General features: G+C 47.5%; 1 protein-coding gene across 5 annotated transcripts; it reads right to left on the bottom strand.

Annotated features, from left to right (window-relative positions):
* Nucleotides 1–11,959: 11,959 nt before the first annotated feature.
* Nucleotides 11,960–50,751, bottom strand: AZIN2 (antizyme inhibitor 2). Of its 5 annotated transcripts, XM_060089426.1 has the most exons (11): nucleotides 50,634–50,751; nucleotides 49,819–49,972; nucleotides 48,162–48,335; nucleotides 39,286–39,458; nucleotides 38,130–38,285; nucleotides 37,172–37,337; nucleotides 35,813–35,975; nucleotides 34,525–34,637; nucleotides 20,182–20,396; nucleotides 12,156–12,221; nucleotides 11,960–12,065 (listed from the first exon to the last, which is right to left on the bottom strand). In XM_060089426.1, the coding sequence occupies exons 2-11, from the start codon at nucleotides 49,921–49,923 to the stop codon at nucleotides 12,056–12,058; spliced, it is 1,341 nt and encodes a 446-aa protein (XP_059945409.1). In that variant the 5' UTR covers nucleotides 49,924–49,972; nucleotides 50,634–50,751; the 3' UTR covers nucleotides 11,960–12,055. The 5 variants fall into 5 exon arrangements, with proteins under 5 accessions (XP_059945409.1, XP_059945406.1, XP_059945407.1 ...); XM_060089423.1 differs by lacking the exons at nucleotides 11,960–12,065; nucleotides 12,156–12,221 and adding an exon at nucleotides 16,353–16,844; XM_060089424.1 differs by lacking the exons at nucleotides 11,960–12,065; nucleotides 12,156–12,221 and adding an exon at nucleotides 16,353–16,844 and having other exon boundaries at nucleotides 38,130–38,264.
* Nucleotides 50,752–64,320: the final 13,569 nt, after the last annotated feature.

The raw sequence follows: 64,320 nt of genomic DNA, 5'->3' as shown, positions 1-64,320 counted from the left end.
GGCCACAAGGGCATGATAATTTCTCCTTACTCTGGGACACCTACAATTCTAGCCAGTGTCTCTGGGGAACAAGGGGTGATGGAAAGCAGAGCAGAAATCAGAAGTAGAGGGAGTGAGGGGGGGAGGGGGAGGGAGAGGGAGGGGCGAGGGAGAGGAAGGAGAGGGAAGTGGAGATGCATTCAGGAAGCACAGCCTCCAAAAAAATAGTGGGGGGGATACTTTTATTCTGAAATATGTTCATTTTCCTTTGTTTTTCTTTTCTATCTGGATTAAATTATGTGGATTTTTGTTTACCCTAGATAGAGAAAAGAACAGTCTTCCATCTTCTTTCAAAATTTTGACAGTTCTATCATATTTCTGACTATTACAAAATGCCCCCCATTCACCCTAGGAATTCAGTGAACTAGGGGAAGAGTGGACACTTTGGACCAGAGGGCCAGGGGCTTCCTACTCTGATGTCATGACAAAGGAGGGCCTTTCAAGAGGCTGGAGCCAGGGGCACCAAGCCCAGGCCCTGGTGAGCTCCCCAAAACTGTGGGCCATCATGTGATCAAGTCTGAATGCTGGAGGATTTGGGGCTCCTCCAGCCCAATCCGGAGGCCCAGAGAGAGTTGCTTTCTAGCTCAAGGTCATATAGCACATGGCAGAGCCAAGGCCGGAACCCAGGTGTCCTGGCTCCCAGTCACTGAGGAGGGAGAATGGCCAGCTGAGAGGGCCTCCCACCCAGGAAAGAAAAAGGAGTACAGAGGGCCAGCTGGGAGGGGGCAGGGCTGAGGTGGGTGGTGCTCAGAGGAGAAGGGTCCCCATAACTAAAAGGTCAGCGGGGTGTAAGGGTGCCCTCAGAGTGGTGGCTTCAGCTCCTCGGCGAGGAAGAGGAACAAAGCAGAGTCAGGAAGTCCTCCCTGGGGTGGAGTTAGCCCAGCTGAGCGTGCCAGCCAGCATCACAGATTCCACGATGGCCGCTAAGAGACCACTGGTCTCAACCCCATCATTTCACAGGTAAGAAAACCGAGGCCCAAAAGGAAGGTCACCAGCCCGTGAGGCAGAGCCAGGCCCAGACCCAGGTCTGCAGACTCACAGCCATCGGCTCTTTCCACACAACGTTTCATCTCCCCGCTGTGGATGCTGATGCCTCCTCCCACCCCCTGGGAACCTGGCATCAGAGCAGAAGGAGAAGGGGAGTGGCTTGTGTCCCTGCAGCTCCAGGCACCAACAGCAGGTACCTTTCTCCATCTTCCTCCCCGAAGAGAATGGAGACTTGGCCTGGGCCTCCGTAGCCCCTCCTCCAGGGCAGAGTCAGTCGGCGCCTACCCACACCTGGTACCTCCCTTTCTGGCAGCAGAGCCAGAGCCAGAACTAGCCACAGCAGGGACAAAGCCACCTGGGCAGCTACTGGAGCCACGGGGAGTTGCAGGTAAGTGAGGGCACTGACCCGAGGGCATCCCCTGATTCCATGGTACTAGTGTCAGCCCTACGACCCCAGGTGGGCGGGGATGTGGCATTTTTTTCCTGGAGAAGGGGCTTTCCCTCACTCCCTGTGGGCTGAGCCCCTGGGCCTGCTTCCTCTGCCCACTGCACACCCCAGGCAAAGCCCCTCCATGACTAAGCTGCCAGATCTACAAGCCAGGAATGGGGCCCTGGGGCCCAGCAGCTCTCCTCTGCCACTGGGAGAAGGGAGAAGCAGATAAGCGCCCCAGCAGGTCCCAGAAAAAGCAGAGACCACCTGGAGGTGTGTGAGTCCCACAGATGCAGACTGAGGGTTGAGATCTGGGCAAACCTGCTAAATTGGGAGTGGACCCTGACTTGGTGCCTGATTCACCAGTGACAGCTCCTGGCACCACCACCTTATGGGTGTCCACACCCCGTTGGTTCAACAAGAGAGATGGGTGACCCTGGGCTATGGGGCAGCCCCCGGTTCTAAGGTTCTAACTTGAGGCAGCCTCATGGAGTTTGTCCAGCAGTGCCCACCCCCTTCACCGCCCCACCTTCTTCTTTAAGGGCCTCCCTCTGTCACACTTCTGGAAGGCATTCCTCCATCCCTTTCGTTCCTCCAACAAAACTTACCCTCCTGTGTTCCTTGGGGTAACTGACTTATGGTTTGCAGTGCCTCCCTCCCTGTCCCATGCACACTTATAATAGAAACATCTTTTTTAAATATAAATAAATAAATAAATTTATTTATTTATTTATTTATTTTTGGCTGCGTTGGGTCTTCGTTGCTGTGCGCGGGCTTTCTCTAGTTGCAGCGAGCGGGGGCTACTCTTCATTGAGGCGCATGGGCTTCTCATTGCGGTGGCTTCTCTTGTTGTGGAGCACGGGCTCTAGGCGCGGGCTTCAGTAGTTGTGGCACACAGGCTCAGTAGTTGTGGCTCGCGGGCTCTAGAGCACAGGCTCAGTAGTTGTGGCTCACGGGCTTAGTTGCTCCGCGGCATGTGGGATCTTCCTGGACCAGGGCTCCAACCGGTGTCCCCTGCATTGGCAGGTGGATTCTTAACCACTGCGCCTCCAGGGAAGTCCCAGAAACCTCTCTTAAAGAGTAGCTAGTGGTGGGATTTCAGGCACCACACCAAGCAGGTGGGAGAAAGATAATAGTGGGGATAGGAAGGCAGAGGAGAACTCATACGACTCCACGTGGGCAGCACTACAGCAGCTGTTGCTGTGTGGGCACAGACCCAGCCAGAAGTGACCGTGGCTCCCAGGCACTGAACTGATCCAAGTCCTACTCTTGGCCAAGCTTTCAGCCCTCATTCCCCCTCACCAATACTCAGCAGGCTAATGGTGACACAACAACTGCCTTTCTGTTTTTGGGGGTCTCACGGTGGAGGAGAAAAAAATGGTGCATATAATGTTAGAATCAGAGCACTCAGAATATTAGGATCCAAAATGGAAAATGTTGAGCAGGTTCTGGTCCTTACCACCTCCGCTTTTGTAATACCCACCCGCCTCCTAGAATGCGCTTGCCCTCCTTTTCCTTCCTGTTGAAATCTTACTCATCTTTCACGTCCCATTCAAGGTGAAACTGCCCTGGTCATTCAGATCCAGCAGAACTCAATGCTCTGGACCCTTGTAGCATTTTGGGTCTTCCACTACCACTAGACCATGAGCATCCTGAAGCAAGGATCATGTTCCCCGGGGACATGGGTGCAGAGAGTGTCTCAGAAAATATTTGCTGGCTGGAACTGGTTAGTGCCCAAGCTGGAATCATGAAAAGCACTCCATCTCCAAGTTCGGAGGAAGCTTAGAGACCAGGGATGGCTCCTCCCTAAAGATGCCCAGGGTGAGCACACTGACCACCCCCAGCCAGGTTGTGCACAGAGAGAACCAGCAAAGACTAGGGACATTGTTTGATGGTTTGTCTTTTTTTTTTCAATTATAAAACAACTTCTGCTTATTGCAAAACATTCAAATAGACGTAAGACCATAAAACAGAAAGTCCCCTCATCCCATTCCCAGGAGTCAACAGCTGTTAACAGTTTGGTGCAGGTCCTTCCAGACATTCTTCCTTATGCATAAACAAAAATAGAATTTTCTTTTACAAAAATACGTTCACTCTTTATTTCCTATGAGTTCCGTAAATTCCTACAAATAGAATTTGTTAGTCAAAAGCCTTGCTCATTTTAAACGTGTTGCTTTCCTAAGTAAATTTTTTTCTTATAACATGTTCATCATAGAAAATTTGGAAAATACAGTCAAGACACACAGAGTAAATATTACCCATCAACCACTGCTAGCGTTTGGGTGATAAGGTCTACAGTTTTTTTTTTTCCATGTGAGTATTATTTACCAAAGTCGAACACACTCTCCTATTGTTCCGTAGCCTATTTTTTTCTCCACTTAATTTTTTTCCGTGCTGTTAAATAGTCTTCTACAGCATCAGTTTAATACAGTAAGGTTGTTTGACCTTGAGGGCCCCCCTAGAAGCCTGCTCTTTCTAAGCCCCATGCTGAGTAGGGAGCCTGCTACAACAGTGGGCCAGAACCTGTTGCTCCAGGATGTAACCTTGGCCTGCCCCTACTTTCAGGAAGGGAAGGCCCAGGAAGGCCTTGAGCACCTGCTGCCTCCACGCCTCCTGAACGAAGGCCCCAACACCTCACTGATGGGCTCAGAGCTCCCCTGTAACTTCTCCACTGCTGCCCACCGGTGCAGTAAGTAGATACCTGCCTTGCCCTTTCCTCGGCTGCTTTCCTGGACCCTTGGATCCTCCAATCCTGGGGGGTAGGGGACTTGGGTGATCCTGACCTTGAGGTGGAGAAGGGCCTCTGGAATCAAGTGGGGGGTGAGGGGAGCAGTGCCATTTGCCGTTGCACTTCAGCCAGCTTTCCCTCATACTGACCAGATTGGGGGAGGAACAGGGACAGATGGAGGTCGGGGGAGGATGGGGGAAGGAGCTGAGCCACTTGAAAGTTTTCCAAAGCAAATACCCAATTTCCCAACCCAAGCCCATGCTCTGCCCCAGGAATTTACCAGCCAAATAGCGTGGAATTAAGTGTGATCTTGGACAAGACTCCTCCACTCTGGGGGAAGTTTAGGGGTGGGTCTCAGTCTCCTCACCGACATACCACAAGGTTCCTAAGGCACGTTCCCAGCTCTGAAATTCTGTAACCCAATTCAAACCCATGTTTCCAAATGCTCTCTTTTCTCTCCAAGCCCCTGAACACCCCTATGATTTGTTAAATCTAATTGTACGCCAGGCCTTGAGGGATCATTAACAGAATGCATATTATTAGCTGCCATCTCGTTTAATCCTTACAACAAGCCTGAGAGGAGGTACCATTTTATTCCCATTTTACAGATGAGAACACTAAGTCCAGAGAGTTAAGATGATTTTCCAATTAAGTGGTAAAGCTCAGATTTGAACCCAGGGCTGTGTGACTCCCAAACCCATACTCGTTATTAGCCTCCCATACCCATACCACTGTGATGTGTGCAGGGATCATTCTTCCCTAGCTACAGTTGAGGAAACTGAGGCCAGAGAGGGGAGGTGAATTCCTCAAGGTCACACAGCATGTTCATGGCAGAGCTAGGTGAATCCAGCCTTTGTGCCTCCCAGCCCACCCTCACCTCCTACATAGCACTGACCAGTTTTCACAGAGGGGAGCTGGTGAACAAGAAACAGTCCTTGGACTGGAGTCAAATGCCCAGAACTGATTGGGGGTGGGGTAGTCAGGTGGGGAAGGCCCTGTTTGTTCAGCCCAGCCTGGGTCCACCCTCCCCCAGCTCCGTCCAGGGAAGTGTTGACTTTGGGCATGTCCCGAAGGAGAAAAGGTAGCATTACCTATGGGTGGGGGAGGGCTGGGCCAGAGGAGCCCCATCCCCGCTCTCCTCCTAGAGAGTCCCACTGTCTTCTCCACTCCCTCACTCTCCCATTCAATCACTTACCTAACAAATCCCTACTGAGTGCCTATGATGTGCTAGCACTGAGATGAGCAAGGACAGGTGCATCTCAAGTCTCCAGCAAAAAGCCAACAGTGACCAGGCAGTCACAGCACACGTGCGGAGGGCTGGGCTAGAACAATAGGGGAGGCGCAGGAACTCAGAGAAGAGGGGCCTGCTGCAGGAGGTACCGCAGAAGCTGAAACCTGCAGCACGAGTAACAGCTGGGGAAAGTGTTCCAGGAAGAGGGAACAGCATGTGCTAGGGACAGGAGTCCGGAAATGAGGTCATGTGGTTAAGGGTTGAATATGAGGCAAAGGGGCAGTCCCTGCATCTCACCTTCTCCATCTGGTAAATGGGAATAGCATCTTGCCAACCTGTATAAGTCAAGGTATATAAAGCACCTGGTGTTGTTAGCATCACTTCTCTCCCTTTTAGTCCACAGACATGTACCAAGCCACAAGTGCCAAACACTGGGGGAAAAGTACTTTTGGCTACTTGTCTAAGATCACTCAGTCTTTGCCTCCAAGGCTGTTCTTGCTCTGTACCATGCCTCCTCCATACCTGGGAGCCCAGTATTGTGTGGGTCACAGGTCCTGAGGGCAGGGGCACAGCCTGACCCTGGGGAGCAGTCTACTACCACTGCCCTGTTGCTTCCATCCCTTCGGCCAGACGTGGGTGGCTTGCAGGCTGCAGGGATCATCATCCCAACCCTGCTCTCCTCGTCCACTGTGCTGGTCATAAGCTGCATCTTATGGAAGACCTGCCGTCGGTGGTCTCGGGTCACCCACCCCAGCCTGCCATCCACATGAAGGGCCCAGGTAAGTCACTCAAGGACCATAAGGACAGGGAGGTTCTATTTCAGCTTTATTCTTTGTCTTCCTTAAGAGGAGAAACTCTCCTTACTCTCTTGAGGCAACAAGGGATGATGTGCTGAGCTGGATGAAGCCTCACAGAGGCCACAACCACGTGTGGGACCTCATAGTCTCCTGTACCCTTGTCCAGGTTCTGCTGGAAATTACTCATCAACCTCTCAGGTCAAACAAGGAACTGTGGCTTTCGTTAACTATGAGACCAAGGTTACTCTTGGCCATACGCTGCCCCATTAGCTCCCTGCGATGCCCCCTGCCTCCTGGGGCCTCCACAGGGAACCTGACCAAGGAGCAGGAAGTCCTCCTCCAGGGACTGGATGAGAGCTCTCCTGGTTTCACCCCAGTTGGGGTGTGGCTTATCATATTATCCAAGGCTTGCAGTCCTTAGAACTTTCCACTTCTCATATTTTTAAACACTCACATCACCAGTGTTTTCCTGAGGTCATGGTGTTTCAGCTTATTACATGGTTCTTAGGGGGAACGCAGCCCTAAGGCCCCTGACAGGAAAGGCTTGGATGGCATGGAAATTGCCAGATCCCTGGACCCCTGCCCGGCCTGGAGCCTCCTCTCTCCTTGTCTACCGCCTGAGCCCTGGGATTCAGAGGAGCAACAAAGTGAGGAAATGGGTTTCATGCAGCTAATACAAAAGCCCAGAATTCTCACCACTGCCCTAAGATCTCAGGATATCTGCTCTGTCTGCCAGCCACAGGTTCACGGCTTCTTCCATTCATCCAGTGATACTCAGGTGTGTACCATGTGCCAGGCATGCCAGGTGCTGGGTTTATAACAACAAATGAGACCCAGACTAGTAATCTAGTAGCCGTAACAGAACAATGACAACAGAGTATGAGAAGCCCTTGGATGGGGTACAGGAGTCTGGGGGAGCATAAAGAAGAGACCACTAACTAGCCAGGGGAGGAGGGTTAAGGAAAGTTTCCAAGAAGTGGCATCTAAACTGACAACTGAAGGATGACTAGGCGCTTGCTGGAAGGAAGGTGGGAAAGGATAGAACCGGCAGAGGGAACAGAAAGTACAAGGTAAGGTGCTGGCAAACTATGGACCACTTTCTAGATTTATAAATAAAGTTTTATTGAGACATAGTCGTATCTATTCACTTATGTATTGTCTCTGACTGCTATCGCTCTACACAGCAGAGTGGAATAGTTGTCAAAGAGACGCTATGGCTCACAAAGCATAAAGCATTTACTATCTGGCCCTTGACAGAAAAAGCTTGCTGACTCCTAGAGGTTAGAGTGCTTATACTGCCTTTTAGGAACGTAGTAGCTGGAGGGTTGAGGGTGGGAACTGTGCAGTAGGCAGCTCACAATGAGTGCTTCTTTCCTCAGCCACAGTGGATTGATCCAGGAGTAGACACACCTGATTTAAACTGATCTAACCAGATTCTCTCTTCCTAGGAATTTGAAATGTGGAATGTGAGGCCCAGAAATGGAGCTGAGTTACATCAGTGTCTGTGAACCTCTGCTGCTGAGGCCCTTAGAGCTGCCCTGCTCCTTTCCAGACCCATTCATCAATAATCCCTTTGATTCTGAAGCCCCTTGCAATCAATTCCCCAAACTTTTAACTTTCATTTCTTTCAAAGTCAGTTTCTGTTCATTTTAATGAAAAAACTTTAACTAAAATTAACATAGTGCAGAGAGATGAAACTGGTGGGGTATACAGTCAGCATGGTGCACTATATGTATAATATGAATGACATATGTACTTTTACATTTTCTAGTAGCTACGTTTTAAAAAGAAATTAGTGAAATTAATTTTAGTAATATTTTATTTCACCCAATATAGGCAAATATTATCATGTCAGTATGTAGTCAATATTTTAAAATTGCTAATGAGATGTTTTACATTCTTCTCTTTGAACTATGACTTTGAAATCTGGGGTGTATTTTACATTTATGGCACATCTCAAATCAGACTAGCCACATTCTGAGTGCTCCATAGCCACATGAGGCTGGTGGCTAACATAATGGACAGCACAGATTAGGACCTTCAAGGCAGCAAAGGACCTGCTAAGAAGTCCTGGCTTCATTCTGAAAGCAGTGGGCGTCCCCTGAAGAGATTCAAGCTAGGAAGTAACATGATAAGATATAGATAGATAGATAGATAGATAGATAGGTAGATAGATAGATAGATATAGATAGATAATTTTAGGAAGATCACTCTAACTTCCACTTAAAGAATGGACTGGACAGGAATTGAGGCTAGAGTTAGGGAGATCAGCTAGGAGGAGTTGAAGAGAGAGGAGAGGTAAAGATTATGATGGTAGACTTTGGCAGCAGCAGCAGTAATATTAAGATACAGTTGAACTCAAGAGAGGCTTAGGAGGCAGGAGCAACATGTCTCATCATCATTGCTGCCCCTACACACTAAATCTACTTCCCACCTGCACATCTTTGTGTATCTCCTCCCCATCATTCCATCCCACATATCTTCCCCCTTTCCTCTCTGGCGACCAAAGAGGGAAATGCTCCCCAATCTTTAAGGCATAGTCCAAGGTAGTTATGCATACACAGTGGTCCACAGTAGGAGATCAATTCACAAATGTTTCTTTCCTCCCTCAATGAAGTCTTCTCTGAATGCTCCTGCCCACACCTCACCTCCAATCCTGAAGTATGAAAGACAGGAATATTGGCCCAATCTAGGGTAAGCTGGAGGTCCTGTCCTGAGAAGTTGCTGGCAACTCTAAGAGGAGCTTTCAGCTGCAATGGGTGAAGGTGGAAAGTTATATTTAACCAGAGTTGTGGTTTTGCTAAGAGAGTACACATACAACAAATGAAAAAGAGGCAAGGAAGTAGAGGGTGAATGCAAGGGAGTGATGATAAAGATTAACCATGGAATTTCAGCTGACATGGGAAACTCTAAGTGCTATTCACAAATATTCCAGTTCTCCAACCCCACCCCTTGCTTCTGGATTTTGGGTAGAAATGCACTTTCCAGTCCACTTGAGGCTAGGTATGGCCATGTGACTGCTTCTGGCCAATCAGATTACAGATTCTAGATGGAGCAGTTAATTACCAACATGACCCTCCGGAGTTCTCTTTTCCTTCTCCCATAGTGACCAACATTATTTGAGATGGTGGCTTTTCCATCACCCTGGGTTTCTGACTACGAAAAGCAGAGCCTTCTGTTGACCCACAATGTTCAAGTTATGAGAGCAAGAAATAAATCTTTCTTCGTTGTATTAAAGCTTAAAATGTAAGCCTGAAATATAAGCCTGAAATATACAGAGTATTTGTTACTGCAGCAGTACCTAGCCTATCCTGACTGATATAACTGGAGGAGAGAACATTAACAGGGAGAGAGATAATGCAAAATGTAGGATTAATAGATTTCACTTCCTGGCATGGAAGGATTGATGGGGTCAGAACAGGAGGGAGAATAATTGGAAAGACATGAAGTATTGTTTACAGCATTAGATTCATGATAAGGTCTAGGGTATGACCATGGATCGAGTGCTTGAGGTAGAGAGAGGACAAGATCTCTGAAGCAAGAAACTGAGAGAACAATGTTGGAAGGATCATCTCTGTGTATATTGAAATCGTCAAAGATTAAGACAGAAGCAATGTTGGAGAGAGTAAGAACCAGAAGCCAAAAATCTTGTTTCTCTTCCTGCAATGAAGATAAGAATGCCATGAAGGAAGAGACTTTTGTGCTCACTTTTACATCCCCAGTGCCTGGGATAGTGCCTGGCACAGAGAAGGCACTTAATACATATTTGCTGAATGAATGACTGGATGAAGGGGAGAGTAGTATACCATACACTTTGACAAGAAAACCTAATTCAGGGAAGAGAATTCCTTCCAGTTCTTACTCCCTTGATTCTATTTTTCTGCAGTACTTTTCCCCCAGACCACAGTGACAGTTCTCTTTGTCCAACCTAGAGTCTGCTTGTTGATCTATCTTGTTGTTGCCAGAAATCTCAAGGAGCTACTTTTTAAACTCATCCCCAGTGGCCTGCATGCTGGCAACTCTAGCTAACACCACCCCCCATGTTACCAAACACTGGTGTTCTCTCCTCCGCCTCCTCCCTCATTCCCACATCCAACTCCATTGCCAAATGTCTTTCCTTTGTTTCCAGACCTATCTCAAATCCGTTCCCTGCTCTTTACCCCCACAGCTGCTGCCCCAATCCAGATTCTCATCATCTCTTCCCTGACCTAGAACAAGTGTCCCCTCCTAATCTCCCCCTGCTTTCTCTTTGCTTCTAATCCCTCTCTATTATCTAGTTAACTATTGTTGCTTTAAAATTACCTTAAATTTTTGTTAAAACTTAAAACCAAAAATATTTATTACCTCAAAGTTTCTGTGGGTCAGGAATCTGGGCATGGCTTAGGTGTGCCTCTGGCTCCGGGTCTCTCACATGGCTGCCACCAAGTGTTGGCCAGGGCTACAGTCATGCCAAGACTCACCTGGAGGAGGATCTACCTTCAAGCTCACTTATGTGGCTATTAGAAGTCCTCAAGTCCTTGCTAGTGGACAGAAACACCAGTTCCTGGACACCTAAACCTCTCCATAGGGTAGCTTGCAACATGGCAGATGTCTTCCCTAAGAGCACGTGATCAAGAAAGAGAGGGTGCCAAAGACAGAAGTTACGGTCTTTTTGTAATCTAATCTCAGAAATGGTAACCCATCACTTCTAACATATTCTATTCATTAGAATGGAATCAATAAGTCCAGTCCATACTCAAGGAGAGAGAATCATATCAGTATGTGAACACTATGGTTTGGGATCACTGGGGACATCTTAGAGCCTGCCTACCACAACCTCATCACTGCCTCCTAGTGAGCCACCTAAAGTGCAAAGCTGACCTCTTCTCTCCCTTTCTCAGAAACTTCTGTTAACTTGCTGATACTAGGACATAACCCTTCATAATATTCCTCAATCACTATTTCATTCTAATCTTCCATCCTGTACTCCAGTTCCTAAGAAAGAGCTCTGAATTATCGCACTTCTATCCCTTTACACGCCACTTCCCTGGTTTGGAATGCTTCCCTCAACCTCCCCAGACTTTTCTACCTGGCCAACTCCTACTCACCCATCAAGGTTTCTGCTTCCATCCATTGCTTCTGCCAAGTCCATCCTAACTTCTAGCAGGCAGTTACGTCTATCCCTAATCAGACTTCCCTTGGCACCCTGTGCTTTCCACTAACACACCACTTAGCACACCAAATTATAATTATCTCCACTTGGATCTCAAAGTCGACATGTTCAGAAGTTCGTTTCTGCTGATTTTTATATCAATGAAATTTATCAGGAGATAGATCTTGCAGCCTCATCATCTTCAATGGAGATGTATAGAACAAGTTATAGAACCTCACCATCTTAACTGGCATTATTAAATGCCCAGAGAGCAGTCATTTGGTAATAGTGTCCTACTAAATAAATACATGTGCTGCTCTAAAGGCAATTCTGGTCCCCACAGGCTTCCATAGGAAGAGGGCTGGGTGAGTATGACTGAGAGGTTCTTCCAGAGTAGGCAGAGATGCTTCCCAACCTGCCTCCACTTGTTACTATCTATTCTAGACAAGTTACGTCATATCTAAGCCTCAGTTTCCTAATTTATTAATGGAAATAACCTAAGTGGTTCCTATGGTGACCACAGATCAGCTGCTATTCTGAGCACTTTAAATATGTTAATTTATTTAATCCTTAGAATTAGGATATGCAGTAGGTGTATTATTCCATTTTATAGATGCAGAAACTGTGGCACAGAAAACACAGGTAATAACTGGCAGAGCCAGGATTCCAACACAGGCACTGAGGAGTCGGAGTCTGTGTCATAATATCCACTTCACAGGTTACTGCGGATTAAACGAAAAAGTGCGAGTCAAGGGTGAGGGCAGGGCATGGCACACAGTGAGTACTCTTTATTATTTTAAAACGTAAAACACCTTGGCCTGCAAGTCAGGAATTCTTTCAAAGCCCATGATTTTCTGCGTGAATTCATCGGGTGTCTCCTGTAGGGAATGAAATGGATGAGTGGGAGGACACTGGGGACGAGCCTCCCAAGATCGATACAGCTCTCTGGCCCCGTTACTCAGGGATGCTCCTACTTTGTAAGGGGAAGCGGAAGTAGCTGGTGGGCAGAAGCCCAGTTCCGGTGTCACTGCGGGCCTTTCTAGCCGGGCAGGGGCCCGGTCGCCCCCTTGCCTGCCTCTTGTGTGCCAACAGAACCCCTTGCTCGTGGGGGCCCGCCCATGGCGAAGGTTCGATTTTCCACTGGTGGAGGCTGCGGGCGGCGTCTGTCCGTCCTTCAGCCAACGGACTCGGCTGTCTCTTCTCGCTGTTTGGTAAAGTCCTCCTCCGCTCAAGCAGAGGGCGCCAGAAGACGGGCCTCGAAGCCTGGGCGGCTCCCTGATACGGAAGTGACGTCACGCCGCCGGAAATCCGCGTGCGCCGGGACTCGGGAGTGTGACGGATAGTTGAAGCGGCTGAAAGCCGAGCGTGTAAGGTTGTGCTAGGAGGTGATTAAGGGCATCGTCTCCACTCCGGTTAGGCTCGGAGGCTCAGATGAGAAAAGTGAGCTCCTGGAGACAGGGACTTGTTCATATTCACCCAGCGAGAACCTCTCCCGAGACCAGCGCTCTTCGCACACGACTCCTTTTAGCGGAGGAACGGCCTTGGGGTGGTCTGCTCCGCCTGAGGAGTCCCTGAGGCAAGTGTCACAGGAATACCCGCATTGCACAGATGGGGAAAACGAACCCAGAGAGAGACAGGGACTTGCAGGGTAGGGTTGCCGGATTTAGCAGCTAAAATGCGGGACGCCCAGTTAAAGTTGAAGTTCAGGGGATCAACAGTGTTTTAGTATAAGGATACCCCTAATAGTCATGGGTCATACGTTTACTGAAAAAGTAGCCGTCGTCTTCTGAATTCAGATTTAACTGGGCGTCCCATATTTTGTATGGCAATCCTACCGCACGGTCAGCCAGCTGAGTGGAAGAGCAGAAAGAGCTTTTGAGACATCCTGTGTGCCTCCCCACCTAAGGCTCACTAGTGTGTGGACCCGCGCCCCTCCTGGGTATAACCCTGGAAGCCTGCAGCGACCCCAACCCGTTCCAGTTAGTGGCCTGCCCTTCGCAGGATCTAGGCTGCTGTTCAGGAGCTGAGGAGAAGGGGCCAGATACCCCTGCCTCGAGGTTCAGGGGTAACCCCCCCACCCGCCATCCTCCAAGACTAGTTTATTCGAAAGACACTAAGCACTTACTCTGTGCTAAGCACAAACCCAGGCTCCAGATGACGTTGGCAAGTAGGAGAAATATTCCCTCTCTTTGTGGAATTAACAGATTTGCGGGGAGATGAGTAGAAAGATTACAATACATTGCGATCAACAGTTCTTTAATATGGGTAAATGCAGCACGCTGTGAAAGCACAGAGGTGCAATATCCAGGCAGAGAGTAAGAGAAAAGGGAGATAGCCAAGCTGAGACTTGAAAGGTTCGTTCAACTTATTTGAATATTTGTTTGTGGGCAGTGCTTTAGGCACTAGGAACACAGCAGTAAACAAACATCTCTCTGCCCTTAAGAGCCTAATTCTAAGTAAAATGCATGTCAGATGATGAGCTGTGGGGTGCAGGAGTAAAAGGTGAGGCTACGGAGGGGATCATGGGATACTGGGGTGGGAGTATCACAGTTTTCAAGAGTGTGGTCAGGAGGCCCTCACTGAGAAGGTAACATGTGAGCAAAGATCTGAAGGTGTGAGAGAGAAAGATCATGGAGCTATTTGGGGTTATAAGGAAATGTGCCTGGTGTGTTAGAGGAACACAAAGAGAGGAATGATGTACTGCCTCCATTATGATAGCTTTCTCAGGGATTTTCAGTGACAACTTTGACAATGTGTTTCTTGCCTTAAATACTGCCTTTAGAATCTAATTTCTGTAAAGTGTGACTCCACATAATTAGCTGGGGGGCCACTTTAAATAGGGTGTACAGAAAAGGCCTTTCTGAGAAGGTGACATTTAACGTGAGCCCTTTAAGATAGGGATGAGTCAGCCCTGGAGAAGCTGGAAGAAGAGCTATTTAGGCAGAGGGAACAGCAAGGGCAAAGGTCTGGAAGGAGGAAAGAACTCAGTAGACGTGAGGAACTGAAAAGAGGCCGGTAGGCCGGTGCATGGTGAGAAGAGTGGCAGGAGATGAGGTTGGAAAGTGGGCGGAGATCTCAGGCAATTTAACTTTCATTGGCATCACAGTGGGAATCCACCGGAGGGTTTTCAGCAGAGGATTGACAAGATCAGATTCATGTTCCAAAAAGATGGGTTTCCCTGGTGGCGCAGTGATTGAGAGTCCGCCTGCGGATGCAGGGGACGCGGGTTCGTGCCCCGGTCCGGGAGGATCCCACATGCTGCGGAGCGGCTGGGCCCATAAGCCATGGCCCCTGAGCCTGATCGTCCGGAGCCTGTGCTCCGCAACGGGAGAGGCCACAACAGTGAGAGGCCCGCGTACCGCAAAAATAAATAAATAAATAAATAAAAGATTCCTTTGACTGTTAGGAGCCTATATCAGATAATTTTGTAGGTTAAGTTTACACGGGCTTAGCTACTCATCCCCTAGGTGCCAGGAAGAGGGTTTAAAATGGAGCAAAGGGTTGACTGGGAACTCACATCCTGTTGCCTTCCGTATGGTCCCTTTACAGCTGGAATGAGTGGCGGGGGGCGGGGGGCGGGCGGAGAGCCACCATCTCCCTCCTGAGCAGGGGTGGACAGAGACGACAACTTGTGTCTCTTGGACCCCACTCAGGCTCCCTGGCTGGACCCACCTTGAACAGGCTGGGGGGTGAAGGAAGTGCACGCTACCACCAGCCCACTAGGTCTTCCTTGGCCCCTTTTGAATACACTTTCAATTATCCTCTCAAAGGCCCTGTCATGCTTCTGTTCCGGAAGCATATAGGGCTCCCTGCTGCCTGCAGAATTAAGTTCAGACTCCTTGCTCTGTTGTTCACATTTGTAGGACTGAGCCCTTAACCTGTGGGATCTGATTCTATCTCTTAGGTAGGTAGTGTCAGAATTGACTGGAGTTGTAGGACGCCCGGCTGGTGTCTGAGAATTGCTTGGTGGTGTGGGAAAAAAACCCACACATTGTACTAGGCTTACCCAGTGAGAAGCTCGAGTGAAGATATAAAAACAATTGCAATGAAATGTCTAGACCAGGCAAGTCCACAGAGATGGAAAATAGATTCGTGGGTGCCAGGGCTGGGGGAGGGGAGAATGGGGAGTGACTGCTAGTGGATATGGGGTTTCTTTTTGAGGTAATGAACATGTTCTAGAATTAGGTGGTGGTGATGGTTGCACACACTCTGAATATACTAAAAACCACCGAATTCTACACTTTGAAAGGGTGAATTTTAAGGCATGTGAATTATATCTCAATTTTTTTTTAACTACAGAAGAAAAATCTTTAGGGTCACCAGTAGCAGCTGGGGGAACTCTAAAATCTGAACTCCTTTGCTAAGCGGCTCACACACCCCAGTTGCATAGCTTGAGACCCTAGCAATGTGACGTCCTGAAGAGAACTGCCAGTGTCTGAGGAGACACGAGCATCAGAGCCGCTGGCACTGGACGTGGCAGCAGTCTGTGGCCAACCATGTTCTAACAATTACTGCCTGAATAAGCAAACCAACCAGCACATAGTTGCATTACTCTGACTGCCTTGCTGACCTGCAAGGAGAGGAAGGGTACGGGGTCTCCTCAGAACCTCCCAGGGACCCACCTCTTTGCTCTCTATCTTTGGTATGAATTTCCAAAAGCGGTGTCAAATATTCAGTGTTCCCCACTTTGGGCCGGGACTTAAGCTCGCTGTTGGGTTCACACAGAAGCCCCTCACCAGCCATGAGCTGCAGCCCCGGTGTCACATGGAGACAACCGTGACCCCGACCCCAGCCCCTGACAGCTACCCCTTCCTCACGAAGCCAGGCATGGAAGCTTGTGAAGACGAGAGAGGTGAGTCAGAGAAGTTGGGTGCCAGTGGGAGGTGCCCACACTGCAGTGGGTCAGGACCGAAGCAGAGGGCATGGGGTTATCATAGTAGGGTGGGGAAGTCTCGGCCCTGGCCTCACTCAGGCTGCGTCGTGGATTGAACTGCCGGGTTCCACTGGCATATTAAACAACCGAAATATTTATTTGCTTCATATTTACAAAGGTGGGAAGCAGACCAAGGGAGACCCCAAGAACACCCCCATACCTGGCTGACCAGGCCCCTGGCGCTGCAGAGGAGGCAGACACAGCTGGAAGGGACAGGATTTATGTTGCATACTTGAACTACAGGGAGCGTTAAGACTGGTCCTATTTACAGGGCAGAAACACTGCAGCGGGAGCGTGGGGCCGGCAGAGCGAGCGCCGGAGTCCTGGCCAGAGGGTGCTCCTGATCTCCACCCTCCCCTCTGCTCCCAGGGGCATCTCTGCGGCCCCGCTGGGGTTCTCCGCGGTCGGGGAGTGGGGGACGGGCCCCGCTCACATGATGCTCGCCGGGGTGAAGACAGGGCCCATGCACAAGGTGTCTGTGATCTCCCAGCCACAGGACAGAGGCTTGCACGTGCCCTCGGCATCCTCGTCCTGTTCTGCAGGCAGCAGCTGTCCTCGCAGGGCTTCCCTGCAAGTGAGAGGGGGTCCCTGGAGGCAGCCAGCATGGGGCCCACAGGCCAGGAACTCCTGATTGGCCGCTGCACTGGAAGACCTGGCGCCACTGGGGCTGCAGAACCCAGGGGCAGGGGCGGGGGAAGGCCTGCTGCCCCTTCGTCCTCCGCTGCTCCCTTCTCCCCCACAGTCTACCCCCGCAAGGGAGAGGAACCCACATTCATTGATATGCCCACTATTGGGCCAGGCACTTTGCTTACAGTAACTAGTATCCTCCCAAAACCCTGTAAGGGTGACGTTATCGTCCCCATTTTACTCTGAGGAAATTGAGACTCAGGAGTTACCTGCCCAAGGTCACCTCTTCTACCCTAGAAGGTGGTAGAACTAGGACTCAACCCAGCGCTCACTTCAGTGCCCACATTCTTCATATCCCAAGCTTAGTACTTTAAAAAAAGCATCTGCCTCCCCTCAAACTCTACAAGCTGTTTCTCCTACCTCCCCACGTTCATAAACGGCTCCTGCTCTTGCCACAAGTTGTCTTCTTCCCACACCCAGTAGATCCCTGCTGAGCCTAGTTCCTGAGCATCCTCAAAGGTACCTGCTTCTCTCCATTCCCGCTGACACCACCATCTCTAGCCGGGAAAGTGCAGTCTCCCTGATCTGCTCTTGCCCCCTCTGGACAATTCTGACCCAGGTTCATCTTCCCAAAACGCAAACCCCTGCTCTTGAGTCGCCAGCGGTTTCCCTCCAGTGTCAGGCCCCACAAGATCTGGCCCCTGCCAGCCTCTCCCATCACACACAACAGTGCTGCCTGGTTGCCAGCCACAGCAGCCATCTTTTGGGCTCACGTCTCATCCTAGGCCTGTGCACATCAGGCCTCTGCCTGCACCATCAACCGTTCGCTGAGCCCCACAGCCCAGTGTAGTCCTTCATAGCAACAAGGGTTCAATGCCTGCTTCCCTGACATTCCTCCAACTATAGCAGGGCAGGGGATATGTCTGAGTTACTCACTGCCTAGTGGCCCCAACAGCAGGCTGGCACATGGTAAACACTTGGTGAGGAGGAGTAGACGCTGGGTAGGAGGACAGGGAAAGAGTACTGGGTTCAGTGTCAAGAGGCCTGGGGGTAGGGGCAGCATGACAGCCTGTCCTTGACTTCTGCCAAGTTCTGCTTCCCCACAAAACCCTCCCCCTTCCATCTACATCTTCCCTTCCCTCCCTTCATACTTCCAGTCTATTCTACTCCCCCACCTGCAGGAAGGCCTCCCTCTTTGCCGATATGTGCAATTCAGCAGCAAATCAGTCCGTATCTTTGCAGAGTCCAGTCAGGCCGCTCCCTTCCAGGTGGGAGGTCCTCTGGGCCAGGCACCCTCTGTCTGAGCCTCTGTCTCCTTATCTTTCAAAGTGGGTTTTGAAAGATATGTTTCTTAGAACCCCTCACTGGCTCCCTACTGCCTTCAAGATCAAGTCCAACCTGGGCCTCCAAGGTCCTTCTTCATCTATTCTTCCCCACAGTCCACTCCAGCCAGCCAGAGCTACTAAAAATTCTTTGGCTGGACTAGACTCTGAAGCCCCTACCCATCCTGGCCCAGACCACCCTCCTGTCAGCTTGCCTGGCCCTCCTTACCCATCAGGCCTCCTGAGAAGCAGCCCTGTCCACCCTCCCCAGCCCGCTGGCCCTCCCTCCCTAGTGACCTTGGCACTCTCTATGCCAGGGTCTGTGTATGCAGGTCCGCGCCTTGGCTCACCACGTTCTCAGATGCTCTTTTACCCCCCAGGACCCAGCACAGAGCCAGACTCTAAAGTAGGACATTTTGATGAGGCCCCTTTAATATGGGGAATTTTTTGACATGGCCATTTCAATACATCAAACTTTTGTGTTCCTAAGTAACGAGTGCATCTGACTCCCTGTAGCCTCACCCAGCTGTGGTTGCTGGTGATGGTGCCTGGATGGGATAAGGAAGTTTGTGTGATTATTGGTTTTTTTTTGTTTTTTTTTGGTTTTTTTGGCGATACGCGGGCCTCTCACTGTTGTGGCCTCTCCCACTGCGGAGCACAGGCTCCGGACGCGCAGGCTCAGTGGCCATGGCTCACAGGCCCAGCCGCTCCGCGGCATGTGGGATCTTCCCGGACCGGGGCACGACCCCATGTCCCCTGCATCGGCAGGTGGACTCAACCACTGCGCCACCAGGGAAGCCCCGATTATTGTTTTTTTACTTTTGCTTTTTAGGCCTTGTCAAAACACCCCTGATGTCAAAATGGTGGCATCAGCCTATCCTGTGCCCCTGCAGGGAGTAGAAACAACAGGTTTGTTGACTGGATAAATGACATGCAACTTTGATACTGAGCCCCATCAGGCCTGGCCTTTGGTAGCACTGTTCCGGCGGCGGTGGGTGGGGGTGGGGGGTGCAGGGAAGTGGCTCAGGAACCCAGCATGCCCCTGGGGACGCAGGCTGTACTTGCTCCTGAGGGCCCAGCATAAAAGCCCCTCCCAACTGCCCCAGCCTCCAAAGAGGGGGCCTCTTCATCACTGACCAGCTGTGTGACCTCAAGCAAGTGACCTCTGTTTGTGTGGGTAAAAGGAAATCATCAAAAGGTGCCTAATGTAGGGCCTGACAGAAAGTTTCAACAAATGTGAATTTATTTCCATCTAGCCTCACTGGATCCCACTGCTGGCCTGCCGTGGGCAAGCTCAGCGAGCAGGCGAGTCTTTGTTTGTCTTTCCCGGGTCACAAAGCAGCCACCCAAGTGATCAGCTCTATCTACATCTGCCCTTGTCTTCCCTTAATCCACCCAGTAGTTAGAGTGGTCTTTCAGGCTTCGAACCAGTCCCTGCTTGCTGCTGCTCAAAGCTCTCCACTTCCTTCAAGGCCCTTCCCAGATCCAGCCCTGCTCCTTCTCCAGCCCCGACCAACCTCGTGTACTTTCCTGAAGTTATGCTCGCTCCCTGTTCCTTCTGCCTGGAACCCCCTTCCCACCCCTCCTGCCACCTAACTCCCACTCATCCACCAGGCTTTGGCTTCATCCTTCCTTCCTCAGGGAGGGAGATCTGGGCCTTGGGATGGGGGCGGGGCTCTAAGCCTCCAGAGCCTGCCCCACCTCCCTCCAGCGCTGCATTATCAGGAGTGTCTGTCTGCTTCTGTGTCTCTCACAGGACTCTGAGCTCCTCAAGGGAAGCTCAGTCTCATTCATGGCCACAGCCAAGCACAGGCCTCACTTGGAATCAGCAGCCAAGAGCTACTTGTCACATTGGGTTACACAGGAGCACGGACCCAAAGCTGGGGTTCCCCTTATTGCTTCTGCCCAGGCTGCTCCCTTCTCCCCCCACTCCATTTCCCAGCAGGGCCCCCTTACCAGGCCACCCGGGACATGGCATAGGTGATGCGGCAGGTCTGGGCTCCCCCGAGGAAGGAACCCATGCCCACGGTGTAGGCGCCCATGTTCTCAAAGACCAGCCAGTCCCCTACATGTAGTTGTGGCAGCCACAGGCCCTCGGCGATGCAGTCACAGCCATCGATCACTGGGCCCCATAGGCTGCTGCTGTACAGGGGCTGCTCCGTGGATGGTTTCTGCAGGAGAGAGGGATGACAACGGTCAGCTTTCCTGGGCATACGTGCACAGCCCGAGCACCCCCTCCCTCCGAAGCCTGCGTGGCTCCCAGAGCCAATAGAATAAAGACGTGATGGGCCTCCGAGCCTGCAGTTACGGCCCTCCCACTTCTCTGCATTCATTGCTTCCTACACCCTGAAGCCACGGTGCCTGGTCTTACATCCAGGCTCCAATACTTGCTATCTGTGTGACCTTGGGCAAGATACTTTATCCCTCTGTGCCTCAGTTTGCTCATTTGTAAAATGGGAATAATAACAGTACCTACCTCACAGGGCTACTGAAAGGATAAATGAGTACAGGTAGAGCATGTAGAACAGTGTCTGGCACATGGCAAGGGCCCAGTAAGTCAGCACGATCTTTATTATTGTTGGTGTTGCTGTCAGCTCCCGGCTTGGGCCTTCACTGGTGTGTCTGCCGCTTTCCAGACTCTGGATGGGTCCCCCCTCTGCAGCCCTTCCCCCTCCCTCAAATCAGAGATTGTCCTCTGGGCCCAGCCCTGGGGCTCCTTCTTCTATGCAGGCCTCCATGATCCCCTCCTTCCATGCCAGGCCTGGTAACAGGAGCTAGAAGCACACCAGTGAGTTAGACCCTCCCTCCCTCCCTCCCTCGGGCTCTCAGTCTGGTGAGGAAGACGGGCCTCCCACAGACAGTCACAGGGTGACCTGCCAGAGGTCGCAGAGGACCTCACAGGGTAGATAGAATTACTCCCATTTCAGGGAAACCAAAGTTCTGAGAGATTAAGTGACTTACCCAAAGACACAACTAACAATGACATAATATTTTTATTTTTTTTAAGTGACTTCCAAATCCAGGAAAGAAATCTGTAACATAGGCCATTTGCGGACAACCAAGATATCAGTGCAGTTTGTCACAGTGTAGGGATCCTGCCAGGCAGGTCCTAGAGGAGGAGTCATGACTGAAAGATGGACAGGAGCGAATCCTGGCTGAATCGTGCCGTTGAAAGCCCCTCGTTCCAGTTAGTCCAGCTGCTCTGGGCTCCCCAGGTAAACCCTGCTTCCCTTCCCCCAGCCCCAGCCATCCCCATGCTATTCCCTGAGGCTCCAAACCTACCAATTCCTAATTTTCCTTGAGATCTCAGCTTCCTCATGGAAGCTTTCCTAAGGCTCCCCAAGCTTTGTCGTCATAGCATGTACTATGATTTATGATTAGATATTTATGAAATGTATCACCCAGGCCTGTCTTCCCTGTCAGACTATAAATTCCATGAGTCCAGAGATCACGACAGTCTTGTTTACCCCCATCTCCTCCAAGCCTAGCAGTCTGGCATACAGTAGGTGCTTTTGTCAATAATATTTCTTAAGTGAATGAATGAATAAATGAATAAGGAATACATGAGTGATGAGAAAGAGGAAGAGCCAAAAAGAAAGAAAAAGAAGGTACGAATGGAAGCCATCAAAGAGCCTAGAAGGAAGGAGTCAGCGGAGGAAACCAATGGAGGATGAAGGAAAGGTGTTTCAGTACCTCAGCCAGGAGCAGGAATGAGTCAGACTGAGAAGAGTGCCATAAGCAGAAATAATACTCATAGTTGACAAAAAGTTAATGCATAAGCCACTGTCTCATTAATAAAGAAAAACATGCACGTTATTAAAATCAAACATGAGAACTATCCTATACTCATTAATTCATTCAATAGGAACTTATTAAGCACCTACTATATGCCAGGCTCTGATCTAGGAGCTGCAGATGCATCAGTGAACACACACACAAAAAAACAAAGTTCCTGTGCTCATGAAGCTCACATTCTAGGAAAGCGAGACAAACCAATATATCCTTGTTCATATAACTTAACAAGCTTGTTCACCAGCTTCGTTAATGAGTAAAATTCATCTTAGTTGCTTTGAATTATTTCCCTTAGCTCCAGTTGTTAAAAAACAATAAGCTAGAGACTTCCATGGTGGCGCAGTGGTTAAGAATCCACCTGCCAATGCAGGGGTCACGGGTTCGAGCCCTGGTCCGGGAAGATCCCACATGCCACAGAGCAACTAAGCCCATGTGTCACAACTACTGAGCCTGTGCTCTAGAGCCCGCGAGCCACAACCACTGAGCCCACATGCCACAACTACTGAAGCCCGCACGCCTAGAGCCTGTGCTCCGCAACAAGAGAAGCCACCGCAATGAGAAGCCCACGCACCGCAACAAAGAGTAGCCCCCGCTCACCCGCGCGCAGCAACAAAGACCAAACGCAGCCAAATAAATAATTTTAAAAAAAATTAAAACAAAAAAACAAAAAAAATAAGCTAACTTTTAAAGAATTGTGAGAGGAAATGCTATATAATTGTATCCATGAGGATCCTTAAGAAAATAGGTTCCAAAGATTCTTCCACAATAAAATAAAAAGGAACTCTTGAGTTATAATCAGAGTTCTCTCACTTCTTAGTAGTGGTATAAATTTAAAAATGGGTGGAAAAGAAAGATTTTTAAACTTCACAGGAAATAATGCAATTATCATTTAAAACCTTAAAAAAAAAGGAAACAAAAAAGGAATATGCAAAATAAATGTTCCAAAAGCATGTGGGGACAGGCTTGTAAGTCTCAGCTCTATTTATGAGTCAGAAAACTGAATGGAAATGGACAGGCACCTGTAAAAATATAAGATGCCCAGTCTGCTACTAGGGCCCCCTCTGAGAGAGAGGGCAGGGGGTTCCTACTTTACAAAGCGTGCCCACCACTACTTCACACCTCATCTGGGAGGCAGTTGCAATTCCCCTGTTACAGATGAGAAAACTCAGAAGAAATGACCTGCTCCAGGTTCTGGAGGGGGTTAGCAGCAGAACTCCAGGTGGTCCCAGACAAGGTGCCTCCTAGCTGCACCTGAATGGCTGCTTTCCTCAAAGAGGCCCAATAGGTGAGCAGATCCACAGATGAAACAAGGTGAAACATTTAGAATGGCACATGGCTTTGATGGAATCCCTAAATAGTTCCCCAACTTTTAAAGAATAAATCAATTAACTCCTATACTGCATAAAGTGTACAGAAATATTTTCAAAGGGAGAAAAATGGGATGAGCAAGGGCTGCACACAAAAAGGAAAAAGAGGAAACAGAATGAAAGCCTATGATCAAAATCTCACTTGTGAACATATAGGCAAAAATCCAAAACGAATCCCTAGGTAATCAAATCCACACTCATATTCAAAGAAACACTTTCAATGATCAGATAATTTGTCTCTAAATGGAAGGCAGGGATGATATGAGCAAGGCAATCACTGGCTTCATCGTAATATGGAAAATATAGATCTACAATTCAAATTTAATTTTCCCAATACATGTCAACATGGCATTCAATAGCCTATAGCATCTCTTCTTGATTAAAACTACAGACAAAACTAAACCCCACAACGAAGAGAAACTATTTAAAATAAGGAGCCAACTCTAACTTAATGGGGATACACTAGAATGGCTTCATTTCAGAACTAGAAGCAACCTTAGTAATTAAAGTTAAGCCCCCTCATTTTCCAGATGAAGAAACGAGAGAAACAGGGCCCAGAGAGGTTAAGTAATTTGCCTAATGTTACTCAGCTACTGTATGGCAGAGCCAGGACTCAGACCCACATCTTCTGACTCCAAGTTTGAAGCTTTCTGTCATCATTTCTATTTTATATAGCAGGAGAAATGCTGGCAATAGCTAGCAGGGAAAAAATAAACAATATAGAGAAAATAAAGAAATAAAATATCACATTGCAGATAACACTTGCCCACCTGGAAAAAAAAGGGGAGAGAGGTAGTTACTAGAGGAACTCAGTTTCAGCATGCAAGCCAGTGTCTCAGCTCAAACACGCAGGGGACCATCTTCACTCACGACAGTAATGAAAGCATTACTAAACTCAGGGATGTACTTGGGCCACAATAATACTTATTCAAAGAAAATAATAAAACCTTAAAAGGAGAGATAAAATACAAGAGCTCTACCCTCTCCTAGCTAGAAAAACTTAGTAAAGCAAAAAAGAGAATTCTCTCCAATTTAATAGATAGATTAAATATGCTGCGACTAATTAAAACTCCCAGGATATTTTTCTAAACGTTAGAAACAATATGACAAAAAATAAACATGAGCCTATCACAGGATATTAATAAGTAGCAGTGACAGACTCAATTTTTTGCTAAATGTTTAATTCATACAAAAGGACATTTGTATCATGTGTAAAATAAAAAGAATAATGATAAAATGAATATCTGTGTAGTACCCACTGCCCAGCTAAAGAAATAGAACATTTCCTTTATCTTTGAAATCCCCATCCCAATGACATGTCCCTTCCCAAACCCCTCCAGAGGTAACCATTATCTGGAATTTTGTTTTCATTATTCTTTTGCTTTAGTTTCTTTTCCATGAGTATACCTAACCCTAAACAATTTAGAATTTGATTTTGAACTTTTTTAAATGTATATGATTGGAAATATAGGGTATGTAATCTCTGCAACTTGCTTTTTTGTTTATTTGAAACTTACATTCCCAAGATTCATCCAACTGATGCATGTAGATATAATTCACAATAAGCTGCATAGAATTCATTGTATGGAATACACTGTAATTTATTTGATTATTACCCAGCATCAAGACAACATTAAGGTTGTTTCCAATGTTTTGTATTATATAAATTGCTCCTGTGAACATTCTGACATCTCTTCAAATACACATGCCCAGAGTTTCTATGCAATATATACCTAGGAACTTGCTGGGAGAGTATACACATGTCTAACTTTACCTAAATAATGCCAGCTTGTTTCCCAAAGTAGAAATACCAACTCCACCTAGCAGTATCTAAGAGATCCAACTCTCTATATGCCACCAACACTTGATATTGTCATGCTTTTAATTTTTTTCTAATCTAGTTGGTAGAAGATGTATCTTGTTTTCCTTTTACTTTGCATTTCCTTGATTACCAATGAGGCTGAGCACCTCTGCATTTTCTATTTGGCTTTCCTCTTCTGTGAACTGCCTGTTAAAGTCTTTTGCCTCTATTTCTGTTGCTTTCTGCTTCACTTTTTCCCCCTTATTTTCGTAAGATTCTTATTTGTCTCTGTTTCAAGAATCCTTCATATATTCTCTCTACTAATCCCTTATCAATTATATATGTGCTTCAGTATTTTTCTCTCACCTTATGATTGCCTCCTTCCTTTCACTAACAGATGAGCAGAAGCTCTTCATTTTAATGTAGACAAACATCAGTCTTCCTTTTTGGTTTTAAAGATATTCTTCACTGTTTTTTCCTATTTCAAGGCCAAACAGATACTCCCCTATATTGGTCTCTGGAATTTATATATATGTATGGTGTAAGATAGGGATCCAGTTTCTTTTTTTTTTTTTTTTTTTTTTTTGCGGTATGCGCGCCTCTCACTGTTGTGGCCTCTCCCGTTGCGGAGCACAGGCTCCGGATGCGCAGGCCCAGCGGCCATGGCTCACGGGCCCAGCCGCTCCGCGGCATATGGGATCCTCCCAGACCGGGGCACGAACCCGTATCCCCTGCATCGGCAGGCGGACTCTTAACCACTGCGCCACCAGGGAGGCCCCAGTTTCATTTTTAAAATATGGACAATCAGGTGGTCTAGCATGATATGCTTTGCAAGTGCTGTCAAATCATGTTTCCTGATATATGTGGATCTTTTTTGCGCTCTCAACTATGTTTTGCTGGTCTATGTGTTTATGCCACTCTCCAAACCAAACTATTTTAATAAACTTCTACTATTTTAGTGGGTACTCTAGACATTTACATTTTAACATGCATACCTAACATAAAGTCTAAAATTAATCGATATCTTTACCTTCTGCTCAAACAATTCAAAATCTTAGAAGACCAACTTGGTCACTCTACCTCCCAACTTACATTCTGTTGCTATCCAGTGTTTTAGTCTATCTTATTTGTGACAGAGGCTGCTAGTTGCCTACCCCCAGCAATTCCAATCTTCAATGTTTGCTGGGCACATGTCCACCTAGAATAAAGACTATATTTCTCAACTTCCCTTGCAGGTAGTTATGGCCATAAGATGAAAGCATAAGTACTTTCAGGAAATTTCCTTGAAAGACAACTGGCAGAGGGACTTCTCTTATTTCCTATAATGGCTGGAGCTTCAAATTGCACCTACCAAGATGGGGGCAACACCTAGAAACAGGTACAACTAAAAGCCATATGGTTCCATGTGAATATGAAACCACTATACCAGCTCTGAATTGCCTGCATCCAGACAGTTGCGTAAGAGTAAAATAAACTTCAGTGTCTTGTTCTAGTCACATAATTGGTGGTGGTGGTGATGCTGGTGCCAGTCAGTGATCCTTTAAATATGCCCGCATATTTACCTACCTTTGCTCATCATTCATTCCTGCAACTCAGACCATCCATCTGGATAATTTTCCTTATGTCTGAAATATATCCTTTAGAATTTCCTTTAGTGAAGATCTATCTCTCAGTATTTGCTTGTCGGAAAATGCCTATGTTTCATACTCATTCTTGAAAAACAATTTTGCTGGATATAAAATTCTAGGTTGATAGATTGAAGCTGCTATTCCACTATCTTCTGCCTTCCATTGTTACAGGAGAAAAATAAGCTGTAAGTCTAATTAACATTCTTCTACAGGTATTCTTCTATCTGTCTCATTTCTCTCACTAGTTTTATGATCTTCCCCTTGTCTTTGGTATTCAGTGTCACTAATATGTTGTCTAGGTATGGATTTATTTTTAGGTAACATACTTGGAATGTGTTGGATTTCCCAAATCTAAGAATAAGTGTTCCTCCCTTTCATTTTATTAACTGTCTGCCAGCTATTAATTTTTTTAATTTTAATTTATTTATCTTGCCTCTCAGCTCCAAATCCACCCTTCTTTGCCCTGGTTTGTGATGCTGGAGTAAGACATTTCTTCTTTACTATCCATCTCTATGTTAGGCTTTGTCAATAGAAGTTGCTGGAAAGACACTGCAAGAACAGGTCAGGAAGAAGGGACTTTCCTCCTTTTAGTCTGATGTTTTCTGTGTGGCCACCTCTGGTTCAGGGTATGAGGGTCTGGCTGCATTCACTTCAGTGGCCCCCACAGTTCAACTTTGGCCTGCACAGTCCAACAAGCTTCCCTCCACTCCACAGCAGGCTGCTTCTGTGATGCAGTTGTGTTGGGAACCCTCTGAAAGTTTCTTTGCCACTGGTAGGCTGCACATCCTTGTAATAGCCACAGCCTCTCTTTAAAGGTTTCAGTCTCAGCCTTGGAGGGAGAAGCCCTCCTCTAAGTTTCTTCCTTTTTCACTCTCCCTTACCAGGGGTAGTAACTGCTTTTATCCTTATTAGTAATTAACCATCTTTAAAGTTAGCAATTATTTATATTAAAATTCCCCTGTTCAAATTACTTGTCTCGTTTCTGTATCCTGATACAGTCTCTTCCTGAAACTATGATTAGACATTATGCCTTCTCATTCTATCTACCACTTCTTTTGCCTTTCTTATTTTCTTTCCTATCTCTGTTTCTTTGTGCTACATTTGCATAGTTTCTTCAGCTCTATCTTCCCATTCCCTAATTCTCTCTTCAACTGTCTCTAATATCTTTCTTACCCTGTGTATAAGTTCAATTTTCATATATTTCATTTCTAGAAGTTCTATTTAGTCCTTTTAAAAATCTGTTAGTTCATGTTTTTATATTGCTTACTTTGGGGTCATACTTTCAATTTCTTATTTCTTTAAACATTGTAAATATTTTTATTTTTAGCATCTGATAATTCCAGTACATGTAGTAATTGCAGGTTTGAATCTGCTGTCTATTGCTTCTGCTGGTTCCCCCTCATGGTGACTTGTTTCTTTGTGTTTTGTGATTTTTTATTGTGATCTCATGTACCTTGGAACTTCATCTGTGAGAATTTTTAAAAGCCTAGGTTGAGGAGTCCTCCTCCAGAGAGAATTTGTGTTTGCTTCTGCAAGATAAAATGAATTCTAGGCTTGAGGTTTTTCAGACCACACAGTTAATATGAATTTGGGCAACAAACCCAAGAAAAGGCCAGCTTGTGGTTTCAAATCCTCATTTTTTTGCTCTCTTCCAACTACTAATAAGATCAAAACAGACAAGTTTTCTTGCTGTCCTCCTCTGTGGGAGTTTTTCCTAATATTCTCTTACACTAATGATTATGTACTTTTTCAGGGTTCCCAGATTTATGTGACGGATCCTATCATATTCTCTATCTTGACTAGTCCCTAGGAACACACACAGCTATGAAAACTGAAGATCAGTGCTAAAAGGATTCAGTATACGCCTCCCAGAGAGAAAGCCAGTTTCAGAGTTAGGTTTTCTCTCTGGATTAATTAATTCACTTAACACATATTTGAATAGTCACTGTTGTATGTGCTTGGGACACACTAGTGAACAAAATAGACAAAGATCCTTGTCCTCATGGAGTTTATAGTCTAGCAGGAAGGAGGAAAACAAAATAAAGAAGTTATATACTGTGTTATAAAGTAATTAAAACACAACAGACCAGGTTGGGGGGTACAGGTGTAATATTAAATAAGGTGTAAGGTGTCAGGGTAGGCCTCCTTTAGGGCAAGGACCTAAAGGAGGTGAGGAGTGAACCAGTGTGATACCTAGAAGAGAAGTGATCCAGTCAGAGGGGAAAGCTGGTGCAAAGATGCTGAGGCAGGAACATGCTGGGTGAGTTCAAGGAACTGCAAGGAGGCTGGTATGATTAGAGTGGGGTGAGCAAGGTGAAGAGGGTGGGGGAGGTGGTCAGAGAGGAAACAGGGTCAGATCACAAAGGGCTGCGGGAGCTACTATAAGGGCTCTGGCTTTAATATGGAGTGAGACAGGAGCCAAAGAAGGGTTTTAGGCAGAAAAGAGACATGATTTGATTTACATTTAAAAAGGATCCCTCAGGCTGGTGAGTTGACTGGCTTTTACTCTAAGTGAAATGGAGATTCCTACTTTCACTTATTTTTTGACCTCTGAAGATTCCCTGCTATCTCTTAAGTCAGGACACAGTTTTCTTTGTTGTCAGTGGGGAGGCTGTTTGAGGTATCTAGTCTACCACATTGCTGGAAATAGAAGGCACCCTACCAGTTTTCTAAACATAGCACAAAGCTGTTGTCAAAAGAATGAGATAAAAACTAGAGATCATTGAAAAAAAATGAAATTAATGTACAGTATGGAAAAGCAGAAATAAAACAAAAAAGGGTTAGAAATCATTACTTAAGAATTTTTAAGACAAGAACTAACCAGATCCAGACCTGACAAGTACTACTACAATATATTCCATACGGATTCACACTTTTTAAACCATAAATAATTAGAATAAAATACAATGACAAGTAAGAAAGCCCAATCTTGGCAAGGGGGGGTGTCTCTGTACAGAGTGGGGCAACTAGAGCTTGTACCCTGAATTTTTCTTCCCAAGATTCTCGTAAAACTCCCATGGTACTTGCCCCCTCTGGGTCCCTCCCCACACCTAACTATACCTTGCATTTATGAAGTGCTAATACCCATTTATTGAATTGCATCTTTATACCCTAAATATATGTCATTTTAGACCACTCAGTGAACATTTAAAATGTTTATAAATAAAGAGTCCACCTAACATATCAGTAAAGAAAACCATGTCTCATAGTATATAATTTTTTTAAGTTAAAAACAATGTGCACTATAACACTTAAAAAAAAAACAGGAATGAAAGTAAATTTTCACAATAGTTGTCTCTGAATGGTGGGATTAGTGGGTTATTTTATTTTACTGTTTGTGCTAAATTTTTCTCCAATAAGTGTTCTATTTGTTATATATATACACCATATATATGGTAATCTATAACCCGCAGAGTAGTTAGAGACAAATTTCCTTACTATTAATTACAGCACACTTAGTTAAGATATATGATAGTGTGTTGAAACTTCTATGAAAGAATAACAAAGAATCACAAAACTAAAATAATAAACCATCAGATTAAGAAAAAATATATGTATCAAATATTATATTAAATACATACACACATGCATATGCAGGCTCATCTTCATTTGCAAGAAAAAAAACTTTAAGACCTCCAATATTAGGCAAACAGAGGATATAAAAATATATTGACAGGACTTCCCTGGTGGTGCAGTGGTTAAGAATCCACCTGCCAATGCAGGGGACACGGGTTCAATCCCTGGTCTGGGAAGCTCCCACATGCCGTGGAGCAACTAACTAAACTAAGTTGTGTGCCACAACTACTGAGCCTACGCTCTAGAGCCTGCAAGCCACAACTACTGAGCCCGTATGCCACAACTACTGAAGCCCGCGCACCTAGAGCCCACGCTCTGCAACAAGAGAAGCCACCACAATGAGAAGCTCACACGCCGCAACCAAGAGTACTCCCCACTCGCCGCAACTAGAGAAAGCCCACGCAGCAAGGAAGACCCAACATAGCCAAAAATAAATAGATAAATAAATTTATTTATTTTTTAAAAAATAGATCACTTAAAAAAAAAGACATTGACATCAAAGGAAATAAAATAAACCCCCAAAAAAAAGCCTTATCCTCGTCAAAGAAACAAGAATGAAAGAAATATTGAGGTATATACCATTTCAGATAAGTTAGCCAACAGAAAAAGGTCATGGACTTCCCTGGTGGCGCAGTGCTTAAGAATCCGCCTGCCAATGCAGGGGACTCTGGTTCGATCCCGGGTCTGGGAAGATACCACATGCCATGAAGCAACCAAGTCCGTGCGCAACAACTACTGAGCCTGCGCTCTAGAGCCCACAAGCCACAGCTACCGAGCCCACGCACCACAACTACTGAAGCCCGCGTGCCCTAGAGCCCACGCGCTGCAACTACTGAGCCCAAGTGCTGCAACTACTGAAGCCTGCGCGCCTAGAGCCCGTGCTCCGCAACAAGAGAAGCCACCACAATGAGAAGCCCGGGCACCGCAACGAAGAGTAGCCCCCGCTCGCCGCAACTAGAGAAAGCCTGCACAGCAACAAAGATCCAACACAGCCAAAAATTTTTTTAATTTTTTAAATAAAAAGAAAAAATAGAAAAAAGAAAATGGTCACAGCACATAATGCTGGTGAGCTTATTGTGAAATGGTACAAATGGTAACAATAAATATTGGTCCAAGCTTTGAGGAAAACAATCTGACAATACGTATCAAGAGGTATAAAAATGCTCAAATCATTTTACCTGGTAGTCCTATTCCAGAGACGGGGGTGGGGGAGGGGGAAGCTGGGGCGAAGTGAGAGAAGCATGGACATATATACACTACCAAATGTAAAATGGATGGCTAGTGGGAAGCAGCCGCATAGCACAGGGAGATCAGCTCAGTGCTTTGCAACGACCTAGAGGGGTGGGATAGGGAGAGTGGGAGGGAAGCTCTAGAGGGAGGGGATATGGGGATATATGTATGCATACGGCTGATTCACTTTATTGTACAACAGAAACTAACACAGCATTGTGAAGCAATTATACTCCAAAAAAGATGTATAAAAAAAGAAAAGAAGATAGTTTTTAAAAGGGAATCTACTTTAAGCATGTGCATTGAGGCAGCATGCAAAGAGACTAACAAAGAGCATCCTAGGCAGAGGGAGTACTCATAGAAACATGAATAAGAAGAAACAAAAATGAGCAATGCCCAAATGCCCAACAATGGCGAGAGTTTACAAGGAGGCGGTGATTTTATAGGAAAGTATCAATAGTCAAGAGCTTGTTCTTTGGCAGCAGACAGGTAGTCAAAGGTGAATAAGACATGAACTCTGCCCCCAAGGGTCTACAGTTTATTCCTTTATCAACTGTATGACTTTTGAGTCAGTTGCTTCACCACCCTATGCCTCAGTTTTCTCATCTATAAAATCAACTACATAAACCATTTATGAGGGGAGATCTGAACACTAACTAGATGACAGGGGATACTATGGAACTGCTCATTTTTTAGTTTGGTGATGTTACTGTGTTCTTTTTTTAAGTCCTTATCTTTTAGTGACAACTACTAAAATATTTTTGAAAAAAGTTCAATAACATTTGTTCTGTAGTTTTTTTTTTTTTTTGCTGTATGTGGGCCTCTCACTGCTGTGGCCTCTCCCGCTGTGGAGCACAGGCTCTGGACGCGCAGGCTCAGCGGCCATGGCTCACGGGCCCAGCCGCTCCGCGGCATGTGGGATCTTCCCGGACCAGGGCATGAACCCATGTCCCCTGCATCGGCAGGCGGACTCTCAACCACTGCGCCACCAGGGAAGCCCTGTTCTGTAGTTTTTGTACTCTTCTCATGACACTGTTGTAGTTTGTGTACTACTCTCTCTCTCTCTCTCTCTCTCTCTCTCTCTCTCTCACACACACACACACACACACACACACACACACGTTTCTACCCAGCGGGATTGTATTTGCAAGACACAGGCAATTATTCCTCACTTACTGTCTTCTGCAGACCTCAGCACAATGCCTTGCATGTGGAGGGTACTCAAATATTTGTTGCACTTTTTAAAAAGAAAAGAAAAGAAACAAAAAGGAGCCATGCATATGCCAATGATGAGAAGAAAACCCTGAACCAAGGATTATGTTTAAAATGAGTTTTTCTCCCTGAGGTCCAAAAACAAAGTGCCTGGGCACGAAGAGCAGGGTACAAAGCTGCCATCCTGGCAAGTGAGGGGCACCTTCCTTGGGGAAGAAAGTGAAGGTACCCCTGGCCAGGCTGGGTCCCTCTGACACACTCCCAGCACAACTGTAGCTAACTGACTATGTGTGCTGTCACCTACACCGGTGTCTGTCTCCACGGCCACACCGCGGGCCCCACCCTGGGTATGGTCACGTGGCAGGACTCCTAAGTGGTTGACAGCCTGAAGAAGAAACCTCAGCACCCACCAGAGGAGGAACAGCACAGGCCACAGAGAGGGTCAGTACCATCCTGGTGCCCAAGTCAGGAACACCAACTAGAGACTGATCAGCCAGAGTGCCTGGAGCAGGTATGGGGCTGGGCTGGGACTACAGCCCCGCCCCCTCATCTGAGGAGCTGATGAAGGGAATGGGGAGTGGGCCAGGAACGGCCTGCAACAGAAAGAAGGGAGCGGAACCGAACCGGGACTGGGTGGGCGACTGGAAGGGAGAGTAACTGGGAAGCAGCTGCTGCCTGCTGTGTAGCCTGGGGCTTGGCTGGCCCAGACCTGGTGCTTCCTGTGTGTGGTAGGATGCGGGAGACCACAGGAATGCAGGGAATGCTAGTGCATCACCGTAGAAAACTGAATTCCTGAGCACATCGGGAAGGCTTACTCAGACAAGGCAGCTATGGAATGAATATCCATCAAGTCGCGGGTAGGGTAGGGGCGCCTGGAGGAGAGAGGGGCTCCCTCTGCCAGTAGTAGAGGAGAGGCAGGAAGAACTACAAAGAGGAGCTAACGTCTGATTGCCTCTGGAAAAACTAGTCAGCATGGAAACGGAAAGAAAAACAAAAACACATATTGAAAGCTCACGATGGTCTAGGTACTAGTTAGGCACTTAAGTTTCCTTCCCAAAGCAAGACCACACAAAGGCCTGGAGATGTGAAAATCTTACAAGTGTGTCTGATTTTCTTTCCCCTCTTGACAACGCCCGCTAAAGCTGCCAGAGGCCCTGGGCTGGATTCTGCAGACTAGAAGGAATGTTCTGTCTATTCCTATTCCTTTGTTAACATGGAAAACTCATTAAAGATGAATTTTTACTTCTAGGAATTTACCCCAGAGCAGTGATCAGAGATGGATGTCAAGATAGACCCACACAGCTCAAAAACAGGAAACCAAATGGACAATCACTAGAGTTAGATGGGCTAAAATATTTGTAGTCATCAAGAAGCGTGTTGTCAAAGATTGGTTAATGGCATGCAAAGAGCTACACCCCATACTAAGTGGAAAGAAAAAATCAGGTTACAAATGGATATGATCCCAACTTTATGGGAAAAAGTATAATACATTTTTTAAAAGATTGAAAAGAAATCTAATGTTCAAAGAGTCTATCTCTGTGATGGAATTATGGGTGATAACGTTCTTTATTCTTATGGTCTGTTTTCCACAATGAATGTTTTACTTTTTTAAAATTAGATAACAATACACACACACAAATGTTATTGAAATGCACCCACCCAATTGAAAACAGGCCCAGTGGGGTAGGCTCACCTTCTGCAGGATGGGGGTAGGGCAGGTGTTGTCAAACAGGACTGAGTTGAAGATTCCATACTCGCCCTCACCGAGTTGGTACAGGATGGTCTTGGGGGCGGAACCATTTTCCTCTGCAGGGAGGGGAGGGGGCGGGGCAGCACAAGCAGCACATAAGGGATTGGAACTATGGCGGGCTCAGCAAGGGGACAAGCTACTGAAGCAAGAGGGCTGCCCCTTCCTCAGCTATGAGGTGGCCAGCCTCCTCCTGTGAGAGGAGGTTCGCTCCTGTGTTGGAAACACCTTGCAGCTGAGCAACCCTGCCCAGGACACACTCCCTGACTGCATCTGAGCCCCTCAATGCCCCTGCAAAGGCAGAAGAGCAGCCCACCCAAACTCAAGACCCCAAGAGGTTAAGCCACCTGCTCAGAGGCACACGATGGGGCAGTGCATGAGCTGGAATCAGAAGCCAGGTCTCCCTGCTGGACTAGAAAGTATAATCCCCCAGATGTGTAAAGGAGGCCAGAATTCCACCCCTACACACACACACACACACACACACACACACAAGACCTTCCACCTGGAGCCCACCACCCCTCTCCGAGGAAGAGCACACTGACGTCAGGCTCTCCTGCCTGGGGGTCCCAGAGCAGAGAAAAAAGCCCCAAGATCAGAGTCAGACCTCTCACTCAAGAGGCTGCTGGGACGACTGATCTATCTGGAAGGTCAGGGAAGAGCGCTGATGTTGGCAGTGTGGACAGAGGAGCCTTGAGTCAGCCCAGCCTGGACTTGAACCCTGGCACTGCCCCTTAACAGCTGTGTGACCTTGGGCTAGTGACTCAACCTCTCCATGCCTACGTTCTGTCGTCTATAAAGTGGGCTTAGACAAATATAAGTTGTCATTAATTACTTTCAATATGTTGTGAGAAGCAGTAGGGTGAGTAAGAGCCTGTACTTTGGAGAGAAGACAAACAAGGGGTGAGATGCAGGCTTTACCACTTACTAGTAATCAAGCAATTCACTTGTATTCTCTCTGGCTCTCAATTTCTTCACTTGTACAATAGGGTTAACAAAGCATCTATTCTCCCTAAGGTTGCTTTGATCTCAATCTTCATAAAATATAAACATGCATAGGAAAAAAAAGAGATGCTAAAGAGTGTCTTGGGGTGAGGAGACTTGATTGTAAATTTCCCTAAAGCAAGGACCCATTTTCCAGATTCCCCCACCCCTTAAAATCAGACCAGGCTCAGCCAGCCACTGTCCCTGGTTTTAGGGAAGAATGGGGCTCCACTGCCCATCTGGCACCTACCCTCCCTGCCAGGCTGTTCCAGAAGAACCTCCTTCTTGGCGATGATGCTGGCTGCCAAGGTGAAGGCCGAGGTCACATAGTAGCGCCCCAGCTTGGCAAGGATGTCCACACCACAGCCCTCCGGGAAGTACAGGTCCAAGGCTGAGTTGACCACAGAAGAAATCTGAGAGGATGGGGGACAATTACATGTTTGAAATGTGGGGTTTATGCTGAAGACTTGTTGCAGCTCCATGTCTATTTCTTGAAAGCCTCTTTGATTTCAGGTTACCCCAGCTGGTAACCACGGACAGCTGGACAAGAAGGTAGGCAGAGACAGAGCTGGGTCAAGACCCTCACACTTGTGTAAATCACCCTTCAACGACCCTACAATGGGAAAAGACACTCTTAATCTAACACTTGGTACTCAGATTCCAGAAGCCCTGGCGTGGATTTTTCTTTCCTAAATAACCAATATGCTAAATAACACATTTTTTAAATAGAAACTACAGAGAAGGAGAAAGAAGGTCAAAGTCACCCCTAATTCTATTACCCAGATTAACCTAATCAGTGTTAACTTTTTGGAGTCGCTCCTTTAATTCCTTTTTATACAAACCTAAAAGCTGATTTTTTATTATAAACATGATAGGGCTCTAAGTATATATGTTTTTATAAACTGTTTCACTCAATAAACTGAATGATCTCCCCATGTGTGTAAATGTTTTCACCATAGGAATATACCATAATTTAACCAATCCCTGAATGCTATATGGACCAAGGAAGTCCACTGGACTTCTGTTATGAAGAAGGCTGCAATGCTCATCTTTGAAGCTAATTCTTAGTGTCCATCACGTATTATTTTCTTAAATTCAGTTCCAAGATGTGAATATTCCAGGACCGGGCACTTACTGAGGAAAAGCGACCCCTAGTGGTTCAAGTTGGGATTGCAATGACACGTTTTTCCTGATTTCACCTTCCAGGTGGGAAGGAGACAGACGGACTAGGAGTGGACAGAAGGTTGGCTTTTCCTTCCCCTGCCCACTTGACTTCTCATCAGTCCGCAGGAGAGTGAATAGGGTACACCCAGACCCTCAGAAAGCCTTATGACTTATGCAAATATGGCCTGGTTAAGCCTCAAATAGGTGCATGGACGGAGTCAGGCAGAGCTGGGTGCGCAGCCAGGAAGTGAAGTAACGTCTGCGAGCCTCAGTCTGCTCAGCTGTAACACAGGGTTAATAATAAGATAATCCAGGTAAAGCACTAAGCACAGCACGTAGCACATGGGACCCACTCACAGTGGGCTTCCTGGGATCATTATAACCCTCCTCACCCCCATCCCCACCCCCACCAAGCCCAGGGTGACACTTGCGATCCCAGGGTTACCTCTTCGAATCTCACTTTGGCCCCCTCCACTCCAGGGAAGCCGCCGCCAAGGTCCAGGATGTGCATCCTGTGGCCCAGCTCAGCACCCATCTCAAACACAAGCCGGGCGTCTGCGATGGACTGAGCGTAGGCCTGAGGGTCAGGACAGCCACTGCCAATGTGAAAACTGAGAAGGGAGGAAGAGCCTCGGCTTACACACAGGGGCCCAAGTACCACCACCTCAGTCCCAGCCAGGAGCAACCTTGGTCGAGCACACTGGATGCTGTGCCCATGTTCCAGATGTAGTGACTGTGGGCATGAAAGGTTAAATGGGCTGCCAAGGGCCATGTGGCAAGTGAGGAGTGGACAGGAGACTAGGTCCAAGGTCCCTTGGCACTTGGCACCCCCCACACCCCTCCATGCTGCCCCTGGGGCTGAGCCTTCTGGGGTGAGGGCTAGGGCCCCAGATTCAGCCAGATCTGATGTACATCTCACTCAGCAGTCTGACATGCTGTGCTTCAGTTTCCCCGTCTATAAAGTGGGGAGAAGATCCCACAGTTATGGGATAGTGGCCATGAAGCATTTAGCAGAGTGCCTGGCCATCCTAAGTCCAAAAATAAGGAAAGCTATATTGTTAGGTCATAGCTCTTGCTTCTTCCATATCCCCTACCAGAAAAGAGGCCGCGCCAAGGTGTGCCTGGATGACCTTTGGCCTCAGGCTGGGAAAACTCCTGCAAAGCCAGGTCCCTCCTGGAACCTCCTGGGACAGGACCTTCTGCAGACTGTGGGGTTGGGGCAGTGGGACCCTCCAAACCTTCTTTCCAAAGGGAGGAAGCTCTCAAATGGCAGAATTCTAGGCCCAGGGACAGGCCCTCCTTGGAGACCCTGAGGGAGGTCTCACACAGAGCTGATTAAGTCCTGGGAAAGAGGCAGTGGGCAGTGGGCGTGGGTGGTGACGGCGGGGCTTCTGGGCACTCACCTCACACCCACCACCTCTACGTGGTTGCTCTTGGCATCTTCAAGCAGGTGTCTGCAGGATTTCAGCGACACTCCGAACTTGAGGCTCAGGCGGCTCCGGGAGTGGGAGTCATCGGTGGCAATGCACAGAACCATCCTGAGGAGACACGCAGCACCTCTGCAGGGGGTGCCATGCCTCACCCCACCCCACCCCGCCCCCGACCAAGCCTTCTCTAAGTCAAGAGGCGTGAGCCCTCATGGCTCAGAGCTACCCAACCCCACAAGCCCCTGGACCCCTTCCTCTCCCTGCACAGCCAGTCAGCCTCTGAGTCCTGTCCAATCCATTCCCTAAATGTCCCTGGGCCCTTCCCTGGGGCCCCTGCCCTGGTCCCGACCTCACCAGTTCTCCTCTGAGCAGCCCCACTTCTCCGAATCAGCCTTAACACCAGCCAGGCTTTTCCAACTTCTCTTGTATCGGGGGGACCATTTTTTAAACACAGTCTTATTGAGAACCCTGATATCCCCAATATGTAAAACAGACAAAATGGAAGCTGCTTTGAGTGAACTAGAGTGGCCCGCCACCTGGCTCCCCAGGGTGTCCAGGGACCAGGGGAGAGGCACAGCCTGAGCAAGATGTCCAGCCCTGACCCCTCCCAAAGCCCACGTGCACCAGGGTCCCTGCCCTGTGACAAGCACCATTCACTTCTCCTTCTCGCCTTGCACATGGTATGTTCCAGCCATACCAAATTTCTGCGTATCCCTCAAATGCCCCATGCTGCTTCTGGCCTCCATGCGTTTGCTCACGCAGTTCACTCTGACACGCTGTTTATGCCCTCCCCAGATGCTGGTCACTCCTCAAGGCCCTCCTTAAATGCCACCTCCTCTGTGAAACTTTAAATGCCACCTCCTCTGTGAAAAAACCACCCCGTCTTGCTTCCTCTGCCGTGGCTCTGACCTCCGTAGTACCGTGGGCTTTGCTCTGCCTGGCCTGTAATCCATCATTCCTACCTCTGTCCTACTCAGGCTCTGCATCCTGGGTCCAGTCCAGGAGTGCCTGCCCCAACCTCCTGTGACTCTGGCCGGGTCCAAGGCAGGGTCCTCAGCCCCGGCCCCATTCCTCCCGCTCCCCCTGCCCTCACACGCAGCCCAGCCTCCCACATGAGTGCTTCTCAGCTTACTTGGCACTGGGGTGGCTTTTTACCACCTTTGCCAGCTCCACCTCGTTGTCAAAGCTCAGCAGCCGGACCCCATGCTTGGCAGCATACTTGATGTGTGCAATTTGCTTACAGGGGTTGGCGTAGATGATCTTACTGGCGGGGACACCAATACGCTGGACCAACTCCATCTCTGCCTGTGGGATCCCAAAGGTGGTGGTGAGGAAGCACCAGAGCCTGCTGGGCCCGCGGAGGCCAAGGAAGCACAGATGAGGGGCAAAGTCATAGCTGTGCCTGGGGAGGTTCATAAAAAGTGGGCCTCACTTTTAGACAACAGGTATACAAAAATCAGGACGCACGCTGGTTCACCACTGACAGGCAGGGCTGCCATGTACAGCTGTGTGGGTGGTTTACTGCACAATCCCAGGGAGGGAGAGGTCCCGTTCAGAGAATACATGGTAGATTTGTATGCTTATTACGACTTCCTAACAGTAAAGCATCTTGCTCTAACAAAATCAGTATATTTATTTACAACAATTAAGTGTCTTAAGGAAGGGATACATTTTCTAATTCACACAAAGGCACTCCACAGATTCATGGTAGCCCTGAAAACAGGTTTCTGACACATTTTCCTGGCAGATTTAAATGTTTAGAGACTATCACTTGATGTATCAGAAAGTTCACCAGACCAATAGTCTTTTGACACAGGTCATCCAACATCCAAACACCTGCTCTGTGCATGGCATGGTGCTGGGTGGCTCCAGCAAGGCCCTCTCTCCACAGGGCCTCCTCTTCCTCACCTTTCCAGAATAGTGCTCCACCTGATTGCTGCATTAATGATCCAGACAATGATGATGATGATGGTGAAAGCAACCATGGTCACAGAGCACCTACCACAAGCAGGCACTGAATGAGAGGCTTTACATCAGGTGTTGGCAAACTTTTTCCATGAAGGGCCAGAGAGTAAATATTTTAGGCTTTGTGCGCCGTACAGTTTCTGTACAGCTACTCAAATGTCTTTGTAGCACCAAAGCAGCCACAGATAATGCATAAGTGAATGAGCATGGCTGTAGTCCAATAAAACTCTACAAGTCCCACCATCCATTGTTTGCCAACCCTTGCTTTACTTATTTATGTATGTATGTATGTATGTTATGTATTTGGCCTCGCTGCGCACCTTGCGGGATCTTAGCTCCCCGACCAGGGATCAAACCTGTGCCCCCTGCAGTGGAAGCACAGGGTCCTAGCCACTGGACCGCCAGGGAAGTCTCCAGCCCTTGCTTTAGACTCACTCTTTTATTTACTCTTTACAGTACGCCACCAGATGGTATTAGCTCCACTCTATAGAGAAGGAAACATGCTCAGAGAGGCTATGGAGCAAGTAGGAGGCAGAACCAACTTTCAAACTCAAGCCTGACCCTCCATGATTAAGAAGGTGGCAGTTTGGAAGCACGGTAGGAGACACAGGGCCATCTTTAGCCATCCCAAGTTTGTAATAAGACTAATTTTAATGTAGCAACTTTTCAGCACGAGGTATTTATGTGCATTATCTCATGCAATGCCTATAACTATCCTATGAAATATTTATCGGCCACATTTTACAGAGGACAAATTGAGTTCAAAGAAACCCACTTGCCTTGGTGACACAGCCAGCGAGTAGCAGAGGGAGACACAAAGGTCCACCTCCAGAGCTGGAACTGCTGTCATCACAGCTTGCTTCCAAAGACCCCACGTCTGAGCAGTTATGAAAATGTGGTTTTGCTCCCTGCTTCACCCAAGAGGTGAGAGGAAGCAGCAATGGTAACACTTTGGGGACCTGTGGTTTAGCTTTGATTAAAATTATTTAAATAATAACCATTGTCACTCATTAAAGGATTACTGTATGCCAGCCATTGCATTAAATGTTTTATAGACAGTCTCATTTCATCGCCATATTAATCTTATGAGGCAGGAGACAGAGGCGCAGAGAGGCCTTAAGTGACTTGTCCAAAGTCACACGGCTTACAAGGGGCACTGCTAGAATTCTAACCCAGGACCGTCCGACTTTAGCACACCAGCTTTTAACCACAGCACTTCAGTGGAGAAGACACCTTGATGCTGAATTGGCAAGTGTGTCTCGAGCATCTATTGAGTTGCCAGGCTTTGAGACAGGTGTTAATGAAAACAAGTGGTGAGTAAAGCAGACAGGGTCTCCGACCCTGTGGAGGTTTCAGGAAGATGGGAAAGAAGGGGAGGAATGAATGAACACTGAATAATAACAGGATTACAAATGGATAAGAGCCATGGAGAACAAGTACGGGATACTAGAGAATGTGGGATGGGGAAACCTGGATGTGAGGGGGTGACGGACAGCTTTCTGAAGGTCAGAAATTTAAGCTGAGGAGGCGGTGTGGAGAAAAGGGAACCCTCCTACACTGTTGGTGGGAATGTAAATTGGTACAGCCACTATGGAAAACAGTGTGGAGGTTCCTTAATAAACTGGAAATAGAGTTACCATATGATCTAACAATCTCACTCCTGGGCATATATCTGGAAAGGACAAAAGCTCTAATTTGAAAAGATACATGCACCCCAATGTTCATAGCAGCACCACTACAATAGCCAAGACATGGAAGCAACCTAAGTGTCTATCAACACATGAATGGATAAAGAAGATGTGATGTATATATATATATACATACACACACACAATGGAATATTACTCAGCCATAAAAAATGAAATTCTGTCACTTGCAGCAATGTGGATGGACCTAGAGATTATCATACTAAGTGAAATAAGTCAGAGAAAGACAAATACCATATGATATCACTTATATGTAGAATCTAAAATATGATACAAATGAATTTATTTACAAAACAGAAACAGACTCACAGAAATAGAAAACAAACTTATGGCTTCCAAAGGGGAAGGAAGGGAGGGAGGAATAAACTGGGAGTATGGGATTGACAGATGCATACTTCTGCATACAAGACAGGTAAACAACAAGGATTTACTGTATAGCACAGGGAACTATATTCAGTATCTTATAATAAACTATAATAGAAAAGAATTGAAAAAAAGAATATAGATATATACATATATAACTGAACCACTTTGCTGTACACCTGAAACTAACATAGTACTGTCAATCAACTATACTTCAATTTAAAAAAAAAAAAAGTAAGAAATTTAAGCTGAGCCCCATAGGAGGCCTGGGCCAGGCTGAAAGGGAAGGAAAGAATGTTTCTGGTAGGAGAAGTGGCCTGTACAGAGGTTCTGAGGCAAGAATGTACTCAGCCTGAGGGAGGAACAGAGAACGCTGGGGTAGCCTGGGCAGGGTGACCACCGTGGGGGACGATGAGCTTGGAGGGATACAGGCAGAGCCAACAGGGAGACCAAGAAGGCTGATGTGATTTATATTTGACCCTACCAGTGGTGGGAAACAGTTTGAGGGGTCTCAAGAGGGAAAAGGACATGATCAGATGGGCATTTTGAATGCAAGGTCTAAATGCATGTCACTCTGGCTACTGTGTGAAAATGGACCAAGGAAGGGCCTAGGAGAATTCTGGGACACAGTCACAACCTCCCTGGGAAACAGGACAGGCTGCATAGAAAGGGGGGTGGTGTCATCTGAAGGCATGGCTGGCAAGCTTGGTGAGGGACTGCACGTGGGGATGTGGGGTTAGATGTCTGAGGGGGACTCCTCACCCAGCAGACCCAGGGGCCCCTCTCGAGGGGAAGATCATGAGTGCATTTGAACACACTGGGTTCCAGACATCCTGTGGCAACAAGTCAGCACCTGGATACATAGGGTCTGGGCTGGAGATCAAAACAGGGGAGGTGGTGGCATATTAGGGGTATTTGAAGCCATGGGAGGAGATGAAATCCTCTAGGAACACAGAGAGTTTATAAGAGAAGGGAGCCTGAGCCAGAATCCAGAGGAACTCTCCCAGCTAGAGAGCAGGAAGAGCCGGCACAGGACCGAGGGGAGGAGAGAGCGTCCCCAGAAGAGGCAGAACAACGCAGAGGTTCTTATGCCATTCCTGTCAAAGCAAACCCTGTCTTGCAATTCACATCTGTGCAGAAGGAGACCTCTCCACTGTCAGAGGCACCCCAGGAGGGTGGAGCAGGCTCCCAGCAGCGTCCACTTTCACTGGATATGTTTCTAAAGTCTTTAAAACCAAGAGCACGTGTTGTTGAGTACAAGCATACCTCATTTTATTTCGCCTCACTCTCTTGTGCTTTGCAGATATTGCGATTTTTACAAATTGAAGGTTTGTGGCAACCCTGCATCAAGCAAGTCTATTGGCACCATTTTTCCAACAGTTTGCTCACTTCATGTCTCTGTGTCACATTGTGGTAATTCTTGTGATATTTCAGACGTTTTCAGTGTTACTGTATTTGTTATGGTGATCTGTGATCTTTGATGTTACTATTGTCATTGTTTTGGGGTGCCACGAACCACGCCCATACAGTGAACTTAATGGATAAATGTGTGTTCTGACTGATCCACCCCTCAGCCATTCCCCATCTCCCTCCCGTTCTTTGGGCCTCCCTATTCCCTGACATACAACAACCCAACCATATCGAAATTAGGCCAGTTAATAACCCTACAATGACCTCTAGGTATTCAAGTGAAAGGAAGAGTCTTCTCTTAAGAAACTGCCACCCCACACTTCAGCAACCACCGCCCTGAGCAGTCAGCAGCCATCAACATGGAGGCAAGACCCTCCACCAGCAAAAAGATTACAACTCGCTGATGGCTCAGATGATGGTCAGCATTTTTTAGCAAGAAAATATTTTTTACTTAAGGTATGTACATTTTACTTAAAGTATTTTTTTAGACATAATGCTATTGCACACTTAACAGACTACAGTACAGTGTAAGCATAACTTTTATATGCACTGGGAAACCAAAAAAATCGTGTGACTCACTTTATTGTGATCTTCACTTTACCGTAGTGGTCTGGAACCCAACCCACAATATCCTAGGCTAGGCCTGTGTTTTTAAAAAGAATGTGTTTCAATGGATGCAACTAGAGATTATCATACCAAGTGAAGTAAGTCAGAAAGAGAAAGACAAATACCATATGATTATCACTTATATGTGGAATCTAAAATATGACACAAATGAACCTATCTATGAAACAGAAATAGAATCGGGGACATAGAGAATAGACTGGTGGTTGCCAAGGGGGAGGGTGGGTAGGAGAGTGATGGATTGGGAGTTTGGGATTAGCAGATGGAAACTGGTATATATAGAACGGATAAACAAGGTCGTGCTGTATAGCACAGGAACTCTATTCGGTATCCTGTGATAAACCATAATGGAAAAGAATATGAAAAAGAATGTATATATATGTATAACTGAGTCACTTTGCTGTTCAGCAGTAATTAACACAAAATTGTATTTCAACTGTACTTCAATAAAAAATAAATTTAAAAAATACTAAAAAAAAAAAAAGAATGTTTCAAATGGGGAGTTGCTACTCAATGGGTATAAAGTGTCAGTTCTGCAAGAGGAATCGGTTCTAGAGATCTGCTGTACAACATGGTGCCTATACTTAACAATTCCTTATTAAACACTTAAAAATTTGTGAGGGTAGATCTCACTTTAAGTGTTCCCACCACACACACACACAAACACACACACACACACACACACACTTTTTCATGGTGAGATCAAAAGCTAGGAGGAGCAAGGAGTGTCCCCTACGAGGTCTAAAAGCATCAACATGGACAGATCTCCAAAATCTGCTGAGCTTAAAGCTACTGTAAGGGACTTCCCTGGTGGCACAGTGGTTAAGAATCCACCTGCCAATGCAAGGGACACGGGCTCGAGCCCTGGTCTGGGAAGATCCTACATGCCGTGGAGCAACTAAGCCCATGCAGTGCACCACAACTACTGAGCGTGCGCTCTAGAGGCCCACGCACCACAACTACTGAAGCCCGTGCTCCTAGAGCTCGTGCTCCACAACAAGAGAAGCCACCCCAAGGAGAAGCCTGCACACCGCAACAAAGAGTAGCCCCACTCGCCACAACTAGAGAAAGCCCACGCGCAGCAATGAATACCAAACACAGCCAATAAATAAATAAATAAATAAATAAATTTATTTATTTAAAAAATAAAAATAAAGCTATGTGGCACAATACCTACCACATGAACATCTTATATTTTGTCACAAAATCACAAGATATTTTGTATGTTTCCTATGGATCATATTTGTAAGTATTTTTCAAATACCATGTAGCCACCAAACTGAAACTCAGAATGTTGATTATCTCTGGAGACATAAAGCTGACGTTCTACTTTTTTTTTGCAGATGAATCAACGTATTATTTGAATAATTCAAAATGAATATTTAGAATAAAGTGTTCACTGGATCCTGGAGATTGCTGGGGACGTTGGCAAGAGGAGATTCCTTGGAATGACTGAGTGGAGGTCGGGAAGCAGTGGCTTAAGGACTGGGTGCTAAGGGAAAGTGACAAGTGACTGCAGACAGGCAAGTGTAGACAACTCAGTTTGGCCATGAAGAGGGAGCAAGGGATTGGGCTGGGGGATGATGTAGTGTCCAGAGAAGGCATTTTAAGATGGGAGGATGCTGAGGGAGACAGCCAGAGAGGGCAAGGGATGGGGCAGGAGAGATGACATAAGGTCCTTGGGAAGGTGGGTGGGTGGACCAGAGCCCCGTGTAAGGCGTGGCTGGTGCTCTTGACCCTGGAGCCTGTCTGATGCATATCTGTACACCCAGCCCCAGCTCATGCCTGACCCTAGGTCAGTGGCCGCCAAAGCATGGTGCTGTACAGCGTGGCCACCAGCTCCAGCCAACCAGAAGAGGGCAGCCTTGGCCTTCCAAGAAAAGCTGTGCCACCTCTCAGGAAATGCACCCAAGGGCCACATGATCCCACCTACTGGGTGGGGTCTCAGCTCTGCCATCCTCTCCCTGGGGATCTTCGCAAAGACAGCAGTGATAAAGTCAGAGACCCCTTGCCATACTCAAGCGGCCCCTTCCCAGGGCATCCCTCAAACCTCTGTGCCTCCTTTCCTTATACACTAACTGCTTCCTCATGGGGCTGTTGTCAAAATCACGGTGATAATAATTACCTCACAGGGTTGTTTCAAGAGTCAAATGAGATCATGTAGAGAAAACGCTTGGCAAAGCACATGACACAACAGAAGCCCTCAGCAAACGTCCCCCCCCCCAACTTCTAAGCCCTACACCTCACAACTCTGCCCTTTGGAGGCCAGTCCTGAGGCTTGAGGGCCAGCACAGGGCCCCACCTCTGGGTTTCCAGAAGCACAGGACTCTAGTCAGTGAGGTTTGGTCCTGTTCTTCACCCCTAGACCAAGGGTTATGGAAAAGGGTCCCCTTCCTCCTCGGTCAGAGCAGAGACCCGGCATGCTGCAGGGGGCAAGTCTTGGCTCTGCTACCAGCAAGCTGTGTGGAGCTCATCCCCAGTTCCTCAACTGCAAAATGGCAATCTCTTCTCCTAGGCACTCCATGGGGCTTTATGTGGGGCATGCATGAAACCAGGTGTGCAAAACAAGAGCTGATGCAAAGGGGCTTCACGGGTGACAGGAGGGAGACTCATCTACCAATAAGGACACTAACATGCGTCTCTGATAAAGGTGAACCTGCTCGTTCCAACCGTCCACCATGGTGTGTACCTCTCTCCCACCTGGAATCCCGCCAGCCTCCTATCCAGATGAGCTCTCCTCCTGTCTCCTCCAGATCCCTTTCTAGAATCCTCCTCACAACACCCAGCTATATTGCTGACCAGGGTTTAAAAGGGATTCCCCCTCAAAATAATCATTACTAAACATTTTAAAATAACTGTAATAACAATATCACAAACCAATGCCCACAGGCTTGCTCCCACCTCAGGACCTTTGCACTTGCTGGTCCCTCTGCCTGCAATGCTCTTCCCCTGGTTTTCCACCTGGCTTGGATCCTTTGCTTCCTTCAGATCTGTGTTCAAATTTCAGTGATGCCTTCCCTGGCCAAACCATCTAAAAGTACAATCCTCTTTCCCGACATCCATGTCTCTTCCCTACTTCCCTTTCCCTCTTTAATTTTCTCCACAGCATTTACCATCTAAAATGCCATAGACTTTCACTGTTTAACTTGTTTGTTCTTTAGAAAGCAAGCTCCACGAAGGGACTTTTTTTGTTTTGTTCACTTGCTAAATCCCCACCTAGAAAAGTACTTGATTCCCCAGTAGGTGCTCAATAAATGTTGCTGAATGAATAACTATGTCCAAAGCTGTACTCTGATGAAACTTTATAGCTAAAAGACTTATCAAGTAAGAACAGAATGGAAATAGATAAGCCGTGCATTCAACTCAAGGACAACAGAGTCTGTTTTACTCAACACTGTATTGCCAGCCCTACCTAGAACAGTGTCTAGCACACTGCAAGAGTTCAATGAATAGAGAATGACAGTAATAAACAAATCTAAAGAGAGCAGGAGGGAATTAAGACAACAGCATTAATCAAATGAGAAAGGCAGCAGAACTGGCAACAACAGAACTCTATAAGGATTAGTTAAGAAAATGTACAGTCACACGTTATTAATATTATAAAAGAAAAAAATAAAACCTATCATAAAATGGTGTTTTTGTTTTGTTTTAATTAGAAGAATACCACATATAGCTCTATGCCAAGAAGTTTGAAAATCTCCATTAAAAAGGTGACCCACCTACCCAGGGTCACACGTGGTTCCAACGTGGAACTTCAAGGCTGGCAAATTCCACCCTCATCCCTTACACCCCTCGCATGTGGGTGGCCCTTCCCAGAGGGCAGGGGCCAATTACAGGTCACTCCTGCTTCCCCAGGTCCACCCACAGCAGCTGCAGCCGGGCCATGTGGGTGTTCAGTAGGCAGTGAGGGTCAGTGTGCAGGTGGGGGGCAGGAGCTCACCTTGTTGGCACAGCTGAAGCCCAGTCCTAGCTTGGCCAGGACCTTCAGCACGCCCGGGCTGTTGTTGCACTTGACAGCGTAAAAGGGTCGGACTCGCGGCAGGCACTTCAGAAAGCAGAAGTGCTTTCTCACTACAGCACCCAGGTCGGCCACAAAGAAGGCAGAGACCTCTTCCTGCACAACAAGAAGGGTGAATATGAGACCCCACCCAGCTTCTTCCTAGTGCGTGCCATCCACGGTCCTCCCAAGTACCTTGCTCTAAAATTCTCTGGGGATCCCCAAGCCTACAGGACATTCAAGGCTCTGTGATCCAGCTCCAGTCCCTTCCCTCACTTCAGCTCAAACTCCAGCTCTATCCTAGATCATTTTCCACCTCCCAGCCTTTATTCCCACCATGTCCTCCAAACAGAATATGCTTCCCCCACATGTGTCTGGCAAGTTCCTAATCCACCTTCAAGTTTCAGCTGAAATGTCACCTTCCCCCAAACCTATAAGGCAACTCCACCTTTAATGCTCCCACTGCATTTTGCACATGCTTCCAAAGTATCAGAACTCTGTGTATATAGACAACTGTCTTCTCCAGGAAAAAGATAAATTCCTTGAAGACCCACAGCCTACAGCCACTGCCTTTCACATTTAGGTGTTCAATGAAGACTTGAAGTAGTCCCACTGCTACTGCAACCCATGCCTGAGGACAACTGTTTACGGAGGGTTGAATACATATGAGGCCATTGGTGAGACCACATTAATTAAACCTTTTCTGGGACTCAGTTTCCCTTTTATGCAACACTTTTTTACTGATGCCCACTTGGTGTCTGACAAAGCATAGCTATGCAAGTATGCTAAGTATGCTTGGGTCTGCAAAAGAACCCCTTGAGCAATTACAAGCCCATTCAATAAATGCTAAGCAGGAGTTTCTACAAAATGCAGAGGGGGCCGTGGAGAAGGACAGTACAAAATCTGCCTGGGGCAATCAGGAAAAGGTGACACGGATGAGTAATAAGTAATGAGTAGAAATAGGTAAGAGGCAAGAGGCTGGGAGAAGGGAAGAGGGAACAGCCTGGGCAAAGGAGTGATAATGGAGCACATGGAATCCTCGGGAAATATGAGCAGAGTAGTTCAGCTCTGATGGAGCATAATATATACCGTGGGAAAAGCCGGAAATGGGGCTATGAAGGCAGAGGAGTTCTGACCTGTATCCTGTAGGGAGTGAGAAACTGCCAAAGGATTCTGATTTTGAGCAGGGCTGTGATAAAGTTGGAAGTGGTGGGATGAGGCAGGGAAAAGGTTAGGGGAGTTTTAAGAGAGATGAGGCCTAAACTACACAGTGAGGTCCCAGAAGAACACACTGAAGGGTAATTTAAGGAGGCTGGATTCACAGAGTTTGGGGGTGCCCAGGTGTGGGAGGGGAAGTGAGGACTCCCAGGTTTCTGACCTAGAGGGCTGCGTAGATGATGGTAGTGTTGTTCATGAAGGCAGGGAACACAGGAGGGGCAGGTTCGGGGGCAAGGACCAGGAATTTGGAGAAAAAATGAGGCATCTCTCACAAATAGAAAGGAATGAATACCAAATAAGTGAAAGAATCAGATGTGGGCCCTAGGAGGCAGCTGAGCCTGCTGGGAGAACCGAAGACCCATCCCCACTCCCAGGCCCTCACCGTGGTGGCCTGTGAGGCCCCCAGAGTGAGCTGCTCCAGCAGGTCTCGGGTGCTGAAGCCCTCCTCCACCATCACGAAGTCGGCTTCACTCAGGCAGCCAGCCATGCTGAGGAGGAGCCGATGGGCTGGATGGAGCTGCCGCTGCCTCCGGTGCCTGAGAAAGTATGCAACACACTGCTGGAGAAGAGTGAGGGGGCCGCTGGGGGCCTGGCGTCAGCTGCACCCCTCACCTCCCCAGGCCAGGGCACCCACTCCTGTCACACCCTGCCCCCAGCACAAGCCTGGGGAGCTTAGGTTCACTGGGAGGAGTAGGGAAGATCAGGAATCCTGGACTGGGACAAGGCATTATCTGCCTAGATGTCACTGCCTCTCTGAGCCTCAGTTTCCCCATCTGTAAAATGGATGCATTGTTTTGGAGATCCTTTCCAGTTCTGAAATTAGGGTTTTGGTTTAAAGGGAAAGAATGAGAGAGAAGGAGAAGAAAAGCTGAGTGGGGAAGTTTCCAGGTGACCCCCCCATCCTGACCACCTAAAGTGGCTGCAGGTGGTCCCACCAAGGAGTCTCAGCCTGAGAGCTGAGGTTCGAGTCCGCTCTCTGCTGCGTGACCCTGGGTACGCCCCGTCCCCTCTCAGTTTCACCGTTTGTAAAGAGGGACCGGGCTGGTCCTGACGTGCTAGGATGGTAAGCGTGCGTGAGGGCTCCACATGGTGGGTGATGGCCGCGGGCTCCCGGGCAAGAACTGAAAGCTGAGGCTCTGTCCGGGTGAGCCCTCCTGAGTGCAGGGCCGAGGTCCCGCCCCCCCCAAACCCCCTTACCAAGCCCCGTGCTCCTTCGCGGGGGCCAGAGTCAGGCGCGCTGCTAGGGGGGGTCGCCGGTGACCTCGAAACTTGTGCAGCACCCCGAGGAGGAGTGGCAGTTGCGGAGCCGAGGCCCCTGCTGAGAGGAGACAAGGGGGGCCAGGGAGCAGGTCAGCACTGGAGCGGAGAGCGCCCGCTGCCGAGGCTCCCCGGACCTCTCCCCCGCACTCGCCTTAAAACGCATTTACACGGCTTCGGCCCATAGGTCCCCCCAGCGAGTGAAACGGCTCCTCCGCGCCTCCGCTCGCTAGCTTTCCCCGGCTTGGGCCCCGCGGCCTGCGGCCCGCCCGCCCAGCAGCCACAGACACCACCACCCCCCCACGCCCCGCCTTTCGCCCGGCGCTCACTTATATAAGCCCCGCCCAGACCCCGCCTCTGGCGCTCAGGCCCCTCCTCCGCTCGGCCCGCCTCCGTAGCCCTGGCAACTGGGTGCCACCATCCCATTGGTTGATTCCGACATAAAGCATTCAACCCTGCTAGCCGGCTCCGCAAACATTATCCTCAGTCCTACCGAGACACCTCCGCCGTTACTCTACGCTGGGAAATAGGAGCTGCAGGCCCGCTAGCTCAGAATCCCGAGCGTCTACGCGGTGGGACGCTTAGCTCCTGGATATTGGATCTTGGAGAGTGGGCAGGAAGCCAGGAGGTTTTTTATTTGCTCTGGGAAGCCTTTTCTGTGACTACCACAGCTCGACGGTGCCTCTCCTCTCCGATCTGGTGAATTGCCCACTCATCCCGGGAAGCCCAGGTCAAATGTCATCTCCTTGTTTTACTTTTCTAATAGAATCATTTTTATTTAATTGCCTCTTCCGGCATCCTCCAACTCAAAACCCAGATGAAATGTCTTCAAAGATCCTTCTTGTGACTTTCCCAGCTCAGGGCAATCCCTCCCTTCATCCCATCTTCTGGATCAGGCAAACTCTTACCTCTCAAATAAAATGTCTCCCTTTCCAAGAAGCGTTCTCTGACTTCCTCAACTCAGAGCGTTTCTTCTCTTTTATACCTGTTGAACTCCTGCTCCTGCACATTCATCAAAGTCCAGTATGCCATCTCCCCTGTTGAGCTTCCCATGACTTCCCTAGCCAGAGGAACAGTGGAACTCACAGCACTTACATCTGTGTGGACTCCTCACTCTTTTGGCTTTTGTTACCCATAGTGTGAGATTCCTGTTGTTGCTTTACACTTCTTGTTTGGTTACACTTCCCAGCTAGTCTGTGAGCTCCCAAGGGCAGCAACTGAGTGCCTGGCTCCTCAGAACACCCAGGGCCTGGCATAAACAAGAGTGCTGGGACTTCTCTGGTGGTGCAGTGGTTAAGAATCCTCCTGCCAATGCAGGGGACACGGGTTTGAGCCCTGGTCCCGGAAGATCCCACATACCACTGAGCAACTAAGCCTGCATGCCACAACTACTCAGTCCGCATGTCACAACTACTGAAGGCCACGTGCCTAGAGCCCATGCTCTGCAACAAGAGAAGCCACCCAATGAGAAGCCCGTGCACCACAACGAAGAGTAGCCCCCGCTCACCGCAACTAGAGAAAGACCGCATGCAGCAACGAAGACCCAAAGCAGCCAAAAATAAATAAATAAATAAATTTATTTTTTTTTAAAAAGAGTGCTGAGGAAGATTCAATATCTATGCTACTCAAAAGCTAATTCAAAAGTTCATCTGAAACAGTAATTGTACAAGAACAGCCAAGACATTCTTGAAAAAGAAGAGGACGTCTTCTACAATACATCAAGATATTTTATAAAGCTATGGTCTTTAAAACATCATGGTGCTGGTGAAGGAAAAGACAGTGGTAGAACAGAACAGAGTTTAGGACAGTCTTGTGCATACTGGAGAATTTGGTCACAATGAAGGCAGCATTTCCAGTCAGTGGGGCCAAAGAGCTTTTGGCCTTACATATGTGCTCATGTCCCCTGTCAGGCTGTAGGCTTCTTGAAAGCCAGAGGCACTTCTTGTTCTGCATCAGTATCTCCCTAGGGCACCCTGCACAACCTAATCAAAGCATCCTCAGCACACAGATGGTATAGAGCAGTGATCATGGAGTCTTCAAGAGCCATTTTCTGCTCCCCACCCAGCCTGGCCACATAACTACTGGAAGTCCTTTGTTGGATCATCCTGCTGAGACCAGGGTCACATCTGCCTGGCCTGACTTCCCCCTGTAAACTGAGAGAGCTCAGACTGAATGATTTCTCTGGGCTCTTCTGCCTTGAACACTCTTGCTTTCTATGCTAGGAACAGACTTTCAGTAGGCAGTCACCTTCACAGGAGGGGTCATTTGAGATCCATTCTTTGAGAGATCTGTAGTCATTTGCACCATAGTGTGAATTAATGACTGAAGTCCTCCTAAGAATAAGCATCTACTGAATGGGAGGGGGTAGATAAGGATGGCCATGGCAGAAACCTCAAAGGGAGCCCTCAAGAAAAGATGACAGTAAGAGGATGGGAGAGGCACCCAAACAAACTGGCTCTACTTTTTTTTAAGTCATTCTCTGAGCTGACTTTATTTGGATGCCATGGTCTAAGTCTGCCTCACTAGCTCTTTTCATTACCTGGTACATAGTAGGCACATAATAGGCACATTCAGTATGCTAACTGAATGAATTGATAAAGGTAAAAAGAAACAAACCATAATCCAATCTGTCCATTTGTGATTTGTCAAGGGTTGGTAGTCAGAGCAGAAAAATCTGTCTCCTGGACTGCATACAAATAAGCTGTGGGTTTATCTTTTTCCCTACTGGGTATGTGATGTCACTGAATCTCCATGACAACCCTATATCATAGGGCTATAATTATCCCCATTTTACAGATAAGGAATCTGAGATTCAGAGAAGTTCAGTACCTTACCCAGGGTCACAGAGCAAGTAAGGGTGGAGCTCAGATTTAAACCCATCTGGCCTGACCCTTAACCTTCATGCTTAACTGCCAACCAGTAGCTGAGCATTCAGGCCCCAGCTCAAAAAAAGTCATCCTGTTGGCATCCAGCCCAAAGTCTGGTGGCTCCTCTCCTGCTGGTCTCTCATGCCACTGTTATCGATGGACGCCATGCAGAGCCCTCAAAAACATGTTGCTGAAGCAGGACAAAGAACCTTTGATCTTTGACCAGGATCATATCTGTCAATTTCAACCTATTCTTCAATTAATCATAAGTGTAATCACAAACACTGCAATAACAAAAATGCCTTACGTGTGCATAGAACTCGAGAGTTTGTAAAATACTTTCCTATTCATCATTTATCTGGGCTTCACAGTACTTTGTGCGATTGGATATCAGTTAAATTTAGGTTTGGCTGAGGAAAACAGAAAAGTCAAAAGTAATAGAGCCATAAACAAACAGGTTTACTCTACTATGTATGTAGTATAACACTTGAGGAAGGCTGTCCAAATCTGGTATGGCAGCTCCACAAGGTCATCAGGAACCAAGGTGCCTCCTCTCCTTCAACTCTGCCATCCTCACTGACTGGCTTCTAGCCTCATAGTCCAAAATGGCTGCAAGAGCTCCAGCCACATTCCTAGGGCTAATATTTAACCAGTACACACAAGTGTGACCAGAAAAATTGTTCACGGCCAGTGTCCTTTCTGACTGATCAGTGCCCATCTTCATACTGATTGCTAAATATTTTAAACACCAACCCTGCACGTTCCAGGCAGGAGAAAGCAGCCACCCCCAAATTCCACACGTGTTAATTTCCCAGGGCTGCCATAACAAAGTATCAAACACTGGGTGGCTTAAAACAATATATTTATTATCTCACAGTGCTGGAGGCTAGAATTCCAAAATCAAGGTGTTGGCAGTGCCATGCTCTCTCTGATAATTCTAGGGGAGAATCCTCCCTTGCCCCTTCTAGCTTCTGGTGTCCACTGGCAATCCTTGGCATTCCTTGGCTTGTAGATGTATCATTCCGGTCACATGGCCATCTTCTTTTCCTTGTGTCTTCACATCATCTCCTCTGTATACATGTCAGTCTCTGTGACCAAATTACCCCTTTTAATAAGGACTTCAGTCATATTGGATTAAGGCCCACCCGAATGACCTCATTTTAACTAGATTACCTGCATAAAGACCTTATTTCCAAACAGAGTCATATTCTGTGATACTGGGGGTTAGAACTTTAATCTTTTGGGGGGACACAATTTACACCATACCAGCACCCAATACTTCCTTTCATATCATTGGCCAAACCATAGATACATGGCGCCACCTACTGCAAGGGAGACAGGAAGATGTCTTTAGTCTGGTACATTGTTGCTTCCTCCCACCCCCAATAAAGTCAAAATAGTAAAGAAGAAAGTAAAGAAACCAGTTCAGAAGGATTATGGGATTTACTCCATAGGGAGAGGTGACAGAGAAGTAAACAAACATTTATTGACCACCCACTGTATGACAGGCATCATGCTGAATGCATGATTGCAATTAACCTTTAGACAACCCTGTAAGATAGGCATTATTAGTCCCATTTTACAGATGAGAAAATTGTGATTAAATCCTTTGTCTGGTGAGGTACAGAGCTGGGACTTAACACCGGTCTGACTGACATTATGCTTGTGAGATGGGTCCCAGGAAGAGGGCATGACTCCAGAGCAAAGAATGCTGAGATTGATCTCAGAGAGGCAGCAGTGAGTGGTGGCATGAAGCAAGATCTTAATTCCCTGCCCAGGAATTGAACCTGGGTAGCCTGGGTGAAAACCAGGAATCCTAGCCACCACACCCCCTGGCTCTTGCTCCCAGTGAAAAATGCATTTCTCACGGAGGCAAAAACTGTAAAAACAGGTACAAAGTTTATCATTAGACACATAGCGCAACAACAAGTGGGAGAGCACAGTTTGTTTAGTTACGACAGAAGCAAGGCAGAGATGCACACCCGGAGAGCAAGGGTGTGGGCGTCCTCCCTAATGAGGAGGAGTGCAGTAAAGAGGCGGTGAAGTCTTTTATATAGGGCAGGTCTTCCGGGTCTTTGTTTACCTTTGGCTAATTATCTCATTTCTTTGTCCACACTTGACCTGCCTTAGGACCCTCTCCAACATGTGTGCGCAGCTTTTTCCCAAGATGGATTACAGCCCAGAGGTCTATGGGATGGCCTTTGCGTCACATGTTATGGGGTGGTGCCCCCTCCTTTTTGACTCCCAAGGAGCCTTTCTGCGCATGTGCAATGTTTCCCTTGCCCCAAGGGTGGGAAATGCATGACCTCTTGATCTTTTAACAGGGTTTAGTCCCACTCTGTCCCTGTCATAAAAATGTCCAACATCTGGTTATTTACCCTATTTCTGTTGCTGGTTTTTATATTGAGGTGCAGATCTCGAAATATAGACACGAGTCCGGTCATAAATATGTAGTCCTGGAGCCCATTTGTCTCTTGCTTCAGGAAATGTAAACAGGGGGCTGGTAATGAATGTCTAGCCTGGAACCCATCTTCTCATCCCAGGAAGTGTGAACAGGAGGCCAGTTGTAAATGTCTGGCCTGGAGCCCATCTACCTCCTTCCTCAAGATCAAGCCAAGCGCAAACAGCAGGAGACTTGAGAGAGGCTGGAATTCAGAGTCAGACACAAGATAGATTGGCAGAAAAGGCACCAACCCCAAGTCAGCACTGCAAACTCTCTGAAGGCATCAGTGAGATGGAGACCCTGAAGTAACCAGAAACCAGAAGCTGAAAGAAGCATTAGGCACTGTTAGGTCAGACCTGTCTTCACATTAAAATGGAAACTAAGTACTAACAGCAGCCACCATTTACTGAGCATCTCCTGTGCTCCAGGCACTGTATTGTGTGCTTAATAATAACAATAGCAGCTAACATTGCCAGAGTATTTACTATTCTGCAGCCTTGATTTATATAACCTTTAACCTCACAACAACCCTATGAGGTTCGTGCTATAGGTATTACAGAGCAGGAAGCAAGGTAGAGAGACTAACAAACCTGCTCAAGGTTACACAGCTAGTGAGTGGCACCATTATGCTACATACATTTCCTCCATCCTCACAGCAAGCCTGCAAGGTGGGAATTATTACTCTCGTTTCAAGGTGGAAGAACCTGAGGCGCAGGGAGGCTGAGTGATTTGCCCAAGATCACACAGCTGGTAAGTGGTAGAGCCTGGACCCAAACTCAGGGATGTGCGCTGGTGAGGAATTTGAAATGCTGCAGTCCAGAGTCGTGTTGGAGCAGACCCTGAACCACAACCCTTGGAACCCCCCAATTCTAGTTATTAGTGAGGTGTTTGTGTCCCCTGACACAAAAGCAGGCAGGACAGAGGCCCAGTCTGTGCCTCAGAGCCCAGCCCGGGACCAGGCACCAAGGAGGCAAAGCTTGAGTGTGTCGACTGAGTGTGGAATTATAGTTGCAACCCTTCCCTAGACAGGCAGGATGCTAAGATACTGACTTTGGTACTTTGGTTTTCTTTATGTTTATTTTCACTTTTAGGCTGAACACAAATGTGAAGAAAAGAATAATAAGGTGCGACAATTAAGGAATTCACACACTACCTCTCGCCAACCCTGAGTCACCTCTGACAAATGTGTTGAGAAAACAACAACAACAACAACTGAATAAAAAAATAAAAAATACTCGCATGAAAATTCTCACTTTGGCCAGCTGCTGTCGCCAGAACCACCTGGGAGTAGAATGGAAAAGCGTGTTGATTCTTCTGCATTCTCCAATGATTCTCAAAGGAGTGTGCATCAGAAGCACCTGGAAGGCTTGCTAAATGACAGATTTCTGGACCCCACCCTAGAGTTTCTGATTCAGTAAGTCTGAGTGGGCCTGAGAATATGCATTCCGACAAGTTCCCAGGGGATGCTGCTGCTCTGGCCCAGGAACCTCACTTTGAGAACCCTTGCCCTAAATGAACTTGAAGCACAGCAGGTAAAGAGGTCAAAGCTGTGTACCCTTGAAAAAGGGCATCAGGCTCTTACCCCCATCCCCTCTCTGGCAGGGAAGTAGGGTGGGACAAAAACCAACCTGGGCTAGCCGAATGGATGTACAGTTTCTAGATAACAAGAGAACAAACTTCATGGGTATATAAGCTTTGCTCCATCTCCTGGGACCACCTCACTGGCTGTGTGACCTTGGTAAAGTTACTTATCTTGTGTGAGCCTCACTTTATTCATCTGTAAAATGGACATAATAAGAGTACCTACTTCCTAGAACTGGTGTAAGGAATTCATGAGCATGTAAAAGCTCTTGCCTGGTGCCTGGCACATAACATTAGTGAATGCATTCTAAGTAGTAGCTGCTAGTATTATGACCCTGAGCCGGGGGTGCAGGGGCCCAGAGGAGAAAATTCTGAAATGTGTCAGAGTGATACTGCTGGGACAGGATGGGAGAAGCAGCCCCACAGGGAGGTTTTGGGACCTGAGCTGAGGAACACGCAGCAGGAGGCAGAGGCTCAGGAAGAGAGTCCACGCAGTGTGAGGGGATGGGTGGTGGAATTCCATTCCAACCCCATGGGATTTCACGGGGGCAGAGCCAGTGTGCTGAGCACTGAGTCACGGAAGCCTGCCCCAAGCTGGGCCTCTTTCTAAACTGCTGTCGTGTCATGTTCTCCCTTTGAAAATTGCTCACTCACCCCAGGGTGGAGTGGAGACAGGCAGCCATGTCTGTACCTCAGGGATCCTGCTCCCCTGCCCCACTGCCAATAGAACCACACAGCATCCATATGCCTCCAGTTAACTGACCAACCAGAGACACAGACTGTGGTCAGGTGACAGGTCAGAGCCAGGGTCAGTGGAATCTTCTCCAGAGGGAGCCAGAGAGTGTTTGCCTCTGTCTCTGAGGGTTCCTGCCCTGCCTGGTGTCCGTGAGAGGCCCTGTGTCCTTTGGCTAAACCCCTTCACAGAGGACCACATAGCAGAGTCCTCTATAGCATGGACACCAGACCTCCTGCCTTTGAAAGGCACAGTGTCACTTCCTCTGCATTCTATTGGTCAAAGTGGGTCACAGAGCTGTCCCAGATTCAATGTGGGATGAGACTACACAAGGCATGACTATTGGGAGGCACGGTTCATTGGGGGCATCTTTGGGGACTAGCACCACAAAATCCAACCAATCTCTGGAGAGCCATAGCCCCACTCTAAATTGTCATCATCTCTAGCCTGGAGGTCTGCAATAATTTTCTTAGGGATCCCCCTGCATTACTTTTACCTCCTGCCAATCTAGTCCCACACTGCCACCAGTGTTCTTATTAAAATACAAACAATGTCAAATGCAAATTAAGTCAATCCCCATTTTAAACTCTGCAATGGCTTCCCATGGCTCTTGGGAGAACGTCCCAGATCCTTAACAAAACCTGTGAGGCCCTCCATCAGGGACCAAGTTCCAGGTTCCTCACTCGACCTGCCACCACCATCTGGACCTTTCTGCAGCTCCTCAAACCTTCACCGCCCTTTCCTTTCCTGGGGCCTTTGCATTTGCCGGTCCCTCTTCCTGGAATGCTTTCCCTGCCTCTTCATCCAACCAACTGCTGCTCATCCTTCAGGTCTCTGCCTAAATGTCCATTCCTCAGAGAGGCTGACCCTAGCACTTGGAATCAGTCAACACGTTTTTTGTTGCGAGTAAGAGAAAATCCAACTCAAACTGGCTCAAGCAAAAAGGGAATTTGTTGCCTCATGTAACTAAGCCACCAAGGGATAAAAGTTCAGACACAGACTTTGCTTCAAGTCTCAGCTGGGCTTTCCGTGGAGTTGGCTTCCTCCTCAGGCAGGATCTCACCATATCCGCCAGCCCTGGACCCCAGGACTCTGTCTCCTTGGCCCTGTTGCTTGATGTGCACATCTCTGATCGGCCGGACCTGCGTCTCCAGCCAAGCTGGGAGATGGGTTGAGTACGGAAGGAGAGTGGGGGAGGGGAAGTTCCTCAAAGGAAAAGTGGGTGTTGTTACCTGAAGAATGAGGATGCATTCTAGGCAGGTAATAAACACCGATGCATTCCCTTTACAGCTCTTCCTCAACTTAGGATGGGTTACATTCCAATAAACCCATCATAAGTTGAAAATATCATAAGCTGAAAATGCATTTAATACACCCAACCCACCAAACATCATAGTTTAGCCCAGCCTACCTTAAACATGCTCAGAACACTGACATTAGCCTGCAGTTGGGCAAAACCATCTAACACAAGTGTTGAATACCTCATGCAGTTTATTGAACACTGTACTGAAAGTGAAAAGCAGAATGATTGTGTGGGTACAGAATGGTTGTAAGTGTATGTATGGTTTACCCTTGGGACCACGTGGCTGACCTGGAGCTGCAGCTGCCACTGCCCAGCAACACAAGAGAGTATTGTACCACATATTGATAGCCTGGGAAAAGATCAAAATTCAAAGTACCATTTCTACTGAGTGCGTATCACTTTCACACCACCACAAAGTTGAAAAATTGTAAGTCGAACCATCATAAGCTGGGCTCCATCTGTATTTCCTTTGCCAGTGCCTTGAGTGTCTCCTTCACAAACCAGGCACCCTCTCATCTAAGGGTCTTTTTTGTTTGTTTGTTTTTTGTTTGTTTGTTTTTTGTTTGCGTTACACGGGCCTCTCACTGTTGTGGCCTCTCCCGCTGCGGAGCACAGGCTCCGGACGCGCAAGCTCAGCGGCCACGGCTCACGGGCCCAGCCGCTCTGCAGCATGTAGGATCTTCCCGGACTGGGGCACGAACCCGTGTCCCCTGCATCGGCAGGCGGACTCTCAACCACTGCGCCACCAGGAAAGCCCTCATCTAAGGGTCTTTGCACAAGCTGCTCCCTCTGCCTGGAATGCTTTTTTTCCTCTTTAAATAATATAAATCTTTTAAAAATATATTTTATTTTGGAATTTCATACAGAAAATTTCTAAAAATTGTATATCCTCTTCACCCAGATTCCCCAAATGTTAACATTTTAACACTGCTTTATCATTTTTCTCTCTAAATACAACTATATTTACATACATAAATATACACATACATATCATATATCTATTTCTATCTATCCATATAATTTATTTTCTTGGAACTATCTTAAGTTGCAGACATGATTCCCCTTCACCCCAAATACATCAGGGTGTATTTCGCCTGGAATGTGTTTCTTCCCGATGTCCAGATGGTTTGCTCTCGGTATGGCACACTCTCACCCCCTTCAAGTTTTTGAAAGTTCAGATGAAACCTTCTCAAGGAGGCCTCCCTGATCACCCTTTTAAAGATTTAAACCCACCCCCTCCACACACACTGTTGTCACTCTTGGTCCTCTTACCCCTCCTTACTTTTTCTTCTTTTATACACCTTTCACTTTCTAGAATATACTTTAGAATTTATATATTAAGTCTGTGTACTTTAAGCTTCATAAGGGCAAGGATTTTGTGTTCACTGAAATATCCCAAGCTCCTAAAACAGAACTTAGCCCAAAGCAGATAGTCGATAAATATTTATTGAATGAATGAATGAATGAGGCTACTCAGGGTCACAGCAAATAATGGCGCTTTTCATCAGGCACTGCCATGGGCCAGGCTCTGTTCTTGGAGCTTTTCTGTGATGTCCTCAGGGGCTGCCTAGGCTTTCAATGAGTCCATCTGTGATGCTGGTTAATGTAGACCCTAGCCACGGTGGGGATGACCCGAGACAAAATTATGAGATCTCCATTTTGTTGTTGTTACCTTGGCTTCCCTTTTTCTCTCCTTCCCCCACCCCAAAGCTACCCTTTACCCCAATGTGCTTCCCCCATGTGGCAACCATTCCCCTCCTGTGTGTCAGGGACAGGGCAGTTCGGTGCAAAGAGCACTGGGCAGTGGGCTTCCCTGGTGGTGCAGTGGTTAAGAATCCGCCTGCCAATGCGGGGGACACGGGTTCAAGCCCTGGTCCGGGGAGATCCCACATGCCGCAGAGCAACTAAGCCTGTGCACCACAACTACTAAGCCTGTGCTCTAGGGCCCGTGTGCCACAACTACTGAGCCCACGTACTACAACTACTGAAGCCCGTGTGCCTAGAACCCATGCTCCACAACAAGAGAAGTCACCACAGTGAGAATCCCGGGCACCGCAATGAAGACTAGCTCCTGCTCGCCACAACTAGAGAAAGCCTGCGGGCAGCAACAAAGACCCATCGCAGCCAAAATAAATAAATAAAATAAATTTATTTTTTTAAAAAAAGAGCACTGGGCAGGAGCCCTTGGAAAAGTCACTTTCCTCTCTGGGTCTCCATTCCCTCCTCTGTGACTCCCACGACCTCTGAGACTCTTGGTGACTCAGATATCCTTGGTGACTCAGTCTCTTTACATCATTGCCCTGGGGAATCTGGGTTGAGATTTTGCCCTTTTCTCTGATGGAAGAATGTGTGGCTTGTTCTTACAGGCAATAGATGAGAAAAGTATTTTCAGGTCGGGGGCTGCTGCTTTCCAGCCTCTCAGTTTGGGAACTAGACAAATCTGGATTTAAATCTAGAGCTGCCACACCCTAGTAGATCTATGATCCTGGCAATTTGCTTGAGTGCTCTGAACCTCCATTTTCTCCACCGTAAAATAGGTTTAGTAATATCTTCTTCAGATGTTTGTTGGGAAGAGTAAGTTAAAAGATGTACACAAAATGCTTCGCATATCACCTGACACACAGGAAGTGTTCTAAAACTTGTAGCTATTATTAGCTTCTGAGCCCCGAGTGGATTCCTGCAGGTGCACATCGGTGGGGTGGGGGGAGCACTTGTGGGGTCCTCTCTGCCCTGCAGGTGTGGGCCTGGGCGCTGTGTGCTCCTGGCTCCTGCTGTGGGCATGGGTGGAGGGTGTGGCTATTTCGGAGACGCCAGTTCCTGACGTCTAGACAGAGCTCAGCCCTCTCATGTCCCCATCGTAGAGATGGAGCCCAGAAGTCTGAGTCACAGAAAGCACTTGAAGGTCTCTGGGAAAGCCATCTGGGTCAGATGCCCTTAGAAGATGTTTTCCCCACGTTTAGTTTATCAAAATATTGTACTTGTCATTTACAGCTGGAAAACAAAAAACTCCCAAAACATAATGGTTTCAAACAACAAGCATTTATTATTTCACACAGTTTCTGAGGGTCAGGAATTAGGAGGCAGCCTAGCTGGGTGGCCTGGCTCAGGGTCTTTCATGAGTTTGTGGTCAGCCAAGGCTGCAGATATCTGAAGGCTTTAACCCAGGCTGAAGGATCCACTTACTGGAAGCTCACTCACAGAGCCAGGAAGCTTTGGTTCCTTGCCTTGTGCATTTCTCCACAGGGATGCTCAACACTTGGCAGATTAAGTGATTTGAGAGAGAGAGCCCCAAACAGAATCTTAGCATCTTTTGTAATCTAATCTCAAAAGTGTTACACCGGGCTTCCCTGGTGGCGCAGTGGTTGGGAGTCTATCTGCCGATGCAGGGGACGCCAGTTCGTGCCCCGGTCTGGGAGGATCCCACATGCCGCGGAGCAGCTGGGCCCGTGAGCCATGGCCGCTGAGCCTGCGCATCCGGAGCCTGTGCTCCGCGGCGGGAGAGGCCACAACAGTGAGAGAGGCCCGCGTACCACAAAAAAAAAAAAAAAGGTGGCACGCCATCATTTCTGCCATATTCTATTTGCCACACAGACCAACTTGCTACAATGTGGCAGGTTGTGTGCATACCCAAGGTGGGGGTCACTGGGAGCTATTTTGAATGCAGCTCATCACAGGTATAATTTCCATATAATGAAACTCACAGGCCTTAGGTATACAGTTCGATCAGTTTTAACAATCGAATATTCTCATGAAACTCACACTCTTATCAAGGTGTAAAATATTTCCATCACCGCACATTGCCCCTCATCCTCATTCCTCATCCTCAGAACATTCCTCAGAACAGCCATCACCCCATGCCTCTTCCCAGTCGACACCCCCTCCTCACAAGCAACTGCTGATCTTATTTCTATCAACATATAATCCACAGTTGTGCCTGGTCTAGAACTTCATAACATGGCATCGGACAGTCTGTACTCTGCGTCTGGCTTCTCGTGTTCCACATGATGATTGTGCAATGCATCCCTGTTGCTGTGTGTATCAATATTTCATTCCTTTTTATTGCTGAGTGAAGCACTCTCACCTGGTATGAGTCTTACCTTTCTTCAGTGTGCCCTGTAAACTGTGTGGACAAAGAATGTCACCTGCCATTTCAATAAACAAAGGATGTTTTGGCCATCAAGCCATCAGCCACTACAACTGCCCCAACCATGTACCCTGAAGGGATTCAGGATGGAGAAAAACAGGATCCTGGCCCTAGATAGCTAAGATGCATATCAAGAGAATGATTCCAATAAGCCCAGACTCTTGCCTCTTCCCATGCATAGAAAAGTGTTAAATTCATTAACTTGAGATGTCTGGTTTTTCTTTAATTAACAGTAATCTTGGGACTTCCCTGGTGGTCCAGGGGCTAAGACTCCGTGCTCCCAATGCAGCAGGCCGGGGTTCGATCCCTGGTCAGGTAACTAGATCCTGCATGCTGCAACTAAGACCTGGCACAGCCAAATAAATAAATAAATATTAAAAAAAAAAAAAAGAACAGTAATCTTTTGACGTTCTGACTACCTGGGTTTTTTTTTTTGCAAAACTCCTATATATCTTGTCTCCTCCCTTACCTCTTCAAAACAGTCCCTCAGCGCTGTCTGAGAGGCTGTCTCCTGGGCTTTAGTCCTCAGTATGTCCACTGAATAAAACATAATTCT

This window comes from Mesoplodon densirostris, chromosome 2 (genome assembly GCF_025265405.1).
Source record: "Mesoplodon densirostris isolate mMesDen1 chromosome 2, mMesDen1 primary haplotype, whole genome shotgun sequence".
NCBI lineage: Eukaryota > Metazoa > Chordata > Mammalia > Artiodactyla > Ziphiidae > Mesoplodon > Mesoplodon densirostris.
This window is presented reverse-complemented; position numbering and strand designations above follow the sequence as displayed.

Coding starts and splice junctions, on each gene's coding strand:
- AZIN2 (XM_060089423.1), bottom strand. CDS start 49,923: ATGGCTGGCTGCCTGAGTGAAGCCGACTTCGTGATGGTGGAGGAGGGC. Junction 37,338..38,129: donor GTAGAGGTGGTGGGTGTGAG/GTGAGTGCCCAG, acceptor CTCCCTTCTCAG/TTTTCACATTGGCAGTGGCT. Junction 16,845..20,181: donor GCCATGTCCCGGGTGGCCTG/GTAAGGGGGCCC, acceptor TCTCACTTGCAG/GGAAGCCCTGCGAGGACAGC.